The 72,089-nt window shown below is 40.0% G+C and overlaps 1 protein-coding gene across 2 annotated transcripts; it reads left to right on the top strand.

Annotated features, from left to right (window-relative positions):
* Window positions 1-19,532: 19,532 nt before the first annotated feature.
* CLRN1 (clarin 1) lies at window positions 19,533-62,634 on the top strand. 2 transcript variants are annotated; one of them, XM_011958955.1, is made up of 4 exons: window positions 19,575-19,827; window positions 49,635-49,814; window positions 51,091-51,129; window positions 62,320-62,585. In XM_011958955.1, exons 1-4 carry the CDS (start codon window positions 19,575-19,577, stop codon window positions 62,583-62,585), a joined length of 738 nt encoding a protein of 245 aa, XP_011814345.1. The 2 variants fall into 2 exon arrangements, with proteins under 2 accessions (XP_011814346.1, XP_011814345.1); XM_011958956.1 differs by lacking the exon at window positions 51,091-51,129 and having other exon boundaries at window positions 19,533-19,827; window positions 62,320-62,634.
* The last annotated feature ends 9,455 nt before the right edge of the window (window positions 62,635-72,089 follow it).

Here is a 72,089-nt window from a genome sequence, read left to right as displayed (position 1 = left end):
GTGCTAGGTGGGGTATTTTTCTTAATAGACTTTATTTTTTTAAGAGCAATTTTAGGTTCACAGCAAAACTCAGAGGAAGGTACAGAGATTCCCCATCTACCCTCTTTCCCAACACATGTATAACCTCCCCAGTTATCAGTATCTGGGTGGGGGATTTTTCAGCATGGCAGTGACCAGGTCAGGTTTGCTCTGGGTTAGAGTAGGAGTTGCAGTGGGGAAGGTGGGGAAGTGAGGGGAGGTGGTGGTGGTGGTACCTCTCAGGAGCTGAGGGGAGATGGGTGGAGTTGCAGGGAGTCAGGTTCAGAGGCTCTTTTTGTTAGTCAGAGGAGTGCTCCTGAGTGCCTGAGCCAAGGCACAACTGTGAAGATGGGGAACAGGGATGCATTTGAGAGATATTTAGGAACAAAACTCACAGAGCTCAATTACTGATCAGGCATGAAGAGTGAAGGAAAAAGAAATGGTGTGTCTACTTCCCTGGTTTCTGAGCTGGGACACCAGGTGGCTGGTAAAGGTTGCTGCCTCTTTTCTGCAATTAATACATTCAGGTTATAAACAGTTCAATAATACAGAAACAGATGAAATAATAAGCAAAAGTTCCCTTCTGGTTTTCCTCCTTCACATTCAATGCTACTCCCCAAAGCATAGCCACCGTTAACATTTTGGCATATTCCTCCAAATGTTTTTCCATGCCTATACTGAACTCAATTAGTTTCTCAAACACAAAGAGTACTTCTACTGAAAAGACATCCTGCCAAATCTTTGAAATTTCTAAAGAGGATGTTTGCACTTGACCATGTGTATCACAATGTTGGGCAAAGTTTTAGACAAGGGGATAGTTTCAGCAATCACCCTTCTTCCAGGAACCACACCTCTGAGACTTCATTGTGGGCTACATCATAGATTCAGCCCTGTTCAGTACAATTATTCATAGGACCAAAAAATTGCTACACGGTGCCCAAGTGTAACACATCAGTAATTAAATTGATAAATCTTCTTTATTACCAATTCTCCTATAATATAGGTACATTCAGGTCCCAAAGATAATCATAAAATATATTTTCTTTGTTATTCAATGCCCTGTAAATGCCAACAGAATTGTGTCTGTATGTATATCAGCTTTTAGTTGGATAATTAGCTATGGAAAATTTACTTTCTCTTCTGACCTGGAAAATATTACTCCTACAAATTAAAACTAAGGCAAATGTCATAAGGATGTGAAGAGATAACTTTGATGAGATAAGAAACTGCAGTTGAATGAGATCCTCCACACACATTCACAATACATTAAAGCCACTCAAATTTTCAAAGAAAAAATGTCTGCCTTTTTTCTGGAGCTAAAATTAATCATATTGCGTACACTAAACTGTGAGTATTCCTATAGGGAATTCATTGGTTGGAAGTTACTACCAAGGACTCAAACGGAATAAAATAGCCCCACTTAAGAACTCTAAATCTTTCTAAAGTTATATTATTTCAGAGGGAACCTGTATGAAAAGATATATTAGAATGATATCTAAGCATACTAGGAAATTGAGCAAGAAATTGTCAAAAATTTAAGTCTTATGTTTCATGTTTTAAAATTTGGTATAAAAATAGAAACCAAAATGTAGCAAGTGTTAATTCTTGGTCCAGCAGTTTCTTAAAACATCTTTGATATTTTAACTGTTTCTGGTGAGGCATCTCCCCAGTTCAGAAAGTAATTATAATTTAAATAAAAATTATTATAATACAGAATAGCTAACATTTATTAAGCATTTATTAAATGCTAAGCACTATTTCAAGGTATTTATACTATTCCATTTCATCCTCACAGTACATGATTATCACTCGTTTTAAACATATAACTACTCCTGACTTTTAGAATTATTAGAGACTAAAGATCTGCTTATTTAGGGTGTTGTTTGGAGGTGACAAAAGATTCAATGGTTTCAAAAACTTTTGTGCAAGGAGGGAATTCTGGGAAGATGGCAAAGTAGGAAGCAATAGGAATTTGTCTCCCCACCTAGAAACCATTTCACTGGCAAAGTCTGTCAGATGTAGCTATTTAGGAGCTCTGGAGTCTGTTGAAAATTTGCAATGTCTAGGGAAGGCTTAGTAAATTGTGGTTAACGGTGGTCAATTTCAGCTCTTAGTGCAGTAGCAGCTATCCATCCTTCACTCGCAGCCCCATGGTATGCAGGTGTGCACTTGTTCCCGAAGCAGCTTTTATACAGTTTGTGGGAGCCAGGGAACCTGACCTCCAAATGCTGAGGATTTGTGCATCTGTGCTCTGCTCGCTGATTGCAGCTGCTTCTTCTGTTTTTTTGTTTTGTTTTGTTTTGAATACCCTGTGTGTGTAGTCTTTTTTTTTTTTTTTTTTTTTTAACAGCGTCTTGCTCCGTCACCCAGGCTGGAGTGCAGTAGTGCGATCATAACTCACTGCAGCCTGTAATCTCTGGGCTCAGGAAATCCTCCTACTTCAGCCTCCCAAGTAGCTAGGATTACAAGCATGCACCAACACAGCTACTTTTTAAAATTCTTGTAGAGACAAGGTCTCACTATGTTGCCTAGGCTGGTCTTGAATTCCTGGCCCCAACCGATCCTCCCATCTCAGCTTCCCAAAGTACTCAGATTACAGGCATAAGCCACTGTGCCCAACGATCACTGATTGCAGCTTCTGATCACAGAGGTGCAGACAAACACACAGGTGGCCATTGCTGCTGCACCTCTCCCACTGTGGCAAGCCCCTCCCTGTCCAGCTGAAGTGACTTCCAAAGGAGTACATGGCTGGCACCACTCTCCACATCCTTAATTTTCTCGTCTTTCCTTTTTGGGAGGCAGACGAAGACTAGGACATTCAAAAGCAACTGCACATACATTAGCAATTAGAATAACTGTTCATGCTCAGAGAAAAACAGACTCAGAAAAGACCTGAGAAGACCTTAGTTTTACACCTCAGGCTTATCCTTGGCACAGAAGCAACCTACCTAAAACCATTTTTTAAAAGCAAAAAAAAAAAAAAAATGAAAATAGTATAACCTGGGAAAGGGAAAAATCTGATTTCCAGAGTTACTGCATTATTAGGTTTAAATGTCTGGTTTTTGATAAAAAATTATAAGGCATACACAAAGAAACAGGAAAATATGGTCCACTCAAAGGAAAAAATAAATAAACAAAACAGCTCCTGAAAAAAGATCTGATGGTGTCTGGGCACAGTGCCTCGTGCCTGTAACCCCAGCACTTTGGGAGGCCGAGGCAGGCAGATCACTTGAGGCCAGGAGTTTGAGACCAGCCTGGTCAACATGGTGATATCCTATCTCTACTAAAAATACAAAACTTAGCCAGGTGTGTTAGTGCACACCTCTAGTCCCAGCTACTTGGGAGGCTGAAACACAAGAATCCCTTGAACTCAGGAGGTGGAGGTTGCAGTGAGCTGAGATCACGCCACTGTACTCCAGCCTGGCTGACAGAGTGAAACTCTGTCTCAGAAAAATAAATAAATAAATAAATCAGATGGTAGATCTAGTTGACAAAAACCTTTAAAATTACTGTCTTAAAGATACTCAAATAACTAAAGGGAGATATAGAGACAGTCAAGAAGACAATATTTGAACAAAGTGGAAATAACCATAAAGAAATAGAAAACCCACAAAGAAACCAATAAGAAATTCTGGGCCAGGCGCGGTGGCTCAAGCCTGTAATCCCAGCACTTTGGGAGGCCGAGACAGGCGGATCACGAGGTCAGGAGATCAAAACCATCCTGGCTAACACGGTGAAACCCCGTCTCTACTAAAAATACAAAAAAATTAGCCGGGCGAGGTGGCGGGCGCCTGTAGTCCCAGCTACTCCGGAGGCTGAGGCAGGAGAATGGCGTGAACCCAGGAGGCGGAGATTGCAGTGAGCTGAGATCGCGCCACTGCACTCCAGCCTGGGCGACAGAGCGAGACTCTGTCTCAAAAAAAATAAAATAAAATAAAAAATAAAAAAAGAAATTCTGGAGCTGAAATGTACAATAAGTGAAGTAAAAAAATCACTAGAAGGATTCAAAGGCAGATTTGAGCAGGTTGAAGAGAGTCTATGAACCTGAACATAGAACAATGGAAATGATCATGTCTGAGAAACAGAAAGAAAAAAGATTGACAAAAAGTGAGCAGAACCTAAGGGGCCTGTCAAACACCACCAACATACATACTGTGAAGGTCCCAGTAGAAGAAAAGGAGAAAGGGGTAGAGGAAACAGTTAAAGAAAAAATGGTTGAAAACTTTACAAATATGATGAAGAATATAAATATAAATGCCAAGGAGCTCAAATAACTCCAAGTAAAATAAACTGAAAGAGACTCACACAGAGACAGATTATAATCAAACTTTCAAAAGACAAAGAGGGACTCATGAAAGCAGAAAGAGAGAAATAATTCATCATATGCAAGAAATCTTCAGATTTCTCATCAGAGGCTAAAAGGCTAATATATCCAACATTCTAAAACAAAGCAAAACAAAAAACTGTCAACCAAGATTCCTATATCTGGCAAAACTGTCCTTCAAAGCGAAGGAGAAATTAAGATATTCCCAGATAAAACAAAAACTGAGAGAGTTTGTCATCACTAGCCCGGCCCTGTAAGACATGTTCAAGGGAGTCAGGCAGGGTGAAACAAAAGAACACTAGACAGTAACTCACAACCTTATAAAGAAATAAGAATCTCAATAAAGGTACACACACGTGCAATTATAAAAGTCAATATTATCATAACAACTGTTTGTAACACTACCTTTTGTTTTCTACATGGTTTTAGAGATTAACACATTGAAAAAAACAATTATTAGTTTAAAAGCTAGGATTTTTGTAACTTTGGTTTGTAACTCCACATTCTATTTTTTATGTAATTTAAGAAACTAATGTATTTAAAATGATTACTAGCATATATTTTGGCATACAAAATAGAGAAAGATGTAATTTTGTGACATCAGCAACTAAAAGAGGTAGGGACGAGGCTGTAAAAAAGCAGATTTTTTCTTTGTTATTCAAGTTAAACTGGTATAAGTTCAAATTAGAGTGTTATAACTTTACTGTGTTAAACATAATTCCTATAGTAACTACAAAGAAAATAGTAATAGAGTATACACAAAAGAAAATGAGAAAAGAATTTAAACATTTAACTACAAAAAAACCAATGAAACATAATGGAAGACAATAATGCAGGAAATGAGGAACAAAAACCTTACAAGGCATGTTGAAAACAAATAGTCAAATGACACAACTAAGTTCTTTCTTAGCAGTGATTAATATAAATATAAATAGATTAAACTCTCCAATCAAAAGAAAGATTGGCAGAATAGAAAAAAAACACATAATCAAACTATATACTGTTTACAAGAGACTCACTTTAGATCAAATAGATTGAAAAAGACATGGATTGAAAGTGAACAGATGGAAAAAGATATTTCATGCAAATAGTAACCAAAAGAGAGCAGAAGTAGTGATAGTAATATCAGACAGAATAGGCTTTAAATACAAAAATGTTACAAGGGTCAAAGAAGGACATTACATTTTAATAAAAGGTTCAATACAGCAAGGAAAGATAACAATTATAAACTTTTATCCATCTATCTAATAATAGACTGTCAAAATATATGAAGCCAAAACTAACCTAACTGATGGAGAAATAGACAGTTCTACAATAATAGTCAGAGACTTCAATATCCCACTCTCAATAATGGATAGAACAACCAGGCAGAAAATAAGCAAGGAAGTAGAGGACTTAAACAACACAATATATCAACTAGGTGAAACAGACATATATAGAACACTTTACCCCCAAATACGAGCATACATATTCTTCTCAAGTGCACATGTGACATTTTCCAGGACAGAAATATAATAAGCCACAAGTTAAGTCTCAAGTCTCAATAGAATTAAACTGATAGATGTCATGCAAAGTATCTTCATTGACCACAAGGGATAAAGTTAGAAATCAATAATTTCAAAAAGGTGGCAACTTCAAATATTTGTGGAAATTAAACACAATACTCTTAATCAATAGATCAAAGATGAAATCACAAGGGGAAAATTAGAAAGTACTTAGAGAAAAATGAAAATAAAATACAACATGTCAAAGCTTACGGGACACATTGAAAAGAGGAAAATTTATAGCTAAACATTAGTCTCCCCTTATTCATGAAGGGTACGTCACAAGGTCCCCAGTGAATGCTTGAAACCTCAGCTAGTATCCTATATATACCATGTTTTTTCCTGTACATATATAGCTATGATAGTTTAATTTGTAAATTAGGCATAGTAAGAGATAAACAATAATAAAATTGAACAATTAAGCAATATATTGCAATAAAAGTTATGCAAATGTGTCTCTCAAAATATCTTATTGTACTATACTCACCTATTTTTAGACCACAGTTGACTGTGGGCAATTGAAATTAAAGAAAATAAAACCACAGATGAGAGGGCACTACCATAAATGCTTATGTTAAAAACAAAGAACAATCTCGAATCAGCAGTCTCACTTTACAAGTTGAGGAACTAGCAAAAGAGGAAGGAACTAACCCCAAAGCCAGCAGAAGGATGGTAATAATAAAGATTAGAGCAGAGATAAATGAAAAAAGGATAGAAAACAACAGAGAAAATCAGTAAAACCTATGTTGGTTCTTTGAAGAGATCAACAAAATTGACAAATCTTCAGTCAGATGAACTAAGAAAAAAATGAGAAGACTTAAATTACTAAAATCAGAAATGAAAGTGGGGACATTACTACCAATTCTACAGAAATGAAAAGGTTGATGAATACAGCACCATGAATTATTGTGTGCCAACAAATTAGATAACCTAGAAGAAAGAAATAGATAAGTTCCTAGAAACACAAAACCTACTATATTAGTAAGGGTTCTTTAGAGGGACAGGACTAATAGAGTAGATGTATATATAAAGGGGAGTTTATTTTTTATTGTTTTTTATTTTTTAAACATATTGGATGCATTTTATTTATTTTTTTTTTATTATACTTTAAGTTCTAGGGTACATGTGCACAACGTGCAGGTTTGTTACATAGATATACATGTGCCATGTTGGTTTGCTGCGCCCGTCCATTTGTCATTTACATTAGGTATTTCTCCTAACGCTATCCCTCCCGCAGGCCCCCACCCCGCAACAGGCCCAGTGTGTGATGTTGCCCTCCCTGTGTCCATGTGTTCTCATTGTTCAACTCCCACTTACGATTGAGAACATGTGGTGTTTGGTTTTCTGTCATAAAGGCGAGTTTACTAAGGAGTACTGACTCACACAATCACAAGGTCAAATCCCACAGTAGGCCATCTGCAAGCTGAGGAGCAAGGAAGCCAGTCTGAGACCCAAAACCTCAAAAGCAGGGAAGGTGACAGTGCGGCCTTCAGTTTGTGGCTGAAGGCCTGAGAGCTCCTGGCAAACTACTGGTGTAAGTCCAAGAATCTAAAAGCTGAAGAACTTGGAGTCTGATGTTTGAGGGCAGGAGCATCCAGCACGGGAGAAAGATAAAAGCTGGAAGACTCAGCCAGTCTAGTTCTTCCATGTTCCTCTGCCTGCTTTTATTCCAGTCATGGTGGCAGCTGAGTAGATGGTGCCAATCCACACGGAGAGTAGGTCTGCCTCTCACAGTCCACTGACTCAAATGTTAATCTCCTTTGGCAACACCCACACAGACACACCCAGTAATAGTACTTTGCATCTTTCAATCGAATCAAGCTGACACTCAATATTAACCGTCATGCCTACCAAGACTAAATCATAATGAAATAGAGAAAGTTTGAATAGACTTATGACCAGTAAGGAGATTAAATCAGGAATCAAAAATCTCCTGACAAAGAAAAGCCCTGGACCTGATGATTTCACTGCTAAATTCTACCAAATATTTAGAGAACTAGTATTCTTCCCAAACTTTTTCCAAAAAATGGAGAGGAAGGAACACATCCTAACTCATTCTATGAAGCCAGCAAGTACCCTGTTACAAAAGCCAGGCAAAGACACTGCAAGAAATTACAGACCAATATCCCTTATGAATACTGATGTAAAATTTCTTAACAAATAGTAGAAGACTGAATTCAGCAGCATATTAAAAGGATTATACATCATGACCAAACGAGATTTATTCCTGGAATGCAAGGATGATTCAATGTATGAAAATCACCAAATGCAATACACCCTATTAACAGAATGAAAGAAAAACCCACATGATCATCTCAATTTATGCAGAAAAAGCATTTGATGAAATTTGACATCCTTTCATAAAAAAAAAAAAACCTCAACAAACTAGGAAGAAAAAGCAACCACTTCAACATAATAAAAGGCATATTTTAAAATCACAGCAAACATCATACTCAATGGTGAAAATCTGAAAGTCTTTCCTCTAATGAAGCAGGATGCCAGCTTTCACCACTTACATTTAACACAGTACTGAAAATTCCAGCAAGAGCAATTAGGCAAGAAAAAGAAATAAAAGGCATCCAAATTGTGAAGAAAGAAGACAAAAAGTATGTGTAAGGAGGCCCTGTCTAAATCAAATATTTGGAACTGTTCCCTGGCTGAAAGTAAATTGCCCAGGTTGGGTACTGTATAAAATCGAACTTCAGCATTTGGTTCCACCCCTGACACACAGAGAATCCAAACTCAGAAACATTACCCTGGCACATCTTGGACTAGTCATTTCTAGCATAGGGTGGCATATGTGGATGCAGGCGAGAATTCCTTCCAGATCTCAAATTAAGGAAAGGGTGTGTATTAATATTTCCTGGGGAGTTGCAGTGAGTGGCTGCGGATGTGTGCATGAGCAACAGCGCATGTATCTTCAGTGAGCTCCTAACCAATAGTTATTAAAAGTTGAATTTGTTGCTGTCAAAACAATCAGACAGACTAAACAACCAAAACAACCATGTATGTGTATCCATTGGAATCCTCACAAAGACATTTCATTAAGTGAAAAATCCTAGATGCAGAAGGGTTTGCGTTGGCTTAGAATGCAAGTGGTGGAAGGAGGATGTGTTTACATCTATGCTAAGATGATCAGAGAAGGTAACAGGAAAGTTTCATAAGAAATTATCTTGGTGGAAGAGTGCCTGGGAGACTGAAGGTCCGAGATAAAAGAAGACTTTTTTTCACTGTTTACTCTTTTACAATTTTTGAATTTCTAAAGCCATGTGTATGTATTAACTATTTCAGATAGACAGGTGACAGATAGATGGATAAATAGCAATAGCTAGCAGGATTTCTTACATCTGTCCCCTCCATATCTACTTTATTAACCTTGCTTATGCCTTGAGGGACTGACCTTTGGTTTCCTGTTGGGTTTGGTCAATGGGAGCACCAGCAGCAGATCAGAGGAGAGGAAAGGAAAAGAGTCAAGTCGAGCTGTCTATTCTGTCATCTTCCTCCCTCTGGGGTTATGGTGGACTACAGAAGTCAACAGAAGGGCATAGTTCCTGTCAGGTGGCCTTCTCCACACAGGCTTCTCTATCTCTAGGTTCAAGGACTATGCCCTCCCCAAGTTCTTATAGGGACTCTATCATCCCTTGTAGTTTCCCTAAATCCCTCCCACATCTTTGTAAATTGTCCCTTTACTAAACTCTCCTTTTCAGATTATATTTTAGTGAACCAAAGATTCCTGTTGGGATCCTAAGAGACAAACAGAGAAATGAGACAGATGAGGGGTGGGGAAGTGGGAAAGAGGTAACAAAAAGAAACTTGAAGGGGATAGTGTAGAAGTGTTGCTTCACCAGAGGCACCACATTCCAGAGTCAATCTCTCAGCGTTACAAGTTCATTGATTTGTTTTTTCTAGGGCTCTGAAAATGGGTCTCTTCCTAGTAAGGTCACAAGAGACTGAAGAATTATGATGATGATGATGATGATGATGATGGTTATTTTAGGGATGGGGTCACACTATGTTGCCCAAACTTCAAATTATCCTCCTGCTTCAGCCTCCTAGGTTGCTGGGATACCAGGCAAGAGCCGTCGCGCCCGACTGAAGAATTAATCAGAATACCAGTTTCCTTATTTAAAGCAAAAACTAGAACTTCCAAAGGGAGTATTATTAGAGTGTCTTCTGAATCATCACAAAAATAAAAACTTACGTGTGGCATGAAATTAGTGGTAGGTAGACATTACTTTACACATATTATGCCCTCGGCAGAATCCCAGAATGCACCAAGTTGCCTCGTGGAGATTATTTAATCTAATAATTTTTCAAATAAGTAGGAGATAACTCACCCCAAGAATTTCAGACGTGTGAAGGCTTTAAAAATATCTCTACACCCCCGAAAGATATTAAACTAATCCCTTAGGAATTATTTCCTCCCTTGGCTGCTTTCCTCAACCCACTGAAAATCACCGTCTGTGATGAGAACTGCTCCTGGTGACAGTGTTCCTGGTCTGTACCTGTATAGGCAGAGAAAAGGTCCAGAAGCACAAAACATGTCCAACCTATTCATTTGAAGAAGGAAAAAAATGAAAGACAAGGAGGAAAGTTAACTTGATGTGGTCATGGTAAGTTAGTGCTAGGAACTACTTCCATTGAACCCAGGTATCTTGATGATGCCACTTCTTTCAAAACATATTGAATGTTTATAATAGAACAATTTTTGAAGGAAGCATTTCTTAACTTATAATTCTTTTGCAAGCAGTGCTCCCTGTATGTAATAGTATATATAACAGCTTTGTCAAACAAAATATTAAATTGATTTGAATATCCTGTTTTTCTATTCTAAGAAAGAGGTTAATTCATATTGAAGGAGGTTATTTATTTGCATGAGAAAATAACTAGAGAGTTATATGCTGAGTGATGACATTTAAAGATATTCTAATTGTTTTATTTAGATATAAATCACATTTAGTAAAATTCTTCTTTCTTAGGTATACAATTCAAGAACTTTTCACAAGCATTTTCAGGTACATAATCCTGCCACAATCATCACTGAACAAAATTCTCTCACGCCCCTTGGTAGTCAATACCCTTCCCCAACTTTCAGCCCTTGACAACCTTTGATCTAATTTTTGCCCTTGATCTAAGCTTTGCCTTTTTCAGATGTCATGTAAATGAAATCACTTATGACCTTTTGAGTCTGGCTTATTTCACTTGGCAAAAACCATAGAAAATTTATTCATTTTGGTGCATGTGTTACTTTGTTCCTTTTTTCTCCTGAATAGTGTGCCATTGTAGAGATGTACCACTGTTTGTTTATCCATTCACCAGCTGATGAACATTTGGGTTGTTTCCATTTTGGGGTAATTATGAATAAAACCACTATAAACATTTCTGTACAAATATTTATGTGGACATTTGCTTTCATCTCTCTTTGGTAAATATCTGGAGTAGGATTACTAGGTCATATTTAAGTATGTGTTTAACTTTTTTTTTTTTAATTTTTTTTTTTTTTTGAAACAGAGTTTTGCTTGTCGCCCAGGCTGGAGTGCAGTGGCGCGATCTCGGCTCACTGCAAACTCGCCTCCCAGGTTCACGCCATTCTCCTGCCTCAGCCTCTCGAGTAGCTGGGACTACAGGCGCCCGCCACCGTGCCCAGCTAATTTTTTGTATTTTTAGTAGAGATGGGGTTTCACCGTGTTAGCCAGGATGGTCTCGATCTCCTGACCTCGTGATCCACCCGCCTTGGCCTCCCAAAGTGCTGGGATTACAGGCGTGAGTCACCGCGCCCGGCCGTGTTTAACTTTTAAAGAAACTGTTAAACAGTATCCCAAAGTGGCTGTGCCATCTGGCATTCACACCACTATTTTAAAGGGTTCCAGTTGCTTTGCATCCTTGCCAGAATTTGGTGTTGTCAGTTGTTTGTTTTCTAAATTTTAGTCATTTTAGTAAGTAGGCTGTGGTATACCATTGCAGTTCTAACTAATGATATGGAGCACCCTTTCATGGGCTTCTTTGCTACCCATGTCTCTTCTTTGAAGAAGTATCTTTCAAGTATTTTGCCCATTTTAAATTGGGGTATTCATTTTCTTATTGTTAAATTTAGAGATTTCTTTATATAATCTGTATGCAAGTGCTTTATCATGTATATACTTTTCACATACTTTTGCCCAGTCTGTGGCTTTTTTTTTTCATTATTTAGTGTTTTTCAAAGAACAGAAAATTTTAATTTATCAACTTGTTTTTAATTTTATGGTTCACACTCTTTTTATCTCAGAAACCTGTACCAGAAGAAACAAAGACCTTAGTCTACGTTTTCTTCTAGCAGTTTTATATTTTAGGCTTTACTCTTAGTTCTTTAATACATATCTAATAAATTTTGCATATGCTATGGTTTTCCTTTTAAAATCTTTGTTCAAATAATCTTTTTCATAATGATAAAATATTTCTTGTATAATTAATATGACAATGTCATCAACTAGCTTAGCTTTCATTCCAGTAGAAGTGAAGGCACAGAGTGAAGGTTCTCCTCCATAAGGACCTCAGGTTTGTTGAATTTACGTCTATTCTCAGTAGTGCCCATGGCTCAGTGCCCAGTCTTTATACATCATTTAAAGACACACTGTCATGTGTGATCTGGCTTGCTGGTGATTTTCAGTACATGACAAGTCAAAGAGTTTTGGCTCCCAACTATGGTAATTGCATAGACAGTTCCCACTCCAGCTTAGGGTTCCCAGAGCTTACCATCTCCTTACCCAGCTATAGCTGCTGATCTTGGAAAGAAACTTTATAGGGAAGGCCTTCATAATCCCCTCTGGGATTTCTTTGACTACAATCTGCCTTTATATAAATTTTTTTCAAATAAGGACTGTGCATATAAAATACACAGAGAGAAGTAAAAATTAATAATGATTTTTTATTCCTTTCAATCTGAATTTCCTAGAAGAGGACTCAACCTAGAAATTTTATCTTGCTTTATTAGTGCTTAATAAAACTGTCTTGGCCATCAGGTTTAAAATATTTAGTTTTAATACTTCACTGCCCTAGTGACTGGCCTATATTTTACCAAAGGAACAGTATTATTTTTCTAAGGTATACAGATATGCACTACATTAAGGATTTTCATCTTCTCAGAGATTGGCAAAGTATTTATTCTTGATAATTAAACTAAAGGAGGAGAAAGTGTGCACATCTAGAACAGTTTTGGTAGAAGATATTTGAAATATTAATTCACATGTGTTCTCCCTTCTCTACGTGTCTGATTCCTTTATATCTCCCCTGGGGGTTGGAGGCAGAAAGAGTCAGATCTAAGCAGGATACACATTGCTGCCTGCCAATTTGCTAAAGGTCATTGTAGTCTGGGAAAATAAAAAGGAGGAAGGCACCCAGTAGTCAGAAGGGAGTGTATTGGGAAACTAAGCTGGAGCTGGAGTGTAAGTCAAGTCCCAGATGATTTTACCCGGTTGTGCTGCTGCTCTCCAGTCCTTCTTGTAGCCAGTTAGTGAGGCCTGCCACCAGACAGCAGCCTTGACTAACAGCAACTCAGTTTGTCTGTGTTCCGGGACCCAGTTCAGCCCTCCCTACTCCTTCTGCGTCTCTCCATGAAGTCAATCCCAGGAAGTTCAGCAGCCTGGAACTCTTATGGTTCCTCCACGATAAGACGGTGGGGCCCTGAACATCTGTAGTGACAGCATGAGAGGGCAATACTCATCCCTGATGAAGGAAGGACCAGACAAGGCCAGCTTGATTGAAAGCTTCCACTAAGCTAAGGCAGTGTTGGCCACAGAGACCTTGTGACTGCGGATGGTTGATGCCAACACATATATATACCTCGCATAGTGTCTGAGTAGCTACCACCTGTCCCTTCACTAGGTAGCCATCACAGTCAGTTTCACCTAGTGCCCTGGACCAAGAGCCAGATGATGGGGAGAGCTCCAGTGCCTCCCAGGAGCTTTCTTTAGAATGCACACAAATAGGAAAAAGACAAAACAAGTAAAAGACAAAGAACTTTGAAAACAGAGAACTACACTTGACTGCCAGGAAGGAGAATGGTGACAGCTGGAGAAAAATTGAACAATAAATTTGGGCATTATAGGGCTGTTCAAGGCTTTATTGGTGGGAAAAAAAATTGCTTCCTTCTCAATTTTTGCACACTGGCTTCCAATGATTTGAATTCCGTCTCTCAATATTACTTTTAAATTTTCAGGAGACACAGTTTGGTTGATTTAGGTATCTATTCCTAATCAAAGTAGGCTAGAGAGGGTGGGTCACATTGTTCAAATGTGGCTGCCACAGAGTTTATATCTGTGGTGTGTGCCTGTGGTCCCAGCTACTTGGGAGGCTGAGGCAGGAGAATCACTTAAGCCCAGGAGTTCAAGACTAGCCTGAAAATATAGTGAGACCCTATCTTAAAAAAAAAAAAAAAAAAAAGAAGTTGGTAATCACCAAATCAAACTACCCCAAAATGTACTACTTTAGCAAATCTATCCTAAGTTATATCAACGAGGAAAATTATTATCTGTTTCCCTGTGCTAGGAATATGGTTTGCCTATTATCGTTTAAGGACGTGTCTTAAACTATGCCTTCTTTCTTCACCTCTTTAGGTGAAGTCACTTTTTCCTCCTTTCTGTAATAGCTCAGATATTCTGCTGGGTGAAGGTTAAGTATCAACATAGCCTTAACGTGAGATACAACAAGAAACCCAGACAAATCCGAAGGTGTCACACGAGATCTTATTTAACAGACACCACGGGCGGCAACTTTCCTCCACTCCCTGGTTCCTCTCTGTGGCTTTTGTGTCAGAAACACAGCTCTTCCACTTATTCTAAATGTCTCCACAACCATCATCAGCCCCAAAAATCCCTGTACTGAATTCTCCTTCTCAGTCCAAATCCACTGAGGGTTCATCTGTATTCCAAGAGAACTTTGTTTTCTTTTTCTTCCTTTCCTTCAATCCTTTTAATCCTCTAGTTCAAGCAATTAGCTCTACAAATATTAGCTGCAATCAAGGTCTAGCACATGTGGTAATTTTCTCTCTAATAAATCAATCAATTCTTTCCATGGAGTGTTTTTTTCCCTTACAGTCATTAGAAAATTACAATGCTACTTGAAGATCACCAGCAACTTGAATTAGTCAAGGCACGTCAATCAAATTTGCCAGATTTTGCTTTAAAGATGAGAAAAATGGGGTAGATTTACAAAGGCCTCTTGTCTTAGAATAGGAAGCTTGATAGACCCTTGTTGAATCTGTTAGAGAGGCCATTTGGAGGAAAATCAAAATCAGTACTACTAGTGACAAATCAGACAAAAACATAGAACCTCTCATTAAATAATCTAAAAATTAATAATTGGAACAATCAGCCATGCAGTGTCCCTGGGCAATGCAATATTCTGTAATAGCTAAAAGGTTAGCACAGCAAAGGAAAAAGAGACATAATCTAGCAAATGACCAAATTGCAGTTCTATGGCTTATTAAAATTTTTTTTTCTTTAGTTAAATAGGAACTAAAGGAGCCAAACTGTGTTTCTCAGAGCTGTCTTTCACGTTGGGGATAGGGCACTCTAGGGAGTAGGGAGCTGGGGAGCCCAGTGACAACTCCTTGACCACCCACCCTCCCAGTATAGTAGCTTAGTTTTTGTCTTATTTGTCATGAGTTGTGTTGAGGCAATGGTTTTTCTTCTTGAAAATGATTTGCGAATCACCTATGCAGCCCAGACCACTCTTTTCATAAATATGTAAAATTAATGCCAGAGAAGGAATTCTTAATTTAGCGATAGAGCTGGAAATAGACTCTGGACAGGATCTTCCCATGCCATGCCATACTGTCTCTTATACTTGGGGAACAAATCAGGTGAGAATTTGCATGCCTTTGGAATGGGGCTTCTTTTTTTTTCTTTTGTTTTCAAATGGTTATAAGGAAAAACTGATGCAGCCAAGTTAGTGTGAGAAGAGGCACAAATACTACACGGGAAGGGCACAAATACTACACGGGAAGTGAAAACAGAGTCTGCAATTGTGCTCCTTTCTCTACAGACTCTCTAGTCACTCTGAAGAATTATATCATTATCCAGCACCTGAAAGGGGTCAGAGGAGGGGGAGGCCTAGTTCCATTTTCTTATGTCACCAAGTGTATTCCTATTAAGATTGAGAGAAGTAAAGATTTCAGCAGGATACTTGGTGAAAACTTGCTGACATTAATGACTCAAATTCTCAGAGAGACTTCAAGGAAAATGGTGTCATCACTGTCATTCAAGACATTTAAGATGAAATTTCAAAAGAAGGCTGTCAGGCATAATGACTGCCAGGTTCCATTATATCGTTCTCAGAGGGTGGATCACACACACTACTACGCAGCCTGTGGGTGGCTGATGCTGAAGTTTGAAAGGAAGCTGCATGGAGAAGAGGCGAGGGGGGGCTGCCTCACATGAACAGGATACAGTACCATTGATATTCACATGGTGATTTGGGGGTAATTCTATGAATCGGGGCCTGGCTTTTAGTTGTGGATATGCTGAAACCTAGTGCTGAAAAAATGTAGGAAAGTTTGAGCTGTAAATGATAATGCCCATTTATTAATTTGCTATGAGCATATTCCTCTCTAGCGACCCAGATGCTCATGTCTGTGTGCATTCCAGCACTGAGATGCCTGCAAAACCTAGTTTGTAATCAGAAGGTAGCTATGTGAAAAGGAGATAAGGGCAGTGGCTTCCAACCTTGGCTGCACAACGCAATCACCTGGGGTGACTCAACGCTAAGGCCATACTCGAAAATCAGATAAATCTGAATCTCAGGGATGAGGACACAGACATCAGTACTTTTAAAATCTTCTCGAGTGATTCTAATGAGCAGCAAAACTCAGAACCACTATGTCAGAGCAAAGGGTGAGGTTTTAGGCCTCAAAGGGTGAGCCTCACCCTTTCCACTCAAGGATCTTTTATGTTATAGACCAGTGGGTTTGGTTTGGTTTTGTTTTAAATCAGGAGTAGACATAGGTTTGCCAGTTTCTAAATTTGTCAAACAAAATCATTAAAAATTCAACTACCATCATCTCATTAAAGAAAGAAAAATTTAACAATAAAAATTAGGAAGGGCCTAATTTCAGGATATAACAGTAACTCAGTATGTTGTATTTATTTTTCCCATGCCTCTACAGACGAGTGAATATGTCACTACAGACTGATGCAAACTTAAGAACTGATGTGATCTAATTGCTCTCTACACCCATAATCAAGGCTTTCCTCCTTGGACAGCTTTAGATATACTTGACTGAGTTTGGGTTAATTAAACCACTGTCCTATGGTAACTATCCTTCTCTTGCCATATCCTTTTGTAGAGGTTATTAATAGTATTGATTAAGTTATAGGTGATTTCTTCTCCCAGGCTTTGGAAATGTTCTGTCTCTTCCAATTACAGAAGATGTTGATTTAGTAAGCTCAACTCTGCTTAGACATCTTAAACTAAGTTTTCTGGGGTGACCGTGGCACATATATACCCAAATAACCACTTATTGGGGGCACTGGCACCCACTTGTTTTGCTACTGGGCCATGATAGCAATTATTCTAAATCCAGTGGAGAATTCATTAGAGGGCCAAATAAACTGCGATGAGTTGCTTATTCTGTGTTAAGTTATACAAAATAAAAAAGACTCACTAATATTGTAAACTTTATTTTAAGTGCCTCTTTGGTATTTCTATATGGCCAGTTCTTCTGTGGCCATGTTTTTATTGCCCCTCATCTCCCCAAAGGTACACTGGCATTCTAGAATGAGTTCTATACTTAGTTGTCTGTCCTTAATGAGACTGGCTGTTGCCACTCCTAGGAGAGGCGAGCTGTGAGAGAAGTTTACTCCGAGTCTATACCTCAAAGTTCCCTTCAAAGTGTGCATAATGTAGAGACCCATTTATGCTGAAAATGGTGTGAAATAAGTCTTCATTTATTAATTTCCTCTAAGCTGTCATACTTAAAGGTGGATCAAAAGAATAGAAGCTAGCATACACACGTGCTTTTGGCCAACTGCAAAAATTCTATTTACTGATGTCTGTGTTCTTCAAACACTCAAGATGTGTAACTAATAATGGGCTAGTCTGCCCCTGTTACTCCCAGACAAACCCAACCCAAACTGAAGTGTTTGCCATCTTTTCAAGGTCTAAGCTTTGCTTAGAATAGAACATCAACCTCAGAAGTAGAAGACCTGGATTTGAATCCCAGCTCCACTACTCTGTTCAGCAAGTTGCTTAAACTCTCTGAGCCTCAAGTTCCTTATATATAAGATAGGAATAATTTCTTTTTCTTCTTCTGTCTTCTTTCTTATTCTTCTTCCTTCTTCCCTCCTCCTCCTCCTCCTCCTCCTCCTCTTCTCCTCCTCCTTCTCCTCCTCTTTCCTCTCCTTCTTCATTATACGATAATTATGAGAATTATGTAAGATAATTTGGGTAGAATACTTCGCAAGTTGCCAGCCATAAGTTCTTACTAGACATTAACTTTGTAGGTCAGAGCTCAGGACAATAATGTGGCATTAAATAGGCATTCACTAGACACTTACACACACACACACACACACACAGAGAGAGAGAGAGAGAGAGAGAGAGAGAGAGTCTTGTGTCTGCAGAACGAGGAATCTCATTGGAAATGTAAAGTTAAAAAGCTGTTACTGAATTCTGAACTTTAGTTTCCAGGTCTTGACCATGTAACTGGACCTACCTGCTACTTAATCTTTGCTCATAACTGTTTCTGATCTCCCAAACAGATTACCTTTGCTGAGACCTGTGCATTTTTATGATGAATCCATAGAGTCACCTATCTGACCACCATCCGTCCTTCTATCAATATGTCCTTATCTTTACAGATCCTGGTATTTCTTGGACCCAGAAACACATTCCCTTGCTATTATCCTAAAGCAGCTAAGCTTGTTAAAGGAAAGCATTTAGAAATCTAGATATTTGCTCCTGCATTTTCATATTTCTGTAAGCCAAGAAAAATTTGAATCAAATTCTCTATTGATACATCAGATATAAACCATGGATCTGGGAGAAATTAAGTTGGAAGGACTAGAACCCGCGGTTGGTCTAGAGCCCTTAATATTCATATAGAACCCAATTCTGTTTAATATTTTTATGCTGCTGTAATTAAAAAATTTTGACATCAATTATCAATACAGGTACATATGTTCTCCCTATCTCTGCTAAAGCTCCTTCCCCCACCACCAAGAACAATAACAAATAAAAACAAAAATGAAAACATCGATAAATGAACTTCTCAAGTTGCTGAAAATTTACCATCAGATTCAAGCCTGTTTCTGAAAGTTTCAACTCACCCAATCAGACAAAAGGCTGAGGAAGGGAAACATTTATCAAGTTACACGGGGGACTCCATCTGTTATCTTAGACCTTTGTTACCAAGTGACACAGAGGAGATACTTGAAGGCAGTTTGAAAGACTTTTATTTTACAGATTCTTCATCCAAAGATTTCCAATTAGGGAGAAGAAGCAGCAGAAAAGGAGAAAAGCCAAGTATGAGTGATGAAGATGCCTTCATCTACTGACATTTAACCTGGCGAGAACCATCAATGGTGAAATTGCCTTTTCAGCTGGGATCTGTCCGTTCAGCTTCTGTAATAAATGCAGTCAAAGGGGCAGTCCCTTCCCATTGCTCACAAAGGTCTTGTTTTTGAACCTCGCCCTCACAGAGGCCGTTTCTCATCATGCCAAGTCAACAGAAGAAAATCATTTTTTGCATGGCTGGAGTGTTAAGCTTTGCATGTGCCCTCGGAGTTGTGACAGCCTTGGGGACACCATTGTGGATCAAAGCCACTATCCTCTGCAAAACGGGAGCTCTGCTCGTCAATGCCTCAGGGCAGGAGCTGGACAAGTTTATGGGTGAAATGCAGTACGGGCTTTTCCACGGAGAGGGCGTGAGGCAGTGTGGGTTAGGAGCAAGGCCCTTTCGGTTCTCATGTAAGTAGCAATTGCATTTGAATTATTTAATACTTTAGGCAGGCTCTTCCCAGTGTTGTAAGGAATTATATTTGACAGTTTTGCCCTGTTTATTGCAGGACTTTTTAAACTGGTGTGAACCATATGAAAAACCTATGACTCTGAGCAATTTCTTCTTCCTAGTTTTTATTATTTTATACTTGCTCTTTTTATTATAACATAGAGTTAATTCATTGTTACATAATTAAGTTTTTTGGAAATATTAGCAGTTAAGATTCGTAAGTATTAATATTTACGTAAGAAATTATGGAGTCTTTTTTAAAAAGTAAACTTGGGGAAATAGGAAAGCTGTAAAGAATTATCTTTATGCCTTTTGTTCTTTATAAAAAGAACCAAGGTCATGGGCTCCCTACTTAACCCTACCTGCTTTGCCACTTTTTCATGATTTTGTTTCCTGCTCCCCACTCCCTCCCATTATTTCTGCTAAGACCTTTGCTGCTGCTAAATATTCAGTTTTCATTTTTAACTAATCTGGAATCATTTGGCTGTAGAAATTTAAAATGATCTGCTGTGCTAAATGGGAAAGAAATGGATGCCTATTTAGTATAGAAAATTTTAAACTGATTGACCTGCAAATCATGTAAAGAATATGAGATTTTCTTGTCTTGATTTTTGTGAAATGGAAGTGTTATCCACAGTATTTATAACCTGTTTATCTTAAGAAGAGAATTTTTAAAAATTACCATGTGAATGGGCAACTCATTAAATGAAAATTAATAAGAAGTCATTTGTTATATCTCTCACAACACACATTCAGAAGTTATTATTATTTCAGAAGGGCTGGTTTGGAACAATCTTATGAAGACACAGTCAGTAAATTACTGCATAAATCACTCTTCAGGAAAGGAGGTTACCAATTGAAGCCTTTAAAATGAATTATTGTTTTGCCCAGGTTTTTTTTTTCCTTCTAGTATAGGTAGAAGGCTAAATTAATTGAATTGATTATTAACATATGCAGTGCCTAATTAAATTTCAGTGCTGGTCTATTTATATTTCTGCGACATTCCTTATATCTTCTTAGCAGTCATTGGACACCAACCTTCAGCTCACATAGGTTACTAAGTGATATGAATTTTCATAGGGCTCCAGAAAATTTCCAAGAGTTAGTCATCAACTTTTTAATCGATGAAGTGGATACCAGGTCTTTTCACTGAATGGCTTTTATTCATTAAGGTAATGGGGCTGTTAGAGTTACTTAGTTTTCCTCGGGAAGGGGGAGGAAGAAAACAAAGCAGAATGTCATGTGATATGCAACTGTATTAAAAAAACCGAAAAGGAGAAAAGATGAGAGCGATGATTTAACCATGAGTCACTGGCAGCCAAGGCGTGAGCAAAACTTCTCACAAATGAATTTAGACAAAAGCAAAAATACTGGTGAATTTTCTGGAGCCTTTACATTTTCTACAGTGAAATGGAGATAAACTTTACTCATGCCATATGTTTCAAAACAATAATAAGATGTTTTTTGAACACTTACTACATGCTAAGCACTTTATATGCTTTGTCTCATTTAATCCTTACACAGCCACATTCTTCTGGGGTTCAGCGAGTGATTTTTGTGGTTGTGTCCTAATCTGGTCCTGTCTAGGATGAAGTTGTTCTAATTGGATACCCCTCCCTTTGCTTTCTGTGAGGACTCACAGAACTGGTGGGGTTTAAACAGTACTCTCACTTATCTCACAGAATTGCATTAGTTCCCAGATACCCCTAACATTCTCCCCCTAGCCTAGTGAAGAAATTCTTCCATTTCCTTGTTTGTTCTGCAGTGACAGCTCCAGCTCCATCTATATATAATCGACTATACATATTAAGTGTACTGTATATACTATACATGTTAAAACCTCATTTATTTTGGTGAGGCCCAGCAAAGAATACTAACAGTATAGCTTTTTTTTTTTTCCCTAAGCATAAAAGTATCTTTTTCAATGCAGCATGAGAGAGAGTTGGGAAAATGAAAATAAACAGATCCAATGGACTCCCCAAAGAGCATAATACTCATTTAAATAAACACCCCTCTCAGTGTTAAAACTTCCGAAACAACATGCCTTTGGGACACATTGCACCCTTAAAGTTTACACTCCCATTGCAATGCAGCTTCGTGGTTCACATTTTTTCCATTCAAAATGTCATTACCCTGTCAATGATGTTTCATCAACGTTTGCTTGGATGAGAATCCTCTGATATTCTTCCTGATAGAAATGTATAAGCCCTGTTCATATAAATGAATAAAAGGTCTAGCCTTATTTTCTCAGTAGTGGCTTCCTTGGAGCAAAACTCAGGGACCTCCAGAGAGCTCAGGTGAATCACTCTTTTCTGTTTCTTCCAGAGCCCAACTTCTAATTAGTGCACAATTCATTTCCCAGAATGTCTTCTTTCTTATTTTGCCTTTAGAAAGTTGTTAAGCAAACATTTGAATTCACAGAATCTTACCAGTGTAGAAGGAATGGAAAAGGTAACTTATCAAGGTAAAAATCACTTCGTGGCCAGTTTTCTTGGCTCACTGCAACCTCCCCCTCCTGGGTTCAAGCGATTCTCCTGCCTCAGCCTCCCAAGTAGCTGGGACTACAGGCGTGCACCACTACGCCCAGCTAATAGTTTTTGTGTTTTTAGTAGAGACAGGGTTTCACCACGTGGGCCAGGCTGGTCTCATGGCCAGTTTTCTTTGTGTTGTCATGTTATCATCAATTAATAGGAATTTATATTTCAGTTCTGTTAGGTGGATAAACACTATTTTGCATACCTAAACTTTTCATTTATATCAGCATTGCCCAATAAAAATATACTACCAGCCACCAATGCAAGCCATATATGTACTTTTAAATGTCCTAGTAGCCACACTAGAAAACAAAAGTAAAAAGGAACAGATGAAATTAATTTTAATGATTTTTTTAAACCCAATATATCAAAAATCTCACCATTTTAACATATAATCAAAAATTTATTGAGATGTTTTACATTCTTTTTTTCTTGATGCTGTCTTGGAAATCTAGAGTGTATTTTACATTTATATTACATCTAATTCAGTCTAGCCACATTTCACATGCTCATTTTTTTTGTGTGTGATTTTAAGGAGAAGAGAGTTTAATAGGCAAGAAAGAAAAGAGAAGGCAGAAGGAAAAGGTTCCCCCATACAGAGACAGAGGTTGGCGGGGATTCCAAAGCCAAAGGAGGAGGTCCCTAAGTGCAGTGGACACCAGCCAGGTATATATGCAGAGTCTGAAGGAGGTGATGTCTCATTTGCCTAGGGTCACATGCTCATTTTTATGGCTACTGTATTGGTCAGTACAGATTTAGATGGGGATTTGCTCTGAACAAGTTGGTCATTGATGGTGTTCATATTCTGATTGAATTTTTCCTGGGTTCTGCTGTATAAGTCCATGTGTGTTATTTTCATGCGCGATGCTTGCATTACTTTTAAAACCCAGATATATGGCATAACATGAGAATGAAAAATGGACCAGAAAAATAGTTTGGCAATGTAGTCATGTTTGTTCCTGTTAAATGTTCCCTGTTGACCACTCTATCTCCTTTAATTATAACATGAATCTGCCCTGCCAGCATGTACAGTTATGCTGGGAAAACTTCTGCCTCATTTACTCTGGCTGATTCTCAACCACTTATGGGTCAGTGGTTCATTTTCTAGAAGTCACCAGCATTCATACCTAGCACACAATTTCATTTATTATAATGAAGGAATGTTTTCCTTTCAAAGAGGCACAACTGGTGGGCTTAATTTTTCTGGATATGTCACCTGTAAAATTTTAATGATGATGTTTAAACTCTAAATGTAGCCATCAAGACAAAAACTTCCAATTTTGAGCTCAGTGTGTGTGGGTGGGTTTCTGTTTTGGTAATTTGAAACATTGCAGAATATCATCAAAATATGATACCCAAGAATCATATGGTATCAATCATTCCTAGATATACTGATCTATTCATTGCCAAGACAGTTCATGAGCTAGTAAAAACATATGGAATTATTTTCTTAAAATGTGAAAAATAAAATTTAACCAATCATGTATCACAGCTTGCAACTTTAGTCGTACTTTGAAAAGCATTTTAATTTGGACCTCATGATAGAAAATTTATAAAAAGCTGAACAGAAATTAGTTCACTTCATATTTTAGAAAAGCAGCATTTCTTTACTAAATGAGGCATTTGACCCAGATTGGAGAGAAAATGTTGAAACTACTTCTATGAGCAAGCAGGTGGCTTCTCAAACACGTGTTGGGATGAAATGGTTGGGGCTCAGGGACTCAGTGCTTGTCACTGACAGTTGGTACTCTCTATCTCCGTAGTCTCCTCCAAGTGTGACACTTGTCTTTTGCTGACCTGACCTGCCCCAGGTGTCTCACTGATCATGACTCTGCACACCTTGCATCTCCCCTATCACCCTACCTATGGCAAAACTACAAAGGTCTTTGATGTGGCTCTGTCTGATATCCTGTGTTTCCTCCTATGGTCTGTGTGGAAGCAGGTATGGGGGTGTGCAGAGGGGAAGCCTATGAAGTCCATCTGCAAAGACTACTTGGTTAGGGGAAGAGGGAAAGAAGCCATACGCACCATTTCACCAGCAAGCATGGGCTCTTCTGCTTTTTAGCTTAGGGGTCCTGTTGTCTAGTCTCACTCACCTATTAAAACAGTCCAGCAAATAGAGGTTTTGTTTACCTTCTATTAAAAAAAGAAGCAATTAATGGAATAGAAGATAATAATGTATGAGAAGCACTATTGTGAAAGAAAAACCTTCAGCTTCTCTCAGCCAAATAATTGTTTCCTCCTTTGTCCTTCCCAGACCTTGATGTTTGCTCTATTATTTCAAAACAACTATATTATAAATATTTGAGAATGTGTATTTCTCTGCAAGGAGATCTTAATCCCCAAGAAGGCGGGAGCTGTGTATTATTCATCCCACTGCTCCTTCACACCAGGGTCTCAGACAGTGCACGGCCCAAATAGGTACCAATAAATATTTGGTAAACTGACACTATTGAAATTAAGAAACCTGAATTTGAGGTGGGTCTCTGCCACTCACAAGAGATTACACTTAGAAAATTCCATCACTTCATTGATTTTCAGTCCTTGCATCTGTATATGGGAGATGATACTAGGTGATTTCTGACATCTCTTACCATTTAAACACTCTGTGATCTATATAATGAGGGACTGGCTGTTCTAGACAAGTTCCTTACAGCTTTATAGTTGCATAACCCTTCTAATCTTAGTCACATGATGACTCCACTGACAGATTTTTGGCCACCATCATTAGACATGCTGAGTTACGTGTGTCTTTGCTCTGATCCTCAAAACTCATGATTTTTAAAGTATTCTGAAATGTCTACCATTTATCAGGATCCAGATGGATTTCATGACTAAAGTGGATGTTTCTTTTCTCTCCCATTACAATCTTTTACTTTTTGTGTGGGGGGAATTGCATGTTAAAGAAAGGGAAATTGAAGAATGGGATGCTTTGGAATTCTGGTAAGATGGATTAGTGGGTTCCAGAATGTGGGAGCAGCCACAAATACTGAAAAAAATGAGATGGTATTATTGAGAAAGCACAAATGAAAGAAGGTCAAAAGCAAGAAGGAGCTGACATCCTACTTCCTCCCATTTTTGCTTTCTCTGTTTTTCCAAGAAACTCCTCTTCCAGCCTCGCTGAAAAACTCCACTTTCCTAAATCTAATTTCTTAAACTGATAATGGCAAGAAGTTAGGAATGACCAGTATGTTTAACACTCCAAGAGTATTTGTTTTGTTTCGTTTTGAGACTGGGTCTCACTCTGTCGTCCAGCATGGAGTGCAGTGGTGCGATCGCAGCTCACTGCAGCCTTGACCTCCCCTTTCTGAGGGATCCTCCCACCTCAACCTCCTGAGTAGATGGGACCACAGGCATGTGCCACCACACCTGGCTAACTTAAAAGAATTTTTTTTTTTGGTAGAGGTGGGGTTGCCCAGGCAGATCTCAAACTGCTGGGCTCAAGCAATCCCCCTGCATTGGCCTCCCAAAGTGCTAGGATTATGGGCATAAGCCACTATGCCTGGCCTCTCCAAGGGCTTTCTTTACCCAGAAGAGGAACTTGGCAGAAATTATCCCCCAATTGGTGAGGAATATGGAGAAAATGACTTTGAGGAAAGGAACTTCTGGTTCTGCCTACCTAATCCAGAAAAAGAAGTTTTACTTCTCCCTTCCCCTAGTAACTATCTTCCCATATTCATATAAAAAAGTACAGAATCAACATTGTTCAAGAATTATAATTTTGCATATATGCACATGTACACATGCACACCCATGTACCTTCCCTCCCTTTAAATCATCCCACACCCTAATAGTAGTAAAATCACTGACTTGAGCATACCTGGGAGAGGAAGAGGAGTCTGACAGGGGCAAGTCCTAAGTGGCACTTCTGAAACTTAACCCTGGTGTACGCACTTTACCTACTGCAGGATGACTCCACAACTGTTCTCACAATTTGCTGCTCTGCTTTCTTTTCTAATTTCTGAAGGTGACTTATCTTCCCCAAGGACTCTCAGACTTCTCAGAAGAAAAAAATATTAGGTGGGTCTCTGCTAGTCACAAAAGATTAGACTTTGAGAATGATAAAAGTATATCAGATTATACTCATTAATATTGAATTACTTTAATTAATATTATGATATTGATAAAAGCAATGTTCAATAATGAATACTATTTGTGCCTCACAGGGGCCAGGCATTTTGTATGTATTATCTACAACTCTTACATGGGAGATGTTATGATGCTATTTCTCTTGAAGAAATATGGAAACTGGAAACAGAGAGGTCACAACAATTTTCCAGAGTCACATAGCTAGTAGGCAGCAGAGTGGGGATTCAGATTCAGATGCATATGATAGATCATGCTCTTCCTCTGCTACATTTTGCCCCCTTAGAATATGAAAAAAGGATACAAAGTGATGAAGAAAATATGTAAGATTATTCTTCAGTTTCACCATCTATTTTTTTAAAGTTTTAAAAATTATACTTTAAATTCTGAAATACATGTGCAGAACGTGCAGGTTTGTTACATAGGTATACACGTGCCATGATGGTTTGCTGCACCCATCAACCTGTCATCTACATTAGGTATTTTTCCCAATGCTATCCCTCCACTAGCCCTCCAACCCCTGACAAGCTCCGGTGTGTGATGTTCCCCTCCCTGTGTCCTTGTGTTCTCATTGTTCAGCTCCCACTTATGAGTGAGGACATGTGGTGTCTGATTTTCTGTTCCTGTTAGTTTGCTGAGACCGATGGTTTCCAACTTCATTCACTTCGATGCAAAGGACATGAACTCATCCTTTTTATGGCTGCATACCATTCCATGGCGTACATGTGCCACAATTTCTTAATCCAGTCTACCATTGATGGGCATTTAGATTGGTTCCAAGTCTTTGCTATTGTGAACAGTGCTGCAATAGGCATATGTGTGCATGTGTCTTTATAGTAGAATGATTTATAATCCTTTGGGTATATACCCAGTAATGAGATTGCTCGGTCAAATGGTATTTCTGGTTCTAGGTCCTTGAGGAATCGCCACACTGTCTTGCACAATAACTGAACTAATTTACACTCCCACCAACAGCGTAAAAGCGTTCCTATTTCTCCACATCCTCTCCAGCATCTGTTGTTTCCTGGACTTTTTAATGATCGCCATTCTAACTGGCGTGAGATAGTATCTCATTGTGGTTTTGATTTGCATTTCTCTAATGACCAGTGATGATGAGCTTTTTTTCATATGTTTGTTGGCTGCATAAATGTCTTCTTTTGAGAAGTGTCTGTTCATATCCTTCTCCCACTTTTTGATGGGGTTTTTTGTTTTTTTGTTTTTCATATAAGTTTGTTTAAGTTTCTTGTAAATTCTGGATATTAACCCTTTGTCAGCTGGGTAGATTGCAAAAATTTTCTTCCATTCTGCAGGTTGCCTGTTCACTCTGATAATAGTTTCTTTTGCTGTGCAGAAGCTTTTTAGTTTAATTAGTTCCTATTTATCAATGTTGGCTTTTGTTGCCATTGCTTTTTGTGTTTTAGTCATGATGTCTTTGCCCATGCCTATGTCCTGAATGGTATTGCCTAGGTTTTCTTCTACGGTTTTTATGATTTTAGGTCTTATGTTTAAATCTTTAATCCATCTTGAGTTAACTTTGTATAAGGTGTAAGGAAGGGGTCCAGTTTAGTTTTCTGCATATGGCTAGCCAGTTTTCCCCACACCATTTATTAAATAGGGAATCCTTTCCCCATTGCTTGTTTTTGTCAGGTTTGTCAAAGATCAGATGGTTGTAGATGTATGGCATTATTTCTGAGGCCTCTATTCTGTTTCATTGGTCTCTATATCTGTTTTGGTACCAGTACCATGCTGTTTTGGTTACTGTAGACTTGTAGTATAGTTTAAAGTCAGGGAGCATAATGCCTCCAGTTTTGTTCTTTTTGCTTAGGATTGCCTTGGCTATGTGGGCTCTTTTTTGGTTCCATACGCAATTTAAAGTAGTTTTTTTCTAATTCTGTGAAGAAAGTCAATGGTAGCTTGATGGGAAATCATTGAATCTATAAGTTACTTTGGGGAGTATGGCCATTTTCATGATATTAATTCTTCCTATCCATGAGCATGGGATGTTTTTCTATTTGTTTGTATCCTCTCTTATTTCCTTGAGCAGTGGTTTGTAGTTCTCCTTGAAGAGGTCCTTCACATCTCTTGTAAGTTAGATTCCTAGGTATTTTATTCTCTTTGTAGCAATTGTGAATGGAAGTTCACTCATGATTTGGCTCTCTGTTTGTCTGTTATTGTTGTATAGGAATGCTTTTGATTTTTGCACATTGATTTTGTGTCCTGAGACTTTGCTGAAGTTGCTTATCAGCTTAAGGAGATATTGGGCTGAGATGATGGGGTTTTCTAAATATACAATCATGTCATCTGCAAACACAGACAATTTGGCCTCCTGTCTTCCTATTTGAATACCTTTATTTCTTCCTCTTGCCTGATTGCCCTGGCCAGAACTTCCAATACTGTGTTGAATAGGAGTGTTCACCATCTATTTTAAGAATAGTATTGAAGTCTCACAAAAGCTGGTTCTCATGTAACTATCTGAGAGTATTTGGCCTGATGACTTGAATTCATTCATTGCCTTTTTATTTCACATTTTAGTGATCCTGATGTCTAAATTGTAATCTTTGATCCTCGCAAGGTAAAATAGCCAAGTTAGGACTGTTTAATAATATTGGTTGAGGAAGTCACATGCTTATGATCAATCTTTGGGTTTTGTAATTATATTACCTTAATGTTGGCAGTTTAGGTGTAAGGCAGATATATCTGATCACATGTGTGGTTAGCTAATTTAAGATCACTGCCCACTAAAATCTTCATGGTATTATCTTCAAAGTTAGCTACTCTGACCACAGCAATGATTTCACCACAGAAATTTCCAAAATGGCAGACTCTTTCCTGAGGTGGAATGAACAGTTTTAAAACAGAGTCAAGGACTAAAAGAAAAGCAGGCACATAGCATTTGATTCATTTCAAAAACTAGTATTGTATTAAGAGCCAAGGGAACAGAATTGTAGCATCAATGAAAATCTTGTTTGAAAAAAGTAAAATAAAAACAAAAGTTCATTTTTATCTCTGAAATATATTAAGGGTTTCATAAAGTTACAGGTGTATTTTTAAAAAAACAAAACTGATATACATTAAACTGACAAATTTGCCTCTCATCTCATCATGCAGCTAAACACAACCGTCTATGGTGATATACACTCTTATTAGAGGTATGAGAGAACTGACTAATAGCAAACTTTGTACCTGGTAGACTAATTTATGCAGGGTTCATATTTCGCTCCCTCTCAGCATGTTATAACTGTGGCAAAGCCATTCTCAGAAGTTATTACCCCAGCATAATCATACCCCTGTGGATTTGGAGCAGTTAAATGGGTTCTGTTATCAGAGACACATATGTGCCACAGCAGATGTCGTCCCTAAGCCACCATGGGTGATTAAGACTCACTGATGGGGCTGCCTCTGAATAGGCTTGAGTGAGGTGGATACACTTCAGCTGAGAGAAATTCAGGTAAGGGGCTGAGAAAATCAGATTTTGAATGGTTTTATCATACCATCAGGTCTCCTTCTTTTAAGTGCTGGGGTCATGGATTTCATTCAGCCTGACCACATAGCCTTTGGAAACTTGGCTCAATACCTAAGTGTGAGATTATGGGTGATATTAAAGGAGATGAATGCATTGAGCTGATGTCAGAGAATGTCTTTTACTGGATTTTCATAATGACTGGCTGCAGATGGGCTGAGGGGAAAGTCAGATCAAGAGCATTTCTGTAAGAAGAAAGAAATCTTCCCTCTTATTCTCTTTCAAGAAAATGAATAGCTGAGCACCAAGAGGCCAAATACTTTTATAAAAAACACATCCTTTTATGTAGAGAAGGACAAGTTGAGACGAAAAACAGGACCTCTGAAACTGCCTTTAGAGCTTTAATCTAGGAAGAAATTGCTGCACCATTGCTGACATCATTATCAGAGGCTGCCTTAGTTCTGAGAGCTTCACAGATGGCCTTTTCTGCGTTTTACATCTGGCCAGATGAAGGCAAAAAGGTTGATGAAACCAAAATTATTAGATCAGTGGTCCATAACTCTGGCTGCACTTTAGAATCATCTGGGGAGTCCTTAAAACTACTGATCCTGAGGCTCCATCCTGGACCAATTGAATCAGGATCTCTGGGGGTGGGATCTGAGCATTGGAATGCTTTAAAAGTTCCTCAGAGGACTCTAACGTGCAGCCAAGGCTGAGAACGACTGAGGTGGATGGTGGCCAAGACAGGTGAGGCCAAGAGTTAGAAGCCCTTACTGTTAGGGAAGGGGGAAGCCACAAGGAGGAGGGGAGGGGGAAGGAGCAGTATTTAGCATTTCTTCCACACAGTTGGGGGGTTTTCTGATCAAAATTAAGCCGGGATCTTTTGCTTCCATTTTCATGAAGGTCTTTTGCTTTGTCCATAGCCACCTGGCCTCCGGTCAATGAGCAATCTGATTGATGAATCTGCAGTAAGAAACTGAGCATACTTTGCTGTCAGCTCCAGCGGCTTCCCCTGTTTCCAAATCTGCCCACCAGTTACAGGAGCCTGCTCACCAACTAGTTGGGTTAAAGGAGTCAGCTCTGTCCTTGACAGGGAGGCCTTCAGCTGTCTGGCCCTGTCTGTGATTGCGTGGGTGAAGCTGCCTAATTTGGGGAACTTGATGGAAGATCTAAGATATGTTCTCTAACAGTTTTATCAGAAATAAAGTTAACTTTTGACCTCCATCTGTCTGTCTCCTGTGGAAGGGCTCTGCTCCTTCCAAAGAGACTCTCAGGGGTTCTCCTTAGAGGTGTGTTATCAGTCCAAAGATCATTTTAGACCAGCCATTACAGAGGATGTCCAAGAAATTGCACAAGGGAAATAGAAGCAAGAATGAGAGCAATATATCAGACAGTGAGGAAAGTATGTGACTGGTTTCAAATAAGTAATTAACCATAAATCCAAAGTTCCAGCATTATTTATAGCAATAGTCGCCTACCTGGTCAGGAAAAAAAGTAAAAGACTGAGCTGCAAGATAGAAAGTTTGCCTGAATTCCATGTACTCCAAGGACTCCTGTGGAGTATTCCTCAGTCCCAATGCAGAGACCTGTACTCTGACCACCCGTGGGCCAAATCCCTCTTACGCACCTTCAGTGATTCCTCCTGGGACCCTCACCACATCGAGTTCTTACATTCCTCACTCTTTTCAGGGGAAATACAACCCTTTTGCTCTTCTCACGATGTGAAAAATATTTAGACAATTACTTAAAATTAACAGCAATCTTCCACATAAATGATCTCGCTTGTGTTTCTTGTAAGCTCCGTGATTTATTTCCATTATTATCTATGCTGATAGTTAAGGAAACAGATATAGAGACTAACATGCATACTAAATGGCAAAACCAGATGAATTTCAAACTTCCCTGACTCCAAAAGCCATGTTCTGCCCAACCTGCCATGCTGCCACGCAGTTAATGTCTGGCTCCCAACTGGCCCCTCTACCCGTTGTGCTTTTGGTGGTACATTGTATTCCAACTGCCTGAGACTCCTGGTTAATGCCATTACATATAGACTTAGGTTGAATTTACTAGGATTTTTAAGATTTGTAGGATAACAGATATGACTGTTAGACTGGAATCAGTAATAGATAAAGGGGATAACAAAGTTTCAGAATAAAATATAATAGAAAACCCCAGCAGATAGAAGTAAAATGAATGTTAAGGCAACTGAAATGAAAGACACACATTTAGTAATATCAAATAAAACTCAGATTAATGGCAGATAATAAAGGAACACACTTAGCAGTTACTAAAAACACTTTTTATCTTATTCTTATTACCCTCCAGTAAACTTTTTTTTTTTTTGAGACAAAGTCTCGCTCTGTCATCCAGGCTGGAGCGCAGTGATGCAATCTCATCTCACTGCAACTTCCACCTCCTGGGCTCTAGAGATTCTTCTGCTCCAGCCTCCCGAGTAGCTGAGACTATAGGCGCCCATCACCATACCCAGCTAATTTTTGTATTTTTAGTAGAAACGGGGTTTCACCATGTTGGCCAGGCTGCTCTTGAACTCCTGACCTCAGGTGATCCACCTACCTCAGCCTCCCAAAGTGCTGGGATTACAGGTGTGAGCCACCACGCCCGGCTGTAACCTATTGAAAATAGCATTACTTGACATGTGAGACAAATTATTTGTAAGTTAAAGAGTTTATGTGCCTTCAATGCTCTCACCCCTGCCTCCCCTAAAAAGATTATTGAGTGCCTATGATGTGCCTAAGCCTTCTAGTAGACTCTGAGAATGTGAAAGGAATTAGACGATACTTGTTCAACAACCCAGAATCTAAGCAGGAGTGTTCTGAAATGATCAGCCACTTGGGAGAGCTATACTAGTGCATCATTCATTCAGGATGGGCTGGGTTATGTTTTAATAACGAGTAAGTTTGAACTTCATAGATTTGAAACAACAAAGATGAGTTTCTTGCTCACAGTTCATATTTTTTTGAGATTGGCTAGAGCTTCATTCCAGGATATGGCCACCATCTGGAATGTTGACAGTTACTGTAACAGAGAAAGAGTTGTGGAGGCTCTCACACTGGCAATTAAATTCTCTGACCTGGAACTGACACATGCCACCTCCACTTACATTTTATTGGCCAAGGCTTGTTACACAGCCACATCTAACTGCAGAGAGGTCAAGATGAGCAAATCCTAACATGAGCTATAGATGGTCGAGTAGCACTCATTATTATCACAATTGTATTTGTTATAAAAACTCCAAGAAGAATAGGTACTCTCTGTGAGGAATAGGCATAGGAAAACCAGAGGAAAGTTCTTAAAGATGAGATAGATTTCACTAGATGGCATTGAAGAAACATTCTAAGTAAATGAACAGCATAAGCAAATGCATGAAGAACTTATTGTGGCCCTAGTACTGACGATGCGTGAGAGCGTGAAGGAGGGAAAAGGTAAGACTGGAGAGGAAGGCAGGAACCAGAACAGGACAGACTGTGTTTGCTGTCAGGCAGTGAAGTTTATCTTGTAGGCAACAGGAAGCCTTTTAAGGAAAGCAAGCAGCTATGTGACGGGACAGAAAATGGACTGGAAGAAAATCAAAAGAGAAGTGAGGACCAGTCATAAGGCTCCTCCAATATTTGGGGATCCAAACCAGAGCATTGGCAAAGAAATAGAAAGGAAGGGAAATATTTCCAAAATATTCAAAACAGAAACCAACAGAACTTGATGACAGAAGATGAGCCCAGGTTTCTGCTGGATAGACAGTTGTTACGTTCTCTGAGATAAGGAATACAGAAGGAAAAAATTGAGAGGGAATATGAAATTATTTTTAGTCATGTTTAATTTGATCACTTGCAGAACATCAACCAGAGATGTCCGTGAGTTACACCAATTTGCAGGTTTTGAGAGAGGCCTGGGGTAGAAGCACAGAAGCGGGAATCAGCAGATTAGAGGCAGTAGTTGGAACCATAACTGAAGATGAGATTTCCCAGGGAGGAGAGTTGAACAGGAAGGTAGACAAAGGCCAGGTGCAGTGGCTCACGCCTGTAATCCCAGCACTTTAGGAGGCTGAGGTGGGTGGATCACAAGGTCAGGAGTTCAAGACCAGACTGTCCAACATGGTGAAACCCCGTCTCTACTAAAAAACACAAAAATTAGCTGGATGTGGTGGTGCACACTTGTAATCCCAGCCTCTGGAGGCTGAGGCAGGAGAATTGCTTGAACCCGGGAGGCAGAGGTTGCAGTGAGACGAGATCATGCCATTGCACTCCAGCCTGGACGACAGAGCAAGACTCTGTCTCTCCCCCCACCAAAAAAAAAAGAAGGTAGACAAAGAGATGTCCTAGAAAACACTAATATGAATGGGTAGAGAGGGGAGGCTTTCCAAGGAGATGGAAGGGAGAGTTAGTGAAGTGAAACATTGGGAGGACAAACCTTCACCAAGGAAGTAACAGTCAACAGGCCTAGATGCCATAGAGATGTCAAATGAGAGACACTGGAAATGGTTTTTTGAATGTTACAGCCAGAACATCACAGGGGACCTTTTCCAAAGCAGTCTTGATGAAGTGGTGGGGAAGGGAGGTCCTTGAAGGAGCTAAGGAGGGACTGGGAGATCATGACCCAGAGATAAGGGTTGCAGGTATAAAAGGGAAAGACTGAGGTCAGGAAATAGACAGAGGAACCCTAAGGCCAGGCTGTGGATGGTATGTGTGTGTGTGTGTGTGTGTGTGTGTGTGTGTTTGTGTGTGTGTATACAATGGGAAGACCTTGAGTATAATTCTGTACTAAGAAGATAGAGCAATAGGGAGGAAAAGACTGAAGACAGATGGGAAGGTAAATAGTGAATTAGAAAGGTCCCTGCAAAGATGAGAAAGGATGAGTCTGAAAGCACAGGGAGAAGGGCCACCCTTGGCTTGGACAGGAGAAAACATTTATTTCACTAAGAATAAAGGGAAGGTTTGGTATACACCACGAAGAAGGTGTAGATGGGTTGCAATGGAGTTCTGTCAAGTTGAGGGCATTCCATGATAGCTTCACCTTTCTCTGTGAAATGAAAGAGTTTAGTTTACAAAATATGTTTGAGCACTTCATAGGCCAGGTTCATAGGCTGAAAGAAATGGAGGTGGAGTGTGATAGGTCCTTAAGAATAGGGGAGGTTTGGAATATCTGACAAAGGACAGAGAGGAAAAAACTAGAAAAGGCTTTGCAGAATGGGGCTCCACAGATCAGAGCCTCAGGGGTTCTCATTTGAGCAGGAGAGTAAAGGCAGGGAGGCAAGGGTCACAGCCTAAAAATTAGAGCCCCCACCAAATGACTGCAGGAGGGCAGCTTTCCTACGAGAGCATCCCTATCACTGTTTTCACTCCAAGTCATTAACTTATGACTTACTCAGCTCTGTTTCGTAATAGCAGACTTGAGTAATGAGGGTATGACAGCCTCTCTCTGCATGCCAAGGTATGCAGCGTGGATTTCCTTTTTTGCTTTCTCTCTCCTGTAGCTTAGGTGCCTTCTGTTCTGCTACTAGGATAGAGAACCCAGTGACTAGTTCCTTCTAGCTGTCTGTTCTGACTAGGTATCTTGTCAGAAATTTCTGCTTTCCAGACTTCACGGAGAGGGAATCAAGCTTTGAATCATGGTTGAAAAAGTAGAGTTTAATATATATATATTACAAAACGCCACTCATGTTCTTGAGGTTACCTGGGATCTATACCACAACTAGCATTCTTTTAGAAAGCACCATTACCCAAGTAATCCCTTTCCTGGGAATTCACCCAAAAAGGTTATTCCCATATATCCCCCATCTCCAAAATAAAAAAGAAAAAGGTATGTGCTTAGAGATGTTCCTGGAAGCATGAGCTGTAATGCTGAACCAATAGAAGATGACCTAACAGATTGCAGGGCATCCGTTTGGTTAGAAACGTATGCATTATCTAAATGGTAGTTATGAAGACAATATGCATAACACAGAAAATGCTTATATTCTGAGTGAAAAGAACAGAAGGTGATTTCAAAACTGCATTGAGATAATAGTAATATAGGAAATAGTAAGATGAACAAAGATTTCAAAGGAACAAAAATAAAGAAAAATTTTGCTTTTTATGTTGGTTAGGAGTATGGGTGAAATTCCAATTTTAATTTTAATTTTATTGTTACAATGTTGTTCATAAAAAAAGGTCCTCCATAGACAGTGGGGCTTTGGGACAAACTAACAGAAACAGGGTTGGAAGAAAATCCATCTTCCTTCAATCCCCTTTCTCTGCTTTAAAAAAAAAAGAGCTTTGTCATGTTCAGGTGTGCAATGAATTCTTTTCCCAAATCTGGAACTTTAAACCTACTATTAAACGGGAGTCAGTGTCCATGTAACATGTTGACAATCCCCCAAGTATGTTGGATTAATTTTTTTTAATAAGGGGATTTGAAATTCCATTTCAATTGCCAACCTGCATCTTTCAACTTCTAAAAACAAAGTAAAACAAAACAAAAACACACTGGGTCCTATCACCCTCTCTTGCTACTCCTATTTTACCTCCATTGCCCTGAATTCCTCCCAAACCTCTTTCCATCTAGCTTTGATTTGTTTTCAGTCGGGTTTATTGAGGCATAATTTACATACAGTAAAATTCATCCTTCTTAGGATGCATTTTGACTAATGTATGCATTAGACTAATGCATTTTGACTAATGTATATTGGCTTATAATGACCACCACAACCAAGACATAGAATGCACCCATCACTCCCGGGTTCCTTCTGTCCCTTTTTTGCTCCATCTCCTCTCCTACCCCCAACCCCTTGGCAACCACTGATCTGTTTTCTGTCCTTATCATTTTGCTTTTTCCAGAATGTCATATGTAAGGAATCATGCAGCATGCAGCCTCTCGAGTCTGACTTCTTCCAGTTAGCATAGTTACTTCAGATCTTTCCGAGTTACTGTGAGTAGCAGTATCTTTTCATTGCTGACTAGTATTTCATCACATGGATGGGCCATGGCTTGTTTATCTGTTCACCTGTCAATGGATACTAAGTTGTTTCCAGTGTTTGGCAAATATGAATAAAGTAAATATTTGCATACAGATTTTTGTGTGAACACGTTTTCGATTCTCTTAGGTAAACACCGAGCAATGGGATTGCTGGGTTATATGTTAAGTCTATGTTCAGTTTTCTAAGTTCTGAAACAATTGGATATCTATATGCAAAAATACAAAATTAACCTTGACTCAAACTTGTACTATATACAAAAAATAACCTGAAAGAGATCATAGATGTAAATGTAAACCTAGAACTAAAAACTTCAAGGAGAGAAACACAGCAGAAAATATTTGTGACCTTGCATCAGGCAAAGACTTCTTAGATTTGACATTTGAAACTTGATACGTAAAAAATCTTGATAAATTGGAGTTCATAAAGATAAGAACTACTCTTCAAAAGACACTGATAAGAGAATGAAAATACAAGCCATGGATGGAGAAAATATTTGTGAATTTCTTATCAGATAAAGGGTTTGTATCTAACATGCATAAAGACTTTTCAAAACTCAGTAATAAACAATCCAATAAGAAATGCACAGAAGATACTATGAACACATCATCAAAAATGACCTGTGAAAGGCAAATAAGCTCTCCAAAAAATGCTCAACATCATTAGACACTTGGGAAATGCAAATTAAAACAACACTGAGATAAACTACATATCTATTAAATGGCTACCACTTTAAAAAACCTGCCAAGTGCCAGCCAGAATGTGGAATAAGTAGGACTCTCATACATTGCTAGTGGGAAGGTGAATGGTAGAGCCACTTTGGAAAACACTCAGCAGCTTCTTATAGCTACACATATGGACCTGGGGGTAGAGGAAGAGTTGACTGCAAAGGGGCAAAACTTCCTGGGAGGGGTGGGGAGAGTTTTTAGAATAGTGAAATTATTCTATATCTTGATTATTGTGGTGGTTACATGACTGTATGCATTTGTCAAAACTCACAGAACTATACACTAAAAAGGGATTATTTATGCTCTGCTAAATTTACTTTAATCTTAAAAATAGCAAGGAAAAAATAAAATCAATGCCACTGTGTGATTTTGGGCAAATTACTTAACTTCTCTGTGCCTTGGTGTTTTGAAATCTATACTTTAAGGATAAAATAATACTTTCCTCATATTGTTAGAATTAAATGTGCTAATTTATGTTATATATATATAAAGTACTTGGAAGGGTGTGGTGATTCACACCTGCAATCCTAGCACTGTGGGAGGCCACGGCGGGTGGATCACTTGAGGCCAGGAGTTCAAGACCAGCCTGGTCAACATGGTGAAACCCTGTCTCTACTAAAAATACAAAAATCAGCTGAGCTTGGTGGTGCATGCTTGTAATCCCAGCTACTTGAGAGCCTGAGGTGGGAGGATCATTGAACTCTGGAGGTGGAGGCTGCAGTGGGCTCCACCCACTGCCTGGGTGACAGAGCGAGACTCCATCTCAAAGAAAAAAAAAGTACTTGAAACATAGCAAATGTTTTATAATTATTGGCTTTTTTTCTTATTGTTATTACTTGCATATTGTTCTTTGAAGAAGTTTGGTGATAATGGAGAGAAAAGGGCAATTAGGGGTCTGAGATGGTTTAAGGATGAGGACACCTAGAAACATTGACTCATAGAGTGAATAAATCAAAGATAAGAGAATGAAAGAGAGGGAGGGTAATTCTGAATGCACAAAGTTATGTTACTAATGTGGCATCAGCTGTGTGTTTTGATAAATAACTCCCTTTCACTTGTCAATAGCTAATCAAATACTTTCTGGAGACCAGAAGTGACTTGCTGGATCAATGACAACTCCTCCACAGATCAAAATGTTCAAATCCTTTTTCTGTGTTGTAATCCTAAATCTAAAAGAACAGAAAGACCAAGCAAATCTACCTCCTAGATACACAATATCCAACATCATTAAAGTGACAACTCTCAATATTTATTTGAATGGTCCACTCTCAGCTTCAACCAAGGAAAAGTCATATTAGTGTTGGTCAGAAAACAGAAGGGTGTTACCAGAGTTCTGGCTGATCATTACAGACTCGGGGATTTTTGATTAAAAGAACAAGAAGAAGAAGAAGAAACCTGATGAAGTGTAAATATAGCATGCAGGGATTAGTGTCCTGCTGGGTCATGTTCTCACAACAGTGAGAATTTCAGAGATTTCACAAAAATTAAACTGCGCCACATGACAATTTATTTTAGCTTCTGGCTTTTCCAGGAGGCAAAATCAGTGCAACTTCTTTCTGTATTTGTTTCAATTTGGTAACAACCCTCAGTTTTCAGACAGGCTTAATCTAACCACCCTATCACAGAGGATGAAGTAGCTATCTTTTTAACAGGTGGGGAGATGAATGGAATCAGGGTTTGTTTGTTTGTTTGTTTAATAATTGCTAGTAAAAACCAAGTCAATAGCTGACTGAGTGTAAGGGAGGCTCCAGAAGGTGGGTTATTGTAGTATAGGTGTGCCTCGACTTATGATAATGTTACTTCCCAATAAACCCGTCATAAGTTGAAATATCGTTAAGTTGAAAATGCTTTTAATACACCTAATCTACCAAACATCATAGCTTAGCTCAGCCTACGTTAAATGTACTCATGACACACATTGCCTACAGCTGAGCCAAAGCACCTGGCAACATGGGATACTGTAGAGTACCGGTTGCTGGCCCTCGTGATGCTGTGACTGGCTGGGAGCTGCGCTTGGTGCCACTGCCTGGCATTGAGAGTTTCCTATCGCATATCACTGGCCTGGGAAAAGATCAAAACTCAAAATTCAAAGTGCAGTTTCTACTGAATGCTTATAAATTTCAGACCATCGTAAGGTTGAAAAATCAAGCCATCATAGGTTGGGATCCATCCTGTAAGACGAACTACGCTGCCGGAAGTATGAGACTGCTATGCTGCCGGAAGACGGGGCATAGTGGACAACTGCAAGTACTGACAACAGGAGGTCAGCATCTGTGACCTTTAATATCCACGTTGCCACCACTGCAGTCTTCCAAACAGAGCTGATAATAGAGTTTGGATGTCGTCCCTGCCCAAATCTCAAGTCGAATTATAATCCCCACTGTTGGAGGTAGGGCCTGGTGGGAGGTGATTGGATCATGGGGGCAGAGTTCTTATAAATGGTTTAGCACTGTTCCCCCTCCGTATTGTATAGTGAGTGAGTTCTCACATGATCTGGTTGTTTAAAAGTGTGTGGCACCTCCCCTCTCTCTCTTTCTCCTACTCTGGCCATGTGAAGTGTTGGCTCCGACTTTGCCTTCCACCATGATTGTTAAATTCCCAGAGGCCTCCCTGGAAGCTGACTCTGCCATGTTTCCTGTACAGCCTGGAGAACTGTGAGCCAATTAAACCTCATCTCTTTTAAAATTACCCAGTCTCAGGCCGGGCGTGGTGACTCACACCTGTAATCTCAGCACTTTGGGAGGCTGAGGCAGGCAGATCATTTGAGGTCAGGAATTGGAGACCAGCCTGGCCAACATGGTGAAACCCCATCTCTATTAAAAATATAAAAATTAGGCAGGCATGGTGGCAGGTGCCTGTAATCCCAGCTACTCGGGAGGCTGAGGCAGGAGAATCACTTGAACCTGGGAGGTGGAGGTTGCAGAGAGTCAAGATGGAGCCACTGTACTCCAGCCTGGGCAATGCAATAAGACCCTGTCTCAAAAAAAAAAAAACAAAACACCTAGTCTCAGGTATTTCTTTATAGTAATGAGAGAATGGACTAATAGAGCTGAGAAATTTTATTTTATTTTAAAAAAAACTTTTATTTTAGATTTGGGGGTACCTGTGAAAGTTTGTTACATAAACTCCTGTCATGAGGGTTTGTTATACAGATTCTTTTCTGCTCCTTGCCTTCCTCCCACCCTCCATCCTCAAGAAGACCCCAGTGTCTGCTGTTTCCTTCTTTCTGTTCGTAAGTTCTCATCATTTTGCTCCCACTTATAAGTGAGAACACGCAGTATTTGGTTTTCTGTCCCTGTGTTAGTTTGCTAAGGATGATAGCCTCCAACTCCATCTATCTTCCTGCAAAAGACATGATCTTATTCATTTTTATGGTTGCATAGTATTCCATGGTGTATATATGCCACATTTTCTTTATCCAATCTATCATTGATGGGCATTTAGGTTGATTCTGTGTCTTCAGAATTGTAAATAGTGCTGCAATGAACATTTGCATGCATGTGTTTTTATAGTAGAATGATTTCTATTCTTCTGGGTAGGTACCCAGTAACGGGATTGCTGGGTGAAATGGTTGTTCTGCTATTAACTCTTTGCAGAATCACCATACTGCTTTCCACAGTGGTTGAACTAATTTACATTCCCACAAACAGTGTATAAGTGTTTCCTTTTCTCTGCAACCTTGCCAGCATCTGTTATTTTTTGACTTTTTAATAAAAGCCATTCTAATTAGTGAGATGGTATTTCATTGTGGTTTTGATTTGCATTTCTCTAATGATCAGCGATTTTGAGTTTTTCATATGTTTGTTGGCCACATGTACATCTTTGTTTGAAAAGTGTCTGTTCATGTCCTTTGCCCACTTTTTAGTGGGGTTTTTTGTTTTTCTCTTGTAAATTTGTTTAAGTTCGTCATAGATGCTGGGTATTAGACCTTTGTCAGATGCATAGCTTGCAAATATTTTCTCTCATTCTGTAGGTTATCTGCTTACTCTTTTGATAGTTTATTTTACCATGCAGAAGCTCTTAAGTTTAATCAGATTCCATTTGTCAATTTTTGCTTTTGTTGCAATTGCTTTTGGTGTTTTTGTCATGAAATCTTTGTCAGGTCCTATGTCCAGAATGGTATTGCCTCGGTTGTCTTTTAGGGTTTTTATAGTTTTGGGTTTTACATTTAAATTTTTAATCCATCTTGAGTTGATTTTTATATATGGTGTAAGGAAGGGGTCCAGTTTCAATCTTCTGCATATGGCTAGCCAGTTATCCCAGCATTATTTATTGAGTAGGGAATATTTTCTCCATTGCTTGTTTTTGTCAGGTTTGTTGAAGATCAGATGGTTGTAGGTGTGTGGCCTTATTTTGGGGCTCTCTATCCTGTTCATTTGGTCTATGTGCCTGTTTTTGTACTAGTATCATTCTGTTTTGGTTACTGTAGCCCTATAGCATATTTCAAACTTGGGTAACATGATGCCTCCAGCTTTGTTCTTTTTGCTTAGAATTACCTTGGCGATTTGGGCTCTTTTTTTGTTCCATATGAAGTTTAAAATAGCTTTTTTCTAGTTATGTGAAGAATGTCATTGGTAATTTGTTAGGAATAACATATAATGATATTGAGTCTTCCTATCCATGAGCATGGGATGTTTTTTCCATTTGTTTGTGTCTTCTCTGATTTCTTCAAGCAGTGTTTTGTAACTATTATTGTAGAGATTGTTCACCTCCTTGCTTAGCTGTATTCCTAGGTATTGTATTCTTTCTGTGGTAATTGTGAATGGGATTGCCTTTCTGATTTGGCTCTCAGCGTGGGTGTTGTTGGTGTATAGGAATGCTAGTGATTTTTTGTATCCTGAGACTTTGCTGAAGTTGTTTATCACCTGAAGGAGTTTTTGAGTTAAGACTCTGGGGATTTTTAGATATAGAATCATGTCCTCTGCAAACAGATATAGTTTGACTTCCTCTCTTCCTACTTGGATGCCCTTTATTTCTTTCTCTTGCCTGATTTCCCTGACCTGGACTTTCAGTACCATGTTGAATAGGCGTGGTGAGAGAGGGCATTCTTGTCTTGTGCCAGTTTTCAAGGAGAATGCTTCCAGCTTTTGCCCATTCAGTATGATGTTGGTGGTGGTTTGTCATATATGGCTCTTATTATTTTGAGGTATGTTCCTTTAATACCTAGTTTATTGACAGTTTTTAACATGAAGCAGTGTTGAATTTTATCAAAAGTCTTTTCTGCCTCTATTGAGATCATCATGTGGCTTTTGTCTTTAGTTCTGTTTATGTGATGAATCACATTCTTTGATTTGCTTATGTTGAACCAGCCTTGCATCCTAGGGATGAAGCCTACTTGATTGTGGTGGTTTAGCTTTTTGATGTGCTACTGGATTCAGTTTGCAAGTATTTTGTTGAGGATTTTTGCACTGATATTCATCACGGATATTGGCCCGAAGTTTCTTTTCTTGTTGTGTCTCTACCAGATTTTTGGTATCAGAATGATGCCAGCCTCCTAAAATGAGTTGGGGAGGAGTCCCTCCTCCTCATTTTTTTTTTGGAATAGGTTCTGTAGGAATGGTACCAGCTCTTCTTTATACATCTGGTAGAATTTGGCTGTGAAGTCTTCAGGTGCTGGGATTTTTTAGTTGGTAGAGTATTTATTACTGATTCCCTAAATAGACCAATAATAATTTTAGAAGTGGAATCAATTTTTTGGTTCAGTCTTTGGAAGATGTTTGTATCCAGGAATTTATTTAGCTCTTCTACGTTTTCTAGTTTGTGTGCATAGAGGTGTTTGTAGTAGTTTCTGATGGTTGTTTTTATTTCCGTGGGGTCAGTCGTAACATTCTCTTCATCATTTCTAATTGTGTTATTTGAATCCTCTCTCTTTTCTTCTTTATTAGGCTAGCTAGTGGCCTATTTATCTTATTAATTTTTTCAAAAAACCAGCTCCTGGATTTCTTGATCTTTTGAATGGTTTTTTGTGTCTGAATCCTTCAGTTCAGCTCTGATTTTGGTTATTCCTTGTCTTGTACTAGCTTTGGGGTTGACTTGTTCTTGCTTCTCTAATTATTTCCATTCTGATGTTAGGTTGTTAATCTGAGATCTTTCTAACTTTTTGATGTGGACATTTAGTGCTTTAAATTTACCTCTTAGCACTGCCTTACCTGTGTCCCAGAGAGTCTAGTATGTTGTATCTTTGTTCTCATTAGTTCCAAAAAACTTCTTGATTTCTGCCTTAATTTCCTTATGTATCCAAAGTCATTCAAGAACATGTTGTTTAATTTCCATGTAATTGCATGGTTTTGAGCACTTTTCTTAGTCTTGACTTCTATTTTTATTGTACTGTGGTCTGAGGATGTTCGATATGATTTTGGTTCTTTTGCATTTGCTGAGGATTGTTTTATGTTCAATTATGTGGTTGATTTTAGAGTATGTCCCATGTGGTGATGAGAAGAATGTATATTCTGTTGGTTTTGGGTAGAGAGTTCTGTAGAGGTCTATCAGATCCATTTGGTCCAATGTTGAGTTCAGATCCTGAATATCTTTGCTAATTTTCTGCCTCAATGACCTAATACTGTCAATGAAGTGCTGAAGTCTCCTACTACTATTGTGTGGGAGTCTATATCTCTTTATAGGTCTCTAAGAACTTGCTTTATGAATCTGGCTGCTTCTGTGTTGGATGCATATATATTTAGGATAGTTAGATGTTGTTGAATTGAACCCTTTACCATTATGTAATGCCCTTCTTTGTATTTTTTTTAATCTTTGTTGGTTTGAAGTCTTTTTTGTCTGGAATTAGGATTGCAACCCCTGCTTTTTTCTGTTTTCTGTTTGCTTGGTAGATTTTCCTCCATCCCTTTATTTCAGGCCTATGGGTGTCTTTACATATTTTATCTTTATCTTTTCATCCAGTCATCCAGCCATCCATTCATCTGTATCATTTTTAACCAATAAGGACTTTTAAAAGCGCAACCACAACACCATTAACATAACCAATAAAATCTATAACAATGATAAAATATCATCTAATACCCAGTCCATGTCCAATTTTTCCTCGCTATCTCAAAATCATCTTCTTAGAATTGGTCTGTTCAAATCACAAACCAGATTCAGAAACAATAGCCATACATTACATTTTATTAATATGTCTCTTAAGTTTCTTTTAATCTATAACAGTCAGGAATTTTTCTGTCTTCATTTATCCTTCCAATTATTAAAAAAAAGTATTTATGTATTCATTGAATAGACAATGCTTGCAGAAAAGTGAAAAAAAAACATTTTAGTACAAAAAGGTACATGATGAACTGTTCCTCAGTCTTCCTTCCCAGAAGCAATGTTACCACTTTTGCAGAAATAGTCTCTGCCTAGACACACATGCCAGTCCCTAGGGCTGCTGTAACAAGGTGGTTAAAAGTGAGAACATGAATTCAAATTCCTATTATGCCGGTAAGTATAAATCTTGGGCATGGTACATGGCCTTTGTGCCTCAGTTTTTAATAATGGTACCTATCTCATAGGGCTGTTGAGAGAATTAAATCAGATAAGTGCTTAAATAATTATTAATATTTATTATTATTCACATTCCCTTTTGGCTTTTTTCCCAAATAGCAGAATGGTACACATATGTCTTCATTTATTTGGCTTGTTTTTTCACCTCACATCACATTTTGATGAATAATTCCATACATGTTATTATAGATTTGCTTCATTCTTTGTAATCATTGACTAATATTCCATTGTATGAGTATGCTACTGCTAAACATGTACGTTATTTCCAACCTATTCTTATTATCAAAAAATGCTGCAATGAATATCCTTGTAATACTTTATTGGATTCATGTGCAAAAATATTCATGGGATAAAATCCTGAAAGTTAAATTGCTTCGCTAAAGGATATGTGCATTGTAATGCTTTACAGATATTGCCCAGCTGTCTCAAAGGAGGTTATACCAATTTACACTCCCAAGAAAAATGCACAAGGGTCCCCATTTCCCTGTACCCTAGCTAACACAGGATATTGCTAAATGTTTTCATCTTTGTAAACATGATATGTTGAAAATGGTATCTCATAATTTTAATGTGCATTTCTCTGATTGTGAGAAGATAAAGGAAATGTAGTGCAACTAAAACTCAGCAGTCAAATGACCTGCCCATGACTCCTGAGTGAGGACACTGGTAAACACCATCAGGATCCAAACACTTCTGTATTTATGAAGAGAATGCTCGCTATTGGATAGCACTAAGCTTATTTCATGTATGTACATGTGCAGTTAGTTACATCCAGCAGTGGTGAAGGGCTTGTTCTGAACCAATCAAACTTTCTCTCCTGGCCCCCTTCCAGCATGTGGTCAGGAGTAGAGTGTTGTGGCCATGAAACATGCATTTGTGCAGATGACTATTTACTCCTCCTTGAAACATTTTTTTTCCATTTGCTTCCCTGCTGTCTCACTCCTGGGTCTGCTCCTAACTCACAAATGACTCTTTTCCCAGTCTTCTTGGTTGGCTTTTCTCCTTTTCTGTACTTGTAGACATGGGGGAGCTTCAGGGCTTCTCTCTTGAACTGCAGCTTCTCCTTGGGTTCATCTCCTTGGGATGTCTATTCCAATGGGGTTAAATACCAGGGTAGGACTACGGAGAGGTCATGGAGGCACCTAGCACATAAAGTTTAAGGAAACATTCTTTATCGGGCCCATGCAAGTACAGGACTGGCCCTGGAGAGTGACTACCACCTTACCTTTTCCACCCTAGGCACCTTGTTTGCCTTACCCTAGTCCCAGTCCTCTTAAACACCCCAGTCTTCTCCCTGGACCTCCAGAAACATAAATCCTATTTGACATTTCTACTTGGAGGTTTTAAGGAAACTCAAATGTAAAACATCTAAGACAGAACTCTTGCATCACTTCCCATCCTGGTGCCCAAGCCTGTCTCTTCTACTAGTCTATCTCAGTTAACAGCATCACCATTTATTCAGTTGCTCAAGACAAAAATTTTGGAGTAATCCTTGACTCTTCTTTTTTTTGAGACTGATTCTCACTCTGTAACCCAGGCTGGAGTGCAGTGGTGGGACCTTGGCTCACTGCAACCTCTGCCTCCCGGGTTCAAGCAATTCTCCTGCCTCAGCCTTCTGACTTTGTGATCCGCTCACCGTGGCCTCTCAAAGTACTGGGATTACAGGCATGAGCCACCGTGCCCAGCCTGGATTCCTCTTTTTTTTTTTTTTTTTAACAACTCCTATCTTCCATCTCTAAAATGTATCCCAAATCTGACAACCTCTCCCACCGTAGGCGAACCCCCATCTCTCACTTCTGTAAATAGCCTCCCTTAGATCTCTGGATATTTGTCCTTCCCCACCCCCTTGTGATCACTAGTCAGCATTCAGAAAGAGTTTTGAATATCATGAAGGAGACTGTGTCCCTCTCCTACTTAAAACTCTCAAGTGGCTTCCTAATAAATTTAGAATAAAAAGCTGACTCCTTGCCATGGTCAATAGGCCAGGATCCAGTGGGTACAACAATCTGATCCCAGCACAACAATCCCACTTCCACCTCCTCACCATTCACCAGGCTCCACTGCACTGGCTCATTCCTGCCTCAGTTGTGCTTCTTTTCCCTGGAAAGCTCTTCCCCTAGATCTTCAAGGGGTGATTTCCTTCTCAACATTCAGGTGTCAGCTCGTATCACTTTCCTGACCACCCCCATCCACTCAGAGATCACTCAAAATCCCATTACCCTATTTTATTTCTCTATCATATGTTTCACTATCTGAAACTATCTTGTTGATGCAGGCTATTTTCTTGACCCCTTCACGGGACTCACAACAGGGGTGCCCCATTTACTCAGCCTGCCCCACTCAACCTCTTGGAGGAGGGAGCACACGAGTGAATGAGTGCAGGAACTAGCTGGCTGCTTTAATGCTGTCAGGAGCAAACTCCATGCAGGCCCTGCAGCAGCATCCAAGTGGGGGTGCCTGCGACCCCAGGGCCCCAGAGGGTGTGTGTGTTACAGTGCTCTCTTAGCTCCGCCATCTGCGGACAGCAATGTGTTGTCAGCTCAGTGGGCCTTTTGCTTCATCACTTGGGGTGGCTGCCCTCTGCCAGTGAGGGCAAAGGGCCAGGGTGACAGTCTTTTGGGGTACCCACAATTTGTGCATCCTGAATTCTTGTTTGCTGCCCAAGAGGAATGAGGTCACACAGATGAACTGAAGGATTTTGAATGCAAAGAATTTTACTGAGCAATGAAAGCGGCTCTCAGCAGAGAAGGAAGCTGAAAAGGGAATGGGAACGGCAGGTCACTCTCTCCTGAAGTCAAGTCACATCTCTCCAATGTCCAACCACCATCTCTGAAGTCAAGTTGCCTCTCTCTGATGTCCAGCCACTTCTCCTCTCTACTGGCTGAGTCTGAGGTGTTTATAGGCAGAGGATAGGAGGTGGGGCAGGCCATACATAGTTTTGGAAAAGGCAACACTCTATTAGCAAAAAGACATTATTCAGAAAGAACCAATTGGGAAACAATGGGCACACAAGGATGGAAGTTTTCACTTTGGGCTGCAGGTTTCAGGCTTTTCAGCTCAAAAGTGAGGTTTTTCCAGGGACCTGCCCCTGTCTGCCTAAAATTTCTACACCTCTATCATTGTTACCGCTGGATAACAGCTCTCCTATAAAGTTCAGGGACTTAAAACAAAAATTTACTTATCACCTGGACAGTTCTTGATAGGGTCTCTCCTAACTGTTGCAGTTACATAGCAGCTGGGTTGGAGTCATCTTTTCTGGGCTTGCCATCCAGGACAGCTTCTTCCCTTGTGTGTCTGGTGCCTCAGTGCTCCTCCAGGCAGGCTTTCTCTCCAGAAGAGTAGCCTGGACTTCTTGGCAACTCAAGCTTCCAAAAGAAAAAAAAAGCAGAGACTGCTGGTTCTCTTATCAAACTGGCCTGGAACTGGCACAATGTACTTCTGCTGCCATATTCAGGAGGTCAAAGCAATCAAAGGCCAATCCAAGTTCAAAGGCATTGGGGAAAAAATTCTACCTCTTAAATGAGAAGCGACACATGTATAAAAGGGGGAAAAGCATTGATTGGGGCCATCTTTGGAGATAAGCTATCACGTTTATTTGTTTGTTTACTTTCTAATGGTCTGTCTTCTCCCGTTAGGTTATAAGCTCTGTGAGACAACAGGAACTTTGTCCATCTTGTTTTATGGCTCTACTTCCAACACCTAGAATAATGCCTGACACACAGTAGGTGCTCAGTAAATAACTTAAGCACTTGATACATGTTTGGAGAACTAAAATAAACTGAATTAAACTTCTCCAGATTGGTCCTGCCAGATTTGTTGAGGCTAAGCATGCTGATGCCTCACCGGATAAAAGAAACCCTAAAACGTAGGGTTTTGCTTTCTCTGCAAACAAGAAAAACTTGCCCTGAACACAAAATCTAGAAATAGATTTGGCTTGTTTTCTACGTGGAAATATTTCCCATAGTACCAGAAATTACTTTCCCACAGCTTTGTGCTACATTAAAATATTGAAGTTGACTGAAAATATCTCCATTCTTTAATCTTGGTGTAGACTAGAAACAATTTTTTTGTAACAAAGTAAATACGAAAACTTCCTGATGTTTGAAAGCTCCAGATATCTCCAAACTTAAAATATCATTGCAAGTTAAGATGGATTTTTTTAAATGACGACTGAGAAAGGTTATTAAAAGCTTGGTTATTAAAATGTACAGATTGGGTTATAAAGCCAGAACTTATTTGTTTAAATCATTACATACAACCAAGCTCAGAAAATAAATTACCTCAAATCTCCTCTTTGCTAATTTTTACTGGTGCACTCTATAAAATGATCCTATCTTTAAACTTTTGTGTAAACCCCTTATAAATTAGTGAGAATGTATTCATCAGAAGGATTGTAGTGATGTTTGAAATTTAAAAAGTGAGATTGAATTTTTAAAATTATACTTGCAGACTACTGCTAATGAAACTTCTTCTAACCCTAGTTTTGTCTTATCTTCAGTTTTTCCAGATTTGCTCAAAGCGATCCCAGTAAGCATCCACGTCAATGTCATTCTCTTCTCTGCCATCCTTATTGTGTTAACCATGGTGGGGACAGCCTTCTTTATGTACAATGCTTTTGGAAAACCCTTTGAAACTCTGCATGGTCCCCTAGGGTTGTACCTTTTGAGCTTCATTTCAGGTAAGTACAAAACTCTACCTCTGAAGACAAATGTGCTTTTCAATATGTCAAAAAGATGATCTACCTAAATATAAAGTTATAATCTTAACATATATACATGGATGCACACTGTAGTATCATATATAATAACAAAAAGTGTGGAAATACCGCACTTGTTCAACAGTATCTACAGACTTGAACATGGCTGCTCATATGTAGGTGGAACACTGACCCTTTACTCTTCTTTGATGCCATTTATTTATTTTTATTATTATGTATACATAATAGCACATTATTGAACATTGAGAAATATTGATAAGTATGAGCAAAAATAAAAGTACCCCATAGTGTCATGGGTCAGAGGCAACCACAACCAACACACTGGAGTCTCTATTGTCTGTCTATCTGTCTATCTATCATCTACCTATCTATTTCATATATATAGTCCCTATATATACATATATGTATTTTATATGTATATTCTCTCTATATATATAATCAAATTAAGTTCACAATGTTTATATAAGTTTACATACTGCTTTTTCCATGTAACTTTTTGAGACAAGCATTTATCCTCTTGATTACATCTTCAAAAATATAATTTAATGTCAGCATCATAGTTATTCATACAGACACCCATAAAGTATTTATAGATAGATAGATAGATAGATAGACAGATAGACAGACAGACAATAGAGACGCCAGTGTGTTGGTTGTGGTTGTCTCTGACCCATGACACTATGGGGTACTTTTATTTTTGCTCATACTTATCAATATTTCTCAGTGTTCAATAATGTGCTATTATGTATACATAATAATAAAAATAAATAAATGGCATCAAAAAAGAGTAAAGGGTCAGTGTTCCACCTACATATGAGCAGCCATGTTCAAGTTTGTAGATACTTTGTGTTGCCTAATGCTAAGTGTATCTGGGCAAGGATAAACTCTAAAGCCAGAAATTAGTTCATCAATAAACATGTGCTACTCAATAGCCAGGGCTGATGGAAAAAGATATAAAACCCAGTCAGTGCCAAACGGTGCTTACTATTTGCAAGTGGGAGAAGGAGAAAGACGAGAAAATGAAAAATGTGTGTATAATTTATATGTAGCTGTTCTGTAGGAGATCTCTGACTTCACCCCATTCTAAATTTGCAAAAAGATCCAACACTTTGTCAGATTCCTGGGAGGCAAGTAATTTTATTGATGGTTTCATAGAGAGATACAGAAAGATAACAACTCACACAAAGCAAACAATGTAATGAAAATCTCTATTTGACTGTTTCTTTTTCTCTCAAAGTTGCCCTTTGGCTGCCAGCCACCAGGCACCAGGCTCAAGGTACTTTCTTGCTCTTGACACTACTCCCTTCTCTCACACAATTCAATCCCTGCCACAAGTGTGTATAGATCTCTCTCTATAAAACAAAGCCCTGTAGTTAACAGGTTACTCGCAGTGTAACCTCTGTTCATTGTTACTTGTGCACACTGCTTGGGGTCTCACCCCATCCACATCCTGCTAATCACATTATTCACCCAACCAAAGTATATCCTCCAGTGGAGATTCTGCTAATATTTTCTTTATATTTGTCACAAGTATATAATACCGTTTTAAATTGTACAGATGATTACCCTATAAGGGAAGAGTCTAAGTCTTTCACATCTTTATATCTCTGACAAAAGCATTCAGCATGAAGCTCTGTACACAGTGGACAATTCAATATGAATTTGCTGACTTGAAATAGCAAGCCTAGAAAAGAGCTATTAACTTGGTCACCTAGACAGAACAGGTTTCAGCAATCAGAATTCAGATGAGATGGAACTGGCAGAACAGGCGCTTTGAAGCAATAGGACATGAGCCAGTGAGGAATGGGATGGAATATCATAAACAAAGGCCAAATGCATTGCAATCGGGGCAGAAGTGCCAAGAGCACAGGCTCAGGGTGTGGGCAGATAGAACGAGAAAGTGATTCAGTCACAGGTGAAGGTCCAGATGAGAAGAGAGAGTTAGAATTACTTCTGCTCACCAAACATCCAAAACCAAACTGGTGGATCTGGGTGGTGTGCTGTTTTACTGATAACCATTACACATGATTTTAACAGAAGGAATGGAATGTAAAGCAGTGGTTCTCAAACTGGAGTCCCCAGATGAGCAGCATCTGCATCATCTGGAAACTTGATAAAGCAGCAAATTCTCAGGCCTTACCCCAGACCCACTGAATCAGAAACTTGGGGGTCTGGGGAAGGATGGCCATCCGTATTTTAACAAGCCCTTCAGGAGATTCTGAGGCTGGCTCAAGTTTGAGCTACAGGGAGTTGGTTCAACAGGTGTTGGCGGACTGACAAACAAAAAGGAGACCCCGAGGTAACTCCAAGACGATAATGTCAGAAAGCAGCTTCCACCCCTAGGGCTTGGGGGAATCAACAAAAGAGTTTGGCATTGTCAGAACCTAGAAGCTTGAGGAGAGACCCCAGAGCATTGTGTCTAAGACCTTGAGGACTTGGCTCTGGGACACCATGAGGGGTTTCTGTGAGTGTGGAAAAGGTTGGAAACTCCCCAGTTGCTGCCACCAGGGAGAACTACAAGTGAAGTGGAAGGTGTGGGCCTTTCTCTCGTTTCTTTTCTTGTCTTCCCTCTCCCCCTGGTGCTCATGTTTGACAGAAAACAGCTGAAAAGGCAGAACTAGTTTGGGAAGTCTTGACGTGGCATCATAAAGCAGAGAAAAGCAAAGCTGGAGTGAAGGTGAGACGCAACAACTTATTAGCAGCACAGCCGTCTAGCGCTCCAGCTTCTGAATGAAATTCCAAAGAACAGCCCATTTGGAAGACAAATTATTTGACAGTTCTGACAGACGACCAAACTAACAGCATTTGAAAAGCGAGATGACTCAGAGAATACAGAATTTAATCCAAATCCCCGATCTTATCTCTGCCTTTGGCCAAGCCTAATGCAAGGAGAACCTGAGCACACAAATGTATGCGGGAATGATCAGGACCTCTGCCTGCATTCTGTTCCGTCTCACCCACCCTCAAATTTGTTGTAAAAGCTTGGGCTCAATAAAATTTTGTGAATCATGGAAGGAGGAGAAGGGGAGAAAGGGAAGGAGCCAGCTCCAGATCTGTGTCTTGCAGAGGATAAAGGCCCAGTGTTTTTAGATCACCCAGTGTTTTTTTAAGCTGCAAATACTTATTTTTTAAATATCAAAATGTTCAATAACTAAAAAAAAAAAAAGAACTGTTATGACAAAAAAGCATGTTTGAGGGTGAGATGGACTGACAGTTTGTGACCTCTGGGATAAACAGGTCACTTTGGAATCACAGACTTCCTCATTCCCCTTAAATCCCATATGGTACCCAGAAGCCCTTGGAACTTTGGAAATGTTTATTCACAGTTGTAATGTCCATGCAGACTCTGGCTCTAAGCCCCAATTGTGTAAGGGTAGGGTTTTGTAGCCCTTATCCCAAACATTCTAAATGTGAGCCAATGCATCACATACTCAGAGGCCAGAGACTGCATTAGGGGTCCTTTATTTCACATACGAGTCACATTCCAATAAGAGACACCAGAGGTCAGCTCTCTTCCACCGACTGGTTCTCCTCCCTTGCTTCTCTCGCCAGTGTGTGCTGCCCAGGTGGCAGTGCTCACTGTCAGCAGAGAAGAAAAATGCTTTCCTCCTTGGACCTCTTTTCTCTTTTTCTCCTTGCCACTCACATCCAGGTTCCCTAAGCTTCCCCCATCCTTGTGCTGAAGTCATTCTACGGTCATTTCTTCAACTGTCTACTTCTCTGCTGGATGGGCACCCAAGACTTGGCATCCTGGGGCATGCAGAAGGGGAAAAGGGAAGGAAAGGGAAAAGAAGTCCTTTCAATTGTCTATCTGGAACTTTCCACACTGCCCAGAGTACTGCTATGGGCATCTCCTTATGCCTCCCAATGTGGTGCATGCCAGACCCAGCAGGTAGAAAAGGAAAGAAAGCAACCCACTGGGCCAGGCCAGCAATGGCTTCAGTCATACAGCTCGCTCATACTTATGGCTTCATATTCTGTTGCCTCCCGAACAAGACATTTCTTCCACTCTCACAGCCTCCAGTTTAGCTCATATTCCTCAGCATTCTCAATGTAATATTGTTGCATGAAACCCATGCAAGTCAGCCAGTTTGCTCTTTCTCATCTTGTCATTTACAAACTGATGCTGAGAAGTCTTTTTCCCAAGGTAGGATTTTAATAAGAGCTTCATCATCCCCCATAGTTCATTTTGGGCAGCGATTCTCTTCTTTGACTGTACATTAGAATCATCTGAAGAACTTTCTAAGATGACTGATCTCGGGTCTCACACAACACTCATTAAATTATAGTCTCTGGGGGTAGGGCTTGGGCACTGCTATTTTACCTTAAGCTCTCTGGAGTCATTCTAATTTGTAGCCAGTGCTCGGGGTTGCAATATAGGTGAATATATTTCACATATTTGTCAAACATTGGCTGAGTTCCCACTGTGTGTCAATCATTATAATAGGTACTGGTGATCCCACAGTGAATCAGGCACACAGTGCTATCTTCATGGAGCTTGTAGTCTAGTGGGAGAGTCAAACAAAAGTGTGTATCAATAATTAAGTGATTACAGATTGTAATAATTATAATAACGGTGATAAACATGTTGCTATGATATGCAATAGTATGGCCTTTCACCAGACATTTCTTAAAGAGGTAAATCATCTATCGGACACCTTTTAAAATCTCATCTAATTTCAAAAGTGTACATAAATAATTAAGTTATTACAGTTTGCAACAATTACAATGAGGGTGATAAACAAGTTGCTATGAAAGACAATGACAGCAGAGGTCTGGCTTTGGTATGGTGGTCAGGGAAGACTGCTCCAATAGCTGAGTTCTAAAGCTAAGAAGGAACTGAGAACCTTCACAGAACATCCCAAGTAGAAGAGAAAGCACACTGAAGACTCTAGGGAAAGAGATCTGCTTGCTGTAGGAACCAAAAGAAGGCCAACGTGGCTAGGGGCTGGGTAGTGAGGGGGAAGTAGCACAAGGAAAAAATGAAGTTAGAGAGATCAGTTGATACCAGTTAATGTTGGACCTTAAACATTAACCATGGTAAGTCTTTTAGAACTGATTCTAATTGCAATGAAAAGCTTTTGAAAGATTTTAAAGAGATGTCTGATAGCTGATTTACCTCTTTAAGAAATGTCTGGTGAAAGACAATACTATCGCATTGGAGGTGAAAAAAGATGAATGGATTCTAAAAACATTCTGAAAGTACATTAAAAATGTTTTTCAGGTAGCTTATGCAACTAATAAATAGTGGTGGCATTATGGATAAGACAAGGGAGGAGCAGACTTGCAGTTTAGGGCAAGAAAAAGATGGGGAGAAGAGCTCAGCACTAAAAATCATGTGTTCCATTTGGGGCATGTCAAGTCTGAGATGCTATGAGACCACCAAGTGCAGATGTCAAGTAAATAGTCAGTTACATGAATCTGGACTTCAGTGAAGAGGTCTAGAAGAAAGACATAAATTTGGGCATTATTAGGATATAGATATTATGTAAAGCAATAACATTGGATGAGATCACCTAGGGAGAGAAAGTACATAGATAAAAGCTGGCCTAGGACCAATTCCTGAAGAACACTGACAGTTAATTTTCTGGTTGAGGAGGAGGAGAAGCCAGCAAAAGACACTGAGTAGCAATGTACAAAGAGAAAGAGGAAAAGGGAAAACTGGGAGATTGCGGGTATCCCAGAGGGAATGTTTTAAGGGTACCAGTCAGCAGTGAGCTTTGTGTAAAGTTGGCCACCTGTAATAGAGGTGTGGGCAGGAGAAGGCAGAATAGGGAAAAGGGGGTGAAAAAACTTCCCTCAAGATTTATAATACAGTGGGAGAAAGAGAGACAGAGAGAGAAAACTTAAGGAGGTAGAAGAAGAGAGAGAACCAAAAAAGAGGGAGCTGAGTATAGAAGCAATTAGATTCACAGTTTTTAGTTGCAGCACTGATATTTGAGTGTGGGCCTTTTATATATTCCACTCTAGATGTTTCCCAGTTGACAGGAGAGAGCCTTACCTAGATCTGCATGTAGAAGAGAGTCGGCAGACTTGACATGGGTCAGTGGTAGAACATCCTAGTAGTTCTGTGAATACTCTCTGAGAATGACATGAAAAGTATTGGTTCAGGCCTTTTGGAGGTGATAAAAGCCACAAAAATGTGGACTTATTGCAAATTGTATTTGTTACCATTTGCAATGATTATAACTATTCTCTTATATGTAGCATTTCTTACATATAGCTTCTCTTACACATAGCATCAGGAGTTATGCCTTCTCTTACATATAGCGTCTGCTATGAGTTATGCCAAGCAAGGCAAACAAAATTGCTGCCTTTCTTTAAAAAGAGGATGCTCCTAGTATGGGCCTAACTAATTATGATAATTACAGCTATGGCATGGAACATAAGCACATTCATATACACAAAGACAAGAAAACAAAGAACAGTTTAAAAATAGAACACTTACATTATATATCAGTTTCAGTATTAATAATAACCTGGACTCTGAAACATGTCTGGGGCACATTATTCTGCAAATGGTGGTGAAAAAAAATCTTTGTCTTATCTCTACGCCAATCCTTATGGAGGCTCACTTTTTCAGGAGTTCAAGAAAGAGATACAGGGATGTCCAGTCATCAAAGCCACAGAGCCTGAGGAAGGATAAAGGATTTGTGGCAGGAAAACCCAGTAATGAAAATATTCTGCTAGTTTCTCAGAATAGAACTTAGAAAAGAGGCCACAGAAGGAAAAGAGAAGTAATGTTAGACAGCTGATGTTGGCAGTGGGCAAAGAATTTCATTTTCGTATGCAGGGAAGTGGCTGAAGGGGCAGTGTTGTGAGAATCACATTCCAGGTCATTCATGTCCACGGTGTGGTAGGAAGACTGTGTTTCATCTGTTTTGTACATGGCCCAGCCATGACCTTGTGTAAGGAAATGCTTAATCATTTTCTATCACAGTTGCAAAGAGATTCTTGCCCTACTCAGAATGTATGGCTTCCCTTCTGTTTCATTTAGAGTCACAACCCAAGTCCTTGCTGTGACCTCCAAAGCACCACTTGATGTATCCACTTCAGAAATACACACAGACAGCTCACCTATTTCTATCCCTTACCTTCCTCCCCTCTTCACTCAAACCACCTACTTCCTTTGCATTCGCTCTTCCTTCAGCCTGAAATAATCTTCCTCCAAATATCTACCTTCTCACTCCCTCATTTCTCTCAAGATGCACTTAAATGTTATCTTCCCTATAAGGCCTCCCCTGGCCATCCCTCCCCAGCCTTCCTATCTCCCTTCTCTGCTTTATTTCATTCTCCTTAATATATATCACACTCTGAAAAACTATTGAATGTACTTATCAAGTTATTGCCTCTCCCTCTTTTTCCATTGTCTCCATCACTGAGAGCTCTGTGAAGAAAGGGATTTTTACCTGTTTCATTTAGTGCTGTACCCCCAGTTCCCACAACAGTGCAATAGGCACTCAATAAATAGTTGTTGAATAAATGAATAAAACGGAAGTAGCTAAATATTTTCTGGTAACAAATGACATTCTTCTGAAAATGTCATATTTTCAGACATATTTCTGAAAATAAATTCAAATTAGATAGACATTGTATTTTTAGACCATTTCTTCTTTGCATTAATTATCCTTCTCAATAACATAACATTTGTAAAACTTAGGTTAGATATGGGCTCTTCAACTTTCCATTACAGAAGATAGTGAAAAGGCTAGACCCAGTGGTGTTATTCCTTCATCTACATCTATCCTTTGGAAACACATGACCAAATTGCTTGTCATCACAATCTCAAAATCTACTCTTTGGTATTAACTCTCTTCACTTGTCTCTCTGTCCCTTTCTAGATGGTAGCCATCAGTCTCTGGAGCAGTATAGACTCAGAACAACCTCTTTTGGGGGAAGAAATCATTGCTGGTGACCTTAACTTTCAATTACCAACATTCAAGTGACATTTGCATAATTTTAGAGAAAATTAACACCTACACTTATAAAGTTGTGGCTTTCCCACACCCATTTATCATCTCTCAATATTCCTTGAAAAGGAAATTCTCAATTTATCATTCTATATTGGCAATGAAATGCCCCTAATATCTGTCACCTATAAGACAATTGAAGATGATGTGTTGAAAGCTTTCTGAAAATGTTGATCATTACTCTAAATGGAATTGAAATTCCAATTTATTATTTCCCAAAATATGATCTTACTGATAATAGGATAACATTTCAGAGATTTCTTCCCCTTCGAGGACCCAAACCCATAGCACTTGTGGACTCTCACAGATCCTGGCAGGGTGTTCCCACTCATAAAAGCATAGATACCCTCGGGGTCACGCAGGGATGAAGAAGCAACTCTCAATGGCTGTGTCCTGCGTTCACATATAGTAAGGACTGGGGGAGACCGGTGCTCAATTCTGCAGTCTCAGACAGCTGTCAGAGGAGAGTCATGAATGTGCAGTGCAGTGTCTAGCACATTACAAACGTTTGTTAATTGACTGATCATTCATGGTGTGACAGCCCTATAACTCAGCTATCCTATTCAGTCAGAAATTAACTCAGTAATCAAAGTCATTAAAAGGAAGAAAAAAAACCTACAGCACCAGCCAGATGGTGGGGAAATCAGACAGATGAAAGGAAAAATGGCTGTAGGTCATTGAGTAAGACACTGGGCAGCAAAACCTGGGCCTTGTGCCTGGTTATACTCCAAATTATAGCTCCAGCAAGGTTTGGCAGGCTTTCAAAAGTCTTGGTTTATTCTAACCTTTCTTGGGAGCAGGAGCAGTGTTGCTCAGATGGACAGACACATTAAGGAATCTGTCCAAATGGCACCACGTGAATTTGGGCTCTTGGTGTACATGGATAACTGGGAAAAAGAGGAGAGAGACATGTAGGACTGATCCTACCATTTGTGAAGTCTTGGGCAAGAGTATGAATGCAAACCCACTTCTCTTCCCCTGCCTGGCTCCACTGCACACGGTAAAGAACCTCAAGCATATGTGTGTGGACATTGCACCATGTATCCAAGCTCTGACCATGCCTCTTGAAACAGCTATTCCTCAGCCACCCTTTGACCCAGAGAGGACTGACCCAGGAGAAATGACCACATAGGCCTTGAAAATGGACTCAGGGCTATTTATGATGTAAATTCCGGGGTCCCAGGAGTATGGACTAAAATGTGAGTCGGGCACGCCAGATGGGTATGTTCTATTGACTTCAAGGATTCTTCGTGCTATGGGAAGGAACCTCTCCAGAAGAGAGACAGAGCAGAACCCTTTAAATGTGGGGCACAAAGCAGGAGCCCCTCTTGCTGGATTCAAAGGGTCCTACTGGAAGTGGGTAGGTTTAGTCCTATTCTCACATCACTCATATCTCTTACACACTTCTTTTATAGCCTTAGCAGCCATGCCACAAAGAGAAATTCTTCATGCGTATCTTTTGGTCCATAAGTCATAAATAGTTATCCTTGATCCCATGTCTTTTTTAGAGCCATGGACAGAGAGAAGCAAAAATATCCCAAGTTCACACTGAGTTGTCTCCCTTCATATCTCTTATCTCTTAGCGGTCACTGAAAGGTCATGAGACACAGGCTGGGTTTCTATCCTCTGGCCCTGAAACGACAATGCTGACCTCGCGATCAACCCTAGAATCCAGAGCAAGATCTCAGACTGTCCTCTCTACTACTAGACAGCACACTTTGTTTTGGGGGCTGTGTGCTTGAAATATTAGCTATGGCAAAGGGCTTTGAGTCTTATGACACCCCAAGTAACTTTTACTTTAGGAATTTGAAGTACAGCCTTGCTGTAATGCTGTCTCCTTAACAAAGTACTACCTTTAAAATATTTAACAACTTGAAAAGGAAAGCGAGCTTGAATTTTCCTTTCAGGTGCTCAGGAAATAGTGTTTCACTTCTGTCTGAAATTCACCATCTCCTCAGACAAAGAAGGCTCTTATGGTAAAAGCAGTGGCATTTTCTCCACAATTTTCGAATAAAAGATAAAGAGAAAACAGCACTGCAGCCTTTTTGTTAGGATCTAACAATAAAGCAATAATACGGTTTTGCCAGGGGAGAGCACTGGTTTTAAGCTTAGAATACAAAAATAGGCTGACAAAATTTTACAAAGGAATATTCTCAGCTACCACTCTGAGGATAGTAGAAAGTGAAATTTCAAGAAAATTACATTATGCAATTATTTGATGATGATTAAACTGATAGGCCAGTCCTATGTGAAATTCTAAAGTAGAAGAAATGTGATGTCGCCTTTTCTGTTCACCTCTCCCCTCATTCCTACCCCCCAATCTCTACCTCTACCCCAAACCCAGCTTGACCTTTGGGAAAGGAATGGGGGCTGTCACTTGCATGATAGCTCCTCCTGCCTGCAATGCTCTCCCCACACAGTCCAGCCTCCCTCTGCTCAGCTAACTTTTCCTACAGCTCCTTCTGGCTGCTTCTAAGAACACTGCCATGATGCTGCCCACCCTCTCAGTAACAGCCCCCCTACTACCCGTTGATTACATGCACTGTAATTGGTTAGTAATTGATTTTATGTCCTCTGCCCAATTATACTCCATGGGAGCAGAAACCATGTGTATTTTCTTTAATGTTTAAATCTCCACAACTGTCCCCTATATAAGTCTAATGAATAAATGAATGAGTGAATTAACGAATAGAAACTCAAGCCATTATGTTGCCACTCCTAGGATATTTGGATTAACTTTAACTGAAGAGTAAAAAGCATTTACCTGTCCTAAAGGAGACATAAAATCAGTGGAAGAGTATTCGGAGGAAAAAAGGACACTGTGATACATTCTTTTATATTGCCTACCCTGATGTAGTCAGGTGTTCCTGATATGGGGTGGGCTGAGGATTTGAAATAAAATTGCCTAATTTGACATAGTAAGTGGAGGAATCAGGATTTGAAACCAAATTGGTTTGACCTAAATCAAGCTATTATGATAAGGACTTGCAAGAAAAAAGGAATCCATAAAAACCATACAAATAGCTACCAATTAGTAAGCATTTATATGTGTCAATTACAATGCCAAATGCAAATCATGCTTTATTTATATTAACCACCTTTTATAGATGAAGAAATCGGGACCTGAATATTAAAATTGCCTACTTTTACATAGTAAGTAAAGGAATCAGGGTTTGAACCCAAATTGGTTTCACCTAAGGCAGAAAACCATCCCAGCAAGTCTCCTATTAACTGGAACCCTATTGTGGTGGCCTGGGGTATAACAGTGGCTGTGGAAGTGCTGTGAAGTCCTGGCCATCCCATGTGCTCCTGATCTGGTCCCTCCTGCCACCTGCTTCTGCTCCCTGTGCCATCTACCCATCTGGAAGTCTCCCATTGTCCATCTTCAGGGGAGACACTCACCAGAGTTTCCAGCTTCCAGCCAATATGGAGTGCCCCTGTCCCACAGCAATCTCACCCAAATCACAGCTACATCTATTAAGATTAGGCTACCAATCAGTGAGAGATGAGGGGGAAAAATAATAATAGTGTACTACATAAAACAAATGTTTTTTGTTTTTTTTTTTTTTCTCACACATAAAAATCTAGAGGTTGAAGTCCAGGGCTGGTCCAGAGACTCCAAGATCTGGGATTTAGACTCCTTCTTTCTTGTTTTTCCACAGCATATTGCTTCCATTTCTGGGGCCACATTGGTCCAAAATGTATGCTGGAGCTCCAGCCATTGCATCCATATTTCAGCCACAGCAAGGAGGAAGTAGAGAAGAAAGGACAGGCCCATAATACCTGTATAGTTCAAGAAGACTTTCCCACCCATACATCCCAACCACCCTTAGTTGAACAACGCCGTCTTAATTCAAGACACTCATATGTCTAGCTAAAAATCTAAATTCTGTTACAAACAAGCAGAATAGAGATGTGTGCCACCTCAACACCTTATCCATAGCTACCTTTGTTCAGGTTTTCCTTTGTGCTGCTGTGGCCAAGTGAAAGCCGAAGGAGCCGTGGTAACCCTTCTGAAGGGAGGCCTGGGGCCTTTCACAAGAGGTCGCATGATTGGCCTTTATCCTGCATGGCTGTGAAGTACAGAGAAATATTTTCTCTTGAAGCCACATCATAGCAGTGGCTGCTTTGTAGCCTGATTCCACCATTATGCCTTTAAAGTACCTAGCAATCCAGCCTTCACATCATATGAAGAGGAAGATCTCCCAGTCTTTGTAAGATCAGCATAATTCTAACCACCTCCTTACCCCCCACTACACTCCTACACACACACACACACAAATCTTCTTCACTCAGAACAGAACCATAACCCAAGCACTACCACCTATAGATTAAAGAATCAGGCTCATGATTACAAATACACAGTATTTTTTTTTTTGTGGATAATGTAAATAGGGATGATGGTAAGAGATTTCCTTGGTTTACACATTGACCCTCTTCCCTGTCCCATACAGTCAGGAAATATTTGTCCCAACATGTTGTTTCTTCTGTTGCAGGCTCCTGTGGCTGTCTTGTCATGATATTGTTTGCCTCTGAAGCGAAAATCCACCACCTCTCAGAAAAAATTGCAAATTATAAAGAAGGGACTTATGTCTACAAAACGCAGAGTGAAAAATATACCACCTCATTCTGGGTCGTTTTCATTTGCTTTTTTGTTCATTTTCTGAATGGGCTTCTAATACGACTTGCTGGATTTCAGTTCCCTTTCGCAAAATCTAAAGACACAGAAACAACTAATGTAGCTGCAGATCTAATGTACTGAAAGGCAAACCTTTCTATAATTTTACAAGGGAATAGGCTTGCTTTGGTCACTTTTAGATGTAGTTAATTTTGTATATCCTTTTAGTCTGCATACATTAAAGCATCAGGACCCTCCATGACAATGTTTACAAATTATGTACTAAGGATACAGGCTGGAAAGTAAGGGAAGCAGAAGGAAGGCTTTGAAAAGTTATTTTATCTGGTGGAAAACTGCTTGACCCAGGTAGTCAAAGGCAGTTGACTAGAATCGACAAATTGTTACTCCACATATATATACACACACATATATACACACACATATATATACACACACATATATACACACACATATATATACACAAATAAAAGTGTAAGATGCCTTTCCATCAAAAAGGAATCAAAAGGCACATGGAATATATATATATATATATATTTTTTTTTTTTTTTAGATGAAGTGTCGCTCTGTCGCCCAGGCTGGAGTGCAGTGGCCAGATCTCAGCTCACTGCAAGCTCTGCCTCCCGGGTTTACTCCATTCTCCTGCCTCAGCCTCCTGAGTAGCTGGGACTACAGGCGCCCGCCACCTTGCCGGCTAGTTTTTTGTATTTTTTAGTAGAGACGGGATTTCACCATGTTAGTCAGGATGGTCTCGATCTCCTGACCTTGTGATCCGCCCGTCTCGGCCTCCCAAAGTGCTGGGATTACAGGCTTGAGCCACTGCACCCGGCCCTACATGGAATATATTTTAATAAAATCAAATACTATTTCTCATATATCCACACATTTGTTGCCACAGATTTCAGAAAACTGAGCTGGAATCGCTTTCCTAAAACAGTTGTGTATTAAATGAACATCTATAAAATGTATCAACACACTTTTTTAAAAAGTTTGTTTAAAGTATAGTCTTAGGCCAGGCATGGTGACTCACACCTGTAATCCCAGCACTTTGGGAGGCCAAGGTCGGAAGAACATTTGAACTCAGGAGTTCGAGACCAGCCTGGGCAATATAGTGAGACCCTGTCATTAACAAAATTAAAAAATAAAATAAATATAAAATATAGGTTTTTAAAAAGCATAGTCTTATTAACCATGTCTGTTGGTCAAAATTTGCAAACTCTAAAAGAAGAAAAGAAGAAAGAACCAAGCTTAGGGTATTTTTCCTCCTGTGCCTGAGTCCCAGTTACATTCATGACAGTACTTTCAATGAACATAATTGCTGGGACCACTGAGGAATCATGAAAAATGATCTCTACTAGTACACTCGATGCAAAATGACTCACTGGGGGCTGTTTTTCTAGCTATAGTGTCTTGAGTACTAATATGCAATCATGAAAATTATATTAAATCTGGAATTATGATGGTATCACTGTGTCATCTTGGTCTTGGTCTGGGTGTCACCAAGCATGACCCAGGTCAACTTTTTTTTCCCCTGAATTACCCATCAAAGTGATCTGCGGCTGACTAAAGGCCACAGCTGAGCCTGGAACTGACCCTTCCTTCATCCTCAACCTGCTGTCCTCCAGAAAGCATCAACGAAAAAGCAGAGAATGACAGCAAACAGATCACCAGGCCTCTGACCACAGATGCTGGGTACTCAGCAGCCCTCATATAATAGGTTTGAAAGTGCTCCTTAAAATAAAACACCTTTTCCCTTTGGAACTATTTACAAGGATGAAACAACCGTATACCTGAGAAATAACTTACTCTGGTGTCAATTTGCTCTTTGCCAGCGGACATCAGAACAAACCGAGTTTCCAGATGCTGGTTTTCCCTTTAAATCAGGAAATACACCTGGAGAATTTCTAGAACACTACAATTCAGTCTAGCCGCAAAGGGGCTTTTTTTTTTGGTAACAGGCTAGAGCCCAGTTCTGCAAGTCTTCAGCTGAAATGGTTCAGTACAAAAGCACTGGAAATGAGGAGTGGGCTGGGAGGACAAGGACCATGTCCTGCGTGAAGAGTTGGCTGGAGGTGCCCAAGACCAGGTACCCTCTGCACTCTCATGGGATCCTCTCTGTCTTCTTGGAGTTTTGAAAAACTCCTTCGAACACCAGCCTTTTTTCTTTAGAAAGCAAGTCTCCAATTGTTCTCTGTTCTGTAAAAAGAGAAAGAAAACCTGGAGCAGCTGCTGAAAAATCTAATGAGGACCTAAGAGGCAAACCCACCATGTTCCCTGGCTGGAAAGGAGAAGCAGGACTGTGACACAGGCTCAAAAGGTCCCTGCAGAGCACACAGCACACAAAATAAGGCAGGAAACAACCTGGCACCAGCAGCGCACCCGTCTCCCTCTCTTCTTGATGAAACGCCTAGTCCCCAGGCCTATGGGGAGCCCTTAGAAGAGGGGTCTGGCCAGGACGCTCGTTGGTGGCTCCTGCTCGGTGGGAATCCAAGGCCCCGGGAATGACATTCATTTTGCTGGGACCGGCCCTCCCTCCCAAGGTGTCAGGGAGCCTTCTCACAAGGTCGCGGGGCCCCCTACTGGCCCTGGGGAGGCGAACATCATGCTAGGTAGGGAGCCTGTTTCATTGTCTCAGACACCCTCATGTCATCAGTGAGAACATCAGTGCTGATGATGCTGCCAGAAAGAATGGCAAGAAGAATGTATGAACACTGTCCTAGGTTCGTCCAGGTGGACCCAGCCAAAGCAAGATGTGTTCACCGGAATAGGAGCAAGCTTCAGAACGAAGCAGAAACAGGTGCAGATGGTGCATTAGAATGAAGAGGAGGGGCACTGCTCACATCTGGGCTCTTACAGTTTGCAAAGGTCTTTTGCTCTTGTGGTCCCATCTGTTCCTCCAGGGAAGCTGCTTCCATGTCACATTCCAGGTGTTCAGGGCCTCTCAACGTGGCCAGAGTCTCATACATTTACACAATCAAGGCAAGGGACAGTGCTATTCTTCTCCTCTCCCTCTGCTCCTTTACCTGGTAAGAGGCTAGGAGAAGGAGACCACCACCTCTTCTTAACCCTGGTGGAGACAGAGGGTGCACACTGGCAGCGGTAGGGTCCACCAGCTGCAAGGTAAGCATGGCTTGCTACTAGAATGGATATTTGTCCCAACCATTTACCTAGAGAAACCTGAATGAGAACCAAGGGGTAGACTCCAGAGGGTGGAAAGTGGGGCAGAGGTGGGGGAAAGATTAACCTCCCTCTCAATTTTCCTCCCCCTCTCCCCTTCCAGTAAGATCCTGTGTAGTTAAAACAGTGCAGCTGTTATAATAGAAATGCTGCTTCAAGACCAATCCCAAGCCCGGCCATGTTTCTCTAACTGCCTTGCTGCCCCTCGTCCCTTTTATTTAGATATCCTGGGGTCTGTACTAGTTCAGTGCTTGGTATCTGCTCTAGAGATGTGCCCATTCTCAAGCCCCTTTAACATGGCAGTTGGTCCCAGCTCAGGGCTGATGGGCCACCTCCATCAGTGACAAGGGACACAGCAATGCCGGTCAGTTTAGAGTAAAGGGTAGACAGAAAGACTGGGCAGCACTGGAGTCTCTGCTTCTGGGCCAAAATCCCCCCTTGGAAAAAGCTCTCTTGCTCCTGTAAATAATGATGTAAAGCAAATTAAATTATATTTTGATTTACAGATTTAGTGATAAATTCACTTAGGCAACCAGACACATCCATGGGTGTCACAGCTCAGAGCTGGGATTTACTAGCCTATTTGGAAAGTCCGAAGACCCAAGTCAGAAATCTCTAGACTCTCCCCTGCCAGTCCTACTGGACAGTATCAGGCTAGACTCTCCCCTGCCAGTCCTACTGGACAGTATCAGGCAATGCTCATAGAGACCCCAGGGTGGAAGTGAGATGAGGGATAACTATGATGCAGTTAAAAGGCAAGTGTCTTAAGAAATTGTTTCTTTGCTTGAATCTTGGTCTGAGGGATTTTGACCCACTCTGAAAGCAGTAGACAGAATGAGTTACAAGTAGGTGCGCCCCTCACTCAGCAAAAGTCCACTCTTCCCACTATGAGCCACGAACCTGATTGCAGAGAAGAGTGAGAGACTTGGGAGTTCCTGCTAGCAGTGTTCTCTCTCTCCTCTGGTATAGTTTGTAAGAGAATGCACGGAGGAGGAGGCTTGGGCCCCTCAAGTAATTCAAGCCAGTGCCCTACCAGAAACATGCAATTTCAGGGTATGGCATCTGCCACCCTGTTGTTGCACTCTCCTCAGGTTCCAATTTATCATGAATTTTGCCTGTGCAAAAATGTGTAGTTTAGCTAATACAGAGGTGTGGATTCCAGGATGCCATGGCTGTCTGATTTGCACTTAAATTTGTCATCTTTCTATTTAGCCAAGTGTAATGAAAAGTGTGCCTTAATATAGGGAAGGACGGTGTCTGCTGCACATCCCAGGCCAAAGGCTCCAAGAGAATCAGCTGTATAGACTTTCATACAGCTGCCATATATCTGCCCCATTTGCCCTTCTCCTCTGCAGTCACCCTTTTCCCTGTGGAAATTCTGCGTGCTCTTCACCAATGTCCTCTTCTGTGGTGCACAAACATACATTTCCGTCTCCTTTGGAGTTGGGGCCATGTGAGTACGGCTGTACCAATGATATGTTGGTTGAAGTGACCTGTGCCACTTTCAGGCCTGGCCCTGAAAAACATCCCATGCAATCCTCCAGCTCTCTCTTCTTCTGGTGCTGCGTGCAGCCTTGGAATCTAAAGCAGAGGCGGGCTGCACTAGAGTACAAGAGTGGTAAATAAACTTTCTCTGTAAAGCCACTGATTTTTGGTGATTGTGACTATAGCTTAGCCTAATTTAGCCCAGCCTAGCCAACAAGACCCCATTCTCCAAGAAAGTTCTTCTGCTGTCTGCCAGGGAGATGCTTCTCTAAGGCTCCCAAGGCATAGTCTATTCCAGTGCACCTTGCAGCACCTCCACTTGCTCCTCTCTGGGCCTCTGTCCTTTGTGGCCCTCTGGTCACATTACCCATCACCCACTGAAATAAAGACCGGAGAGTGAATTGTCTACATAAATAAGTAAAGACTAAATAAACACTTTTGTTTATGCTGCTATCCTTCAAGATTCTTTACAAATGTGGGTTAATAAACCCTTTTTCATTATTCAGAAAGGATTTATCTTGCATCTCCTACAGATGTAGCTGTATGTAAGGCACCAAATATTGGGACAGCTAATGTAAAAAGGTTAAGAATCTATTTTTTTCTTGATTTTTGGTTGAGAACAGAGAAAAATATCCTCTAAGACTTTCTATCTTTAGTTTCTGTTTAAAACTTCAGTATAGTATTAAGAAAAGGCTTTTTAAGTTTACCCATAACAGGAAAATCTGATGAAATTTTGTAACAAAGGAAATCATTAAAAAAAAATAAAAATTATCCTCGAGTTTCAATTTTCACAAAATGCTGAAAGAACTCTGTTACTTAATTAAATAATACGGGGAAGAAAAAAAAAACTTAAAAAGAATATATCAAGAAGAGCAGCTGGGAGATAGGGAGGCTTCCATCACCATCCAAATCTGGGAGGGTTCCCTCTAGGAGGCGTGGCTGCTCCCTCCTCCCGAAGGGGCGAGGCATTCAGATGAGGAATTTGCCGCAGTCCTGCCTCAGGCTACATGTTGAGGCCCAGAGAAATGCTTCTCCTGCAGGTTGGTGGACAGAAGACCTACTCTGTGCTGTCAACTTGGTCCTCTCCTGGGCAGAAATGAGGAGGCATTGGTCGCAGTTTCCCCAACGTCCTCTCCTGCTGGAAAACAATGGTACTTGTTCTAGCAGAGATTCTAGGTTTATTCTAGGGGTACCTCCTCTTAAATTTCTGCCCATCTCCAGCCCTTGGTATTTTCTAGCTAGTTTGGAGACAAAAACAAACTTATCCTGCAAGAATGTCACAGTTTTAAACCTAAACTCATGACTATTGAACTTAAAAATCACTTTTGTTCCCTGGATCCAGAGTCACTCAGTTCTCCACAAAGCTGATGAGCAGTTACCTGGACTGAGCAGAGGTTTCTGGAATATAAGGAAGCAAAACAAACACAGGGGAGCATGAGAGTATATCCAAAAGAACCAGTGAAATATCCTTCCACCGCGCACAGTAACTCTCAACTGGAAACCCCTTCTGATTTTTTGTAAGCAGTTAGCAAACTTCATAGATGTCCTCCACCCCACACAATATGCTTATGTCCTTTGAAAAATACGTAAATATAAAAAAATAGAAAATGCACGCATGTCCTGTCAATTACCTCTCAATCCTTTACCACAACGAAAAGTCTTCCTATTTTACTTAACGTTTCGGTCAGGAAGCATTTAACTTGAGAGACAATATCCACCTAAACCATCCTAAGCAAAGAGCAAGAGAATGAGAATTAGAGATCCAATGGAAAGATACAGCAGCATCTCCCTTGGCACTAGGATACTAGGGGAGTAAGTGCATTCAGGCCTCACGAAGGGGTAGATCCAGGAGCTGGAAAGTCAGTAGAAAGTAATTTCCCTTCCCTCCCACTCCTCCCCTTACCACTGTGTTGGCATGGTATGCATGCGGGTGTGAATGTACGAGTGTGTGTGTGTGTGTGTGTGTGTGTGTAAGACCACATGGTTCTGGCCCGTTTTTCTCTGTGCCTCTGAACAATTCACTTCTCTCTCTGCATACCAGATTTCTGTGCATTTTCAAAGCATGAGGGGAAAAAAACCTCTTCAGCTTGAGGCCTACATTAATCCCCTAGATTCAGCACCAGCTTCCAATCCTTCAATCTCTCTGTTGCCCATTTCCAAATTCCGGGTGGGGAGGGAGAATCAGAATGGTCCTGCCCAGTTCTGGATCGGTTCTCCTTGATCAGGTGCTCACCCTTGCTCCACACAACTGAAGTGAAGGGGGGATGAGTCATGTCTGCAGGGCCTCGGTGCACAGTATGTGTGTGCGTGCACATGCAGGTGTGTGTGCACGTGTGTGCATGTGTGTGTTTGTTGGGGGGGTCTCACAGAAGAGGATGTGAAGGTTGGCAGATACCCCAAAAATGTCCATCATAATTGGTAAAATAAAAATGTGATTCTGCATACTATACATTAGCATTTATAGGAGTCTTGACGTACAGTTTCACGCCTTATCATGACTGACCAAGTTGTCTTCCCAATTTCTAACCCAATTTATTGTTTTATAAAATCAGAGAAAGACATTGAGATTTTTCCATAGGGTTTAAATTTTTTCTGTGTATCTCATTCTTCAACATATCAGTTGAGTGACTGATACTTCCTCAATTTAAAACAAAAACCCTCTAGATGGTTTCTAGTGAGTAGACAAAGCAGTTTTATGAATATTTCTAGATGTCTCTTCTATTCTAACAGGGGTTTTCATCCTTTCCCTGGTCTTCCCTCACCCACATTATAGCAGACCTATGGCCAAACCCACACATATGTAAGGAACAGGCAAACAAATTAGGCTGAGCTGAGATTATTCTGATCAAATTTACAACTCACATTTCTCTGTAAGACACAGACATCAAGCCACCTTCTCCCCTCTCACCTTACCCCCAGCTGTTCTGTGAATCACAATACATTCTTTTGCTCAGGAGACATGTGCAATGTCTTTGCCACAGAAATCTAGAGACTCACTTATACCATGGCATACTTGTCCCTCATTATTTTCTGGAGACTCAATATCAATTCACAGAGATTCAATTGCTGAACTCAAAGTGACACCTCTTCCAGCCTCATGAGTGGCATTTTTCTCATGATGTAGTCCTGTAGCACTGCCACAGAGCATCCTGATTCTGAAGGATACTTAGAAATATTGCCTTCTGGTCTGTTCTTCTGCCAAAGAAAGGTTTTGTTTTTGTTTTTATGTGTTTGTCTTAATGGATCATATCATCACTCACTGTGGATTAGTCACTGCAAAGCCTGAGGTGACATCTGTGGCTCACCTGTGGCAGTATTTAGAATTTCACGGGTGTATTTTGTGTACTGGGAACTAGCTTTATTCCAGGCTCAGTTGGGTTCTGCTGCTTTTTATTTCGTTTTTTTTTTTTTCTTACTCATCTATCTTTTCAACTCCTAATTTATAATCTTTCCAAGAATCACATACACCTTTGTAAGTTGCTTTAAGTTTTTTAGAGCAAGGGATACAAATTTTACAAATCCAAATCTTACCATCATACAGTACTAAAGCTACATGAGAATAAGAAGAAATGTAAGTAAATTATAACCCATTTCTCAAAATGCTTTTACATCACATAAATTGTTTTGTCCACTGCTAAATCCTCTTCCTTTGAACAATGCCTCACATGTGCTGAGCACTTACAAACCTGAATGACTATGGGTCAATTTCAATCCTCCTTTCTGTTGCAGAGAACTGACTGTTTCCAACCTCAGCTGAGGTTCCCATACACAATCAGCTTCCTGCCATTGCCATTTTCCTTAATTTCCATCTAACTCTAAATCTGATGAAGCTTTCACACCTTCATTTTGAAGCAGGTGACTATTTTGAGTCATAAGATCTATTGTCCTGCCATATCTTCCTGATCCTTTGCCAGTAACTGCCCACAGCACTCAAGAGAAGATGCTGATGCTTGTTCTAATGAATGAATCAAATGACTCATAAGATATTGATTAAGCTTCAACCATGTGTCCTTCATGAAAGAAAAATACAGGGCACAGACCCTGCTCTTAGAACTCAAATCAGTTTCCAAAAATCACAGAAACTATACTGCTACTAAAGTACAGATTGTTTTCTCAGTAAGCAAATTCAAGTTAAACCAGCTTGATGAAGTGGAAAGGCCACTAGGTTTACGCCCAAACTCTTCCTCTCACCAGTTCTGAGTCTGGAGTGTCACCGAACTTTTCCTAAACTTTGTTTACCTATCAGAAACTAATTTAAATGTGTCCAAGATGCTCCCATATATGCACATAAATAGCCATCACATTAGCCTTAATTTCCAATTTTTGATGGCTCTTACAAGCCCCTCCAAGTAGAGAACCAAAGCATTGCTCCCCAGCCCTGTCCACTCCCCAAGTGCCTCCCCTTCCATTCTGGGAGTTTCTAAATCCTCCTGTGTCCTCAGGAACAAGTCTGTCATCCCAGTTTCCACACCAAGGCAGCTCACAGCTGACCTGCTCCTGAGGTTTCTGTGAGACGATTGCTTGTCTGAAGCAAAGGATTTGTTCACTGAGGGATGCTCTGCAACCCAGGGTTCTAGAATATGCTGAGGCCTGCGGTAGAGTGGGGTCATGGTAGAGAACAGCTCCTCCCACCGTTGTGGCACTCCCAGTCTTCTGTGCCCCTAACCAGCTTGCTTCTGTCTGAGATGCTACACGTCTGCTTGCATTCTCTCTTGTCACAGGTCCCTCTTTTCTCCTCTCCAGGTACCTAGCTACAACATTTCCTTGTGTGACCAAAAAGGAGAAGCCTCATGACCATCAGCTCTCATTAATGTCTTATCAATCTTACCAGCCCACATTGTGTAGAGTCAGGATTCAATCCACAGTTGGATTATCCACTACATGAAAGAGGATCCACCCAGAAGATCTCTACAGGGCCAATGATTCCAAGGAATCCTGTGCTTCCTCGGGAGCACCGAACCACCAGAC

Source organism: Colobus angolensis, unplaced genomic scaffold, assembly GCF_000951035.1.
Source record: "Colobus angolensis palliatus isolate OR3802 unplaced genomic scaffold, Cang.pa_1.0 Scaffold48, whole genome shotgun sequence".
NCBI lineage: Eukaryota > Metazoa > Chordata > Mammalia > Primates > Cercopithecidae > Colobus > Colobus angolensis.
Note: the sequence above shows the minus strand (reverse complement) of the source record. Positions and strands in the feature narration are given on the sequence as shown.

Coding starts and splice junctions, on each gene's coding strand:
- CLRN1 (XM_011958955.1), top strand. CDS start 19,575: ATGCCAAGTCAACAGAAGAAAATCATTTTTTGCATGGCTGGAGTGTTA. Junction 19,828..49,634: donor AAGGCCCTTTCGGTTCTCAT/GTAAGTAGCAAT, acceptor TCTTATCTTCAG/TTTTTCCAGATTTGCTCAAA. Junction 51,130..62,319: donor CACCAGGCACCAGGCTCAAG/GTACTTTCTTGC, acceptor CTTCTGTTGCAG/GCTCCTGTGGCTGTCTTGTC.